This window comes from Lactuca serriola, chromosome 6 (genome assembly GCF_051521515.1).
Source record: "Lactuca serriola cultivar US96UC23 chromosome 6, Lser_US96UC23_V15, whole genome shotgun sequence".
Classification (NCBI taxonomy): domain Eukaryota; kingdom Viridiplantae; phylum Streptophyta; class Magnoliopsida; order Asterales; family Asteraceae; genus Lactuca; species Lactuca serriola.
In genome coordinates, this window is record NC_136413.1 from 199,977,718 (window position 1) to 200,049,806 (window position 72,089).

The 72,089-nt window shown below is 38.2% G+C and overlaps 1 protein-coding gene across 1 annotated transcript; it reads right to left on the reverse strand.

The window, feature by feature from the left end:
• Positions 1–26,324: 26,324 nt before the first annotated feature.
• Positions 26,325–30,562, reverse strand: LOC145057789 (uncharacterized). Its single transcript, XM_079005687.1, has 4 exons — positions 30,368–30,562; positions 29,272–29,665; positions 26,953–28,896; positions 26,325–26,585 (listed from the first exon to the last, which is right to left on the reverse strand). The coding sequence occupies exons 2-4, from the start codon at positions 29,628–29,630 to the stop codon at positions 26,525–26,527; spliced, it is 2,364 nt and encodes a 787-aa protein (XP_078861813.1). The 5' UTR covers positions 29,631–29,665; positions 30,368–30,562; the 3' UTR covers positions 26,325–26,524.
• Between the last annotated feature and the right edge of the window lie 41,527 nt (positions 30,563–72,089).

The window sequence follows — 72,089 nt, forward strand, 5'->3', positions numbered from 1 at the left end:
CTCTGGCGACGGTCATCACTCTGGTGAACTCTCAGTTCAGCCATTTGGCATTCCACATCAAGTAGGTGTCTTTCGTACACTCTCTGGCGTACCCGAAGTTCCATGACTTCGGCTCGTGATTCAGCTAGTGCTTGCAGCAGGGTTTCATGGACTCTCTCAGACCTCTCACGAGCATGTTCAAGGCGACTGGTGCGAAGCATATGCATTCCCCCATTTGTATCGACTTCTGCGATACGTTGTAGAGCTGTCCTGCCCTGAATTTCGTTTCGGGCAACTCTTCGGATCAAAATTGGCATGATTCTGTCTGCTGAGCCCCCCATTGCTCAGGTCATAGAAGCTTCGGTCACCATTAAATGGCATGGGCTGATCTTGTCCTTGGCTCCATGTTTCCAAACATTCAACCCACTCAGGCGTCGGGCCATGAAAAGCCGGACGAGGGTTAGGAATCGGAAAGGGAGCTGCCTATGGTAGGTTCGCAATCTCGGGCTCGGAGATGGCATCGTCTGAAGGTCTTCAACATGGTGATCATTCAGAGGGATTGGATGATCATTATCTGGTTCTTCTCCAAACCATCCAGCAATAACCGCGTTCGGAAGGAACAGGTTGTCGTGGGGATGGAATCCAGCCATGTTATCTATGCGAGAATTTGGGGTAAGAAAATAATTATTAGACGAACTATCTAGATAATTATTTAGGAAATATTCATTAGTTCCATCTCTATTTGTAAAGTGCATACCAGTTATATGTAATCAACACAGGATAGGCCTTCGAATAAGTGACCTCAACTCCAAATTCACAAGGAATAAGGGTAAAGCAAAAATTTCACCGATTCTAAGTCTATAACATCCTAGTTACATATAACTTTAGCGTATCCACTTAGCAATTATCAACTTAGGAATGAAGATTCCATTTTAGTTCTCAAGTATAAAGTACTTATAGTAACACAAAACACCCCTATGGTATTTTAGACTTAGGTTCTGTTATAATGTTCTCATTGTGGTAATGTTGGTAAGTTTTTAGACTTGTTGCCATATCAAAACCATTCTTGGGCATGTGCTAATCACTCCTTGGAACATCATAGTTGATCAGGCTATGCCACTCCCAAGACTAACCATACATCCCCGAGCTTACCTGTGATATTCAACAATCGTAATACTTTTGTTCTTGTCATTGTGACACTGATTTTAGTATGAATGCAGGCACGTATACTTTGTTAAATATTTTATTACTTAAAAGTATATTCTCTTAGACAGAGTGTTTTAATCCCATGTATTTATAGTTAGTATATCTTTTATGGGTTGATATACTTAATTCACTATAAACAATGCTCTGATACCAATCTGTCGCACCCCAAAACCACGAACGGCGGAAACATTCAGGGGTGGAGGACGTCATGTACAGTATCACAACAGTGTAATATAATAAACAAGCAACAACATCATCCATTGCATTATAAGTAAAGTTTTAATACATGTGTGTTCTTTCATAATGTACGACAATAAAATGAATAATCAAAATAAGGCGAGTCTTGTCTGTGCTCCATCTTCTCAAAAACATGGCCATCGCACCTGTCTAACTGATGATCTGAGAATACAAGTTATTTTGAAAGCGAGTATCAGCTTTAAAGCTGGTGAATTAATAAGTATTTATGTGTTATTGTCCTGTTTTGGAATGTTGTTAAGAATGTCGTATAAATCCTTAAATAGAACAGTTGATATAAGTATGAAATGTGGTCTTCTACCAAGACCCGAATGTTTTGTTATGACAAAGTAAAATGATAGGTTTTCCTTTCTATTGACTAGTACTATGAGTACTTAGTCTAACTCATCGTTTATATGAATATATCACAAAATAAAGAAAATAGGAAAATGATATGATATTCTTCTACCAAGACCTAAACGTTTTGTAAGTAAAATGATAGTTTTTCCTTTCTATTGACTAGTACTAAGAGTACTTAGTCTAACTCATCGTTTATGTGAATATATCACAAAATAAAGTAAAATAGGAAAATGATATGATAGTCTTCTACCAAGACCTAAACGTTTTGTAAGTAAAATGATAGTTTTTCCTTTCTATTGACTAGTACTAAGAGTACTTAGTCTAACTCATCGTTTATGTGATTATATCACAAAATAAAGTAAAATAGGAAAATGATATGATATTCTTCTACCAAGACCTAAACGTTTTGTAAGTAAAATGATAGTTTTTCCTTTCTATTGACTAGTACTAAGAGTACTTAGTCTAACTCATCGTTTATGTGAATATATCACAAAATAAAGTAAAATAGGAAAATGATATGATAGTCTTCTACCAAGACCTAAACGTTCTGTAAGTAAAATGATAGTTTTTTCTTTCTATTGACTAGTACTAAGAGTAATTAGTCTAACTCATCATTTATGTGATTATATCACAAAATAAAGTAAACAGGAAAAATATAATCATGTAAGTGTTATTATCTTGGGTTACCAGGACAAACACGACATCGCTGAAGCAAAAGATAGACCTTATGGACATCCGAAGAGTGTCCCCTCATCCTCTGTAGCGACAGCAGGGTGGAGGGAGGGTTAGTCCCGATTTCGATCTCTTAATACAGATCGTTAACCTAATGATCCATCGAAGATTCACATCTCATCCACTGTTGCAACAGTTGGACGGAGGAATGGTTAGTTCTGTTATCGATCTCTTAATAAAGATCGTTAACCTAATGATCCTCCGAAGATTCACATCTCATCCACTGTTGCAACAGTTGGACGGAGGAATGGTTAGTTCCGTTATCGATCTCTTAATACAGATCGTTAACCTAATGATCCTCCGAAGATTCACATCTCATCCACTGTTGCAACAGTTGGACGGAGGAATGGTTAGTTCCGTGGCCGACTCCTAATACAAGCGTTAACCTAATGATCATCCGAAGATTCACATCTCATCCACCGTTGCAACAGCAGGATGGAGGAATGGTTAGTTCCGTGGAGATATCCCATTGAACAGGGATAGGAAAGATAATTTACACAGTAAGTACTAATAAATCATCCTCGTATTTCTAAGTACAAGTATCCAGGTAAGTAAATACAGGATAATGTACCTATGTAGAAGTGTTCTTGTATGGTATTCATGTAAGTGTGTTCATGTAACAGGTAAGTATATGTAAACATATTCATGTATGATGTAATCCTAAGTAAGTGTACTCATGTATCATGTAAGGTATTGGTATAGACTCATGAATGAACTGACTCTTGTGTGATTCTTTGTAATAGGAATAAATGTTTGTTTCTTCTAACTATCCCTATGATAATTAACTGGAAAGTAATTGGTTGTTCAAGTAGATTTATGCACCCTTGCTACCCAAGAGTATTGGAAACTAAATGAAGGGTGAAAACTATAATCTCTAACATATAAATGAACATATGCGCATAAGTATAGTTTGATTCAAGAAGGTAAAATAATGGTTTTGCAAGATATCTAGGAGTTTTGAACAATAATTAAGAGTGACTTGATGTCATTTTAATAAACATTTCAAAACTAATACTTTTGTTATCAAGGTATTTTAAGATAGAAAACCATTTCATGTGACCCTTTTGAAATATGTGAAATCTACTGAGTGAAAACACAGTTATAAAATACATAAGATTGATTTAATAACATACTGTTTTCTACTTGTATTCCCCCCCCCCCCCCATTAAAGCATTTAAAATCATTTAAAACATTGATTAAGGGGTATGAACTCACTTGTGGTGAGTGGATTGGATTGAAGTGTCGGATATTGTGCTAGGAGGCAAATAGGGACTTGTTCACACGCACGAGCCTAGTTATCATATAATGAGCATATATATATAACTAATTAGCCAAATAATACCTAATAAAATTTGTTGGGACACTCAGGAACATGTAAACACTTTGTATAAGTGTTATAGGTCCTAATGGTTGCTTCTAGGTTGTTGTGGGACAAGGCTAAAGGGGTTTAATGCTTCCAAGGACCTTGTATAAGTGTTTACTCCTCATAAAACTCCACACAAGGAGTTTATGGTCGTAAACCCTTGAGTTTACGGCCATGAACTCTCAACTTGGTGGTACATGGTGTTTTGAAGTACTATTTGATTTCTAGAATAAGTTCTACTTGGTGGCTTAGTTCGTTGGGTAGTTTAGGGCATAGAAACACTCCCTTGAGGAGTTTACGGCCCCAAGGCCAATTCCCTTAGAGTTTACGGCCGTAAACTCTCATGGGATGGGTATTTTTATTCTTTCAAGTCCCAAGCACAAGTAGGATAGTTTCTAGGCATTTGTTTAAGGCTAATGAGGACCCTAGGCACACTTTGGTGCCCTTGCTTGGTGTTTACGGCCTATGAGTATTCCCTTGGCTGTAAACTCACTTTAAGGGGTGCTTTTTATGTCTTAAAGTCCACAATTTAGCTAGGAATAAATGGGGATTAATGTCTAAAGCTTTAGGAGTGGTTAGGGCACATTTTGGCCCTTGAATTTGGAGTTCACGGTCCAAGAAGTTCTTGGGCCATGAACACTTTAAACTTGGTGTTTTTGATTGTTTTCTAGCCTCAAATATTCATACATACAAGCCTAAGCTAGTTACTTATCAAGGAAATGGGACTAGATAGCATTTAAGACTCATTTTGGAGTTTACTCCTCAAGAACGTTCTTGGGCAGTAAACTCCCGAATCTCACATATTTGACATGTAATCTATGTTATTAAGCATATAATAAACATTATAAAACAACTAGAGAAGTGTACTCACGATTTGGGATGAAAACCCGAAGATCCGTGAGAGAGAAAATGGCTTTTCTCTAGTTGGAAATGTGAATAATGAATGAATTTGGTTCAGAATTCTATTTATAGTCCTGAGATATTTTTGGCAGAAAATATTTTTATTATCGAAATGATCTCTAATATAATAGAGTGTTGGAATAACATTGTTGCACAAAACCCTAGTGCAACCACTCTCTTGATATCTCCTTAAGTGTAAATCCTGAAAAACTTCCAAACTTATACCCGAAGTCTGGAATTTCACTGAAACTGTTCAAAGCTCTATTGTCTTGATATGGTTTGTTCAGAATGGAAATTTCGAGTTGTCACAATTTTTTTTGTGGTTTAGGAGACAAAAATGGAAGTTATGGATTTGTTTTCAGTTCGTTCGTTTTTAGGTAATATTTCTTTTTCGCATTCTTTTTGTCCTTCTCGTGGAGCTTCAGGTGGGACTTCAGCTATTTGGGATCTTGATCGTATCCACCACTCTCGTCTTGTAATTAATGATTGGTTTGTTGCGGTTGAGGCTGTTGATATCGCCATATTTAGTCATACATTTTAGGCGACGTCTTAGTGAGTTTAGATGCATTTTAGTTATTAATTGTGATAATTGATACTAACATCCCAAAAATACCAAAAAAAAAATCATATTTAAACCATCAAATCCATACAACCATTTGTTCAAAACCAATCAATGAAAAATGTAGTTGTCAAACATCAGAGTAATACTATAACAATCAATGCGGAAAAACCATCAGGGGATGATGTGCAATCTAGTCTGGCCCTTTCCTTTGGATTGGATGTACCTGAAATAGTTTAAACCACAAAACCGTAAGCACAAAGCATCGTGAGTTCCCCAAAATACCACATACCATACATATCAGTGGGCCCAGCCCTACGTGAATGCTATGATCCAACCATAGTCTTACAATCATTCCTAGATTGCAACCCAATCGTAACCTTTTTCCATGATCCAAAAATGGTCTTCCATGCAACTCACAAATACAAACAAGTGTTGTGATCCAACCATAGTCTTTCATACAAGTGTTGTTGTCACACCTTCCCCGACCAATGGCGGAAATGCCTAGTGGTGACGCTATTTAGATTAACCAAATAACAAAGCGCAAACCATAACTATCTATCTTCAAACTGATAATACTTCCTTTCCTTGTTCCTTATTCCATCCTAGGAACATATGCGATTTTTGGAAACTTCAACTTGATGTTGGTGAGTTCACAGGTTTTGAGATAAACATATAGTAAACTTGTAACATCCCAAAAACATAGTCTAAAAAATTCGTTTAATTTAATAATAAAAACCATGATTATGTTATATGTTGATGTTATTTTGATATTGACAGATCGGGAATCTGTCATTGAGCAGCTATGGTTCTGTAAGCGGGACTTCGGCAGTGTGAGGTGAGTTTCCTTCCAGTAGGAATGGGTCTAAGGCCACAATGTCAGTCCGTTTAGATGTTAGTATTACTGGACTTCGGTCCGATGTCGGGCGAGGCCCAATGCGGTGATTTAGCTTACATGTTAGATGTTAGTAGTACCAGATTTTGGTCTGATGTCGGGCGGGGCCCGATGCAGTGAATTAGCTTGCATTTTATATGTTATGTGTTCCGGACTTCGGTCCGATGCTGGGGAAATCCTGAGAAGTAGTTATGTATGTTTGATGTCTTTGTGATTCATGCATGTTTATGTTGTGTGTTATATGTTCCGGGCTTCGGCCCGATGTCGGGCAAGCCCGATGCAGTATACATGATTATGTTATATGTTTATGTTATGTGTTATATGTTCCGGATTTCGGTCCAATGCAGTGGGCGGGGCCCAAGTTATTCTGGACTTCGGTCCGATGTCGGACGGGGCCCGATGCAGTGGGTGGGGCCCAAGTTATTCCGGACTACGGTCCGATTTCGGGCAGGGCCCGATGTAGTGGGTGGGGCCCAAGTTATTCCGGACTGCGGTTCGATGCCGGGCGAGGCCCAAGTTAGTCCGGACTTCGGTCTGATGCCAGGCGGGGCCCGATACAATGGGCAAGGCCCAGTATGTGCTATATGTGTTATTGTATGGTATGTGGTAGTATGGGGAGACTCACTAAGTTTCATGCTTACAGTTTTTAGTTTTGGTTTCAGATACTCAGTTTTCAAAAGAAGAGCTCGGGAAGATTGCAGTACACACACCATTTGATCAGCCTGGGATGTTTATACTCAGATATTCATGATAGTTGTTATAGTATTCTGAGATACATTGTTTATGATTTTTCTATAGCGTATGATGGTTATGGTTTTATTACTGATTTAAAACGATATTTCCAGACTGTATTTTTGGGATGTTACAAAACTCTTTTTGAAAACCTTCTAGAAATTTTTACGATTCTTAAATTTCTAGTTTCCTATGCTTTATTATATACCTCTTGACTAATTATCTTTGTAGGGCATTCTGCTAATCTTATCTTATTATAGTTTTCTGCTATATTTGGTTGTATTAAATCAAAAATCCTTTTTTTTTTCTTTTAGAAAAACTTTTCTTAAGATATTTTATCAACCCTAGTTTACTATATTTTTAGGATACTTTACCAATCCTTATTTACTATCTTTGTAGGATACTTTATTAATCCTAATTTACTATCTTTGAAGGATATTTATCGATCCTATTTTTTAATCTTTGTAGGATACTTTACTAATCCTAATTTACTATCTTATTAGGATATTTAGCATTCCTATCTTATTATCTTTGTAGGATACTTTACAAATCCTAATTTACTATCTTTGTAGGATATTTACCGATAATATCTTATTATCTTTTAGGATATTTTATTAATCCTAATTTACTATCTTTATAGGATATTTACCAATCATATCTTATTATCTTTTAGGATGTTTTATATATCCTAACGTGTTTTATCTACCACTCTAAAGCGTCCCTCTTGGTAGTCAGATCTCTAAGGTGGTTGTAATGTATTACCATGAGCTCCTATAATCGACGTTGTATGACCAGTGATTTCCCCACACGACACTTCATCGGACGTCGAATAGTGAATAATAAGAAAGTTATCCTATAAGGATTGTAGCTAGAAATCGTAGTTGGGGGTGTCAAACCCCGTATAGATATGCACATATCTTTCTAGCTCTCATATGATTAAGAATTATAGGTTTGGGGTAGCCAAATTGAATCAGGCTAATGATGAATATTAACAACTTACTAACACATTAACCTTAGGTATTTTATCTTTTTTCTTTCTTACTTAGTGATTTCCTAAAACTGTCATAATATAAACCCTTTTAGTTTTATATTTGATAATTATATCTTTTAGATCTCATAATTATCTAGTGTGTGTGTGTATATATATATATATATATATATATATATATATATATATATATATATATATATATTATTCTTCATACATATATACCCTAATTATGGTTAATTTGAAATTTGGATATTCGGGCACAGTATCAATTGGGTGCAATGCATATCCCTTTATTTGACCGACATTACTTCTAGGTACTATGTTATCCTAAGAGTTTGGCCATTATAATATCTAGGTAATATCTCTTCCTAGACTATCGGACATCATATCTCTTAGGCATAATATCATAGCTTACACTAGGTATAGTATCCATAGCTACATTATCCTAAGGTTTCATGCTCTATATAATGGTTGATATTTATAGATATAAATATATTTTGATAAAGCAGTTTGATAAGCATGTACCCCCTCCCCCCCCCCCCCCCCGGGGTAAAACTTATAAAATAGTAAAATCGGGTTGTGAACTCTCTCTATTAGCGTAATTTGCAGCATCCATGCTAACGCATCCGAAGCTTCGTGACATTGAAAGAACTTCTGAAATTGCTTGATATATATATATATATATATATATATATATATATATATATATATATATATATATATATATATATATATATATATAGAGAGAGAGAGAGAGAGAGAAAATGAGAGAGATAGAGAGAGAGAGAGAGAGAGTTTTAGGTGTGAAGAAATAAGAAAGTAAGCACCTATATTTTTAGTGTTTGTGCGCGCGACACACTTCATGCGCGACGTGTACTCGACTCGTGGATCTATCTACATTTTGCTACGTGTCACACTCCTGATAGTCTACGTCTCTCTAATCTCAACGAATTTGGGTGTCAAACGTGCGCTTAGAGCATGGCACACTTGGCGTGCACCTCTAAATCTTTTATAAAAATTCATATCTTCCTTATATGAATCTTGTTTTTTACCCTCTTTATATATTTGTGTAGCTCTCTATTAGTACTACAACTTTTCTTAAGGTCGTGTTGCCAATTTGAACTTTTATTTTTAACCCGCATTTTATATTTTCCTAAAAATCGTATCTTCTTCATATGAACTCTGTTTTTTACCTTTTTCGTTTTAAAGTCCTTATATCTCGGAGTACTACGATTTTCCTTTTAGCAACGTTAGCCAAAACTCAACTTATTTCTTTATACCATTTTGACGTTAATAGCATTATTAACACGGTTGATTTTTACATTTTATAAAATCATAACTCCTCCAATCGAAGTCAAATTTTTACAAAGTTTATATCTTTGAGACTACTTTGTTGTGTACTTTCCAAATAAACTGACCATTATAAAAGTGGTGTAACTTTTTGTTCACTTGTTTTTGACCCTATCATTATTATTATTATTATCATATTTTTCCTAAAATATGAAAAGCTCTATTTTCATCACTTGTCAATGCCAATCTTTGGTGACATGAATTACCCAATTGTCATAGTTGTGATCCAACCACAGTCTCTCATACAAATGATGTGATCCAACCACAGTCTTTCTTACAAGTCTTGTGATCCAACCACAACCTTTCGTGCGAGAGTCACTGAGAAAATCTAGCAGTCTACATAGTATAGTGAAAAGACTCACATTGTCGACGCAGTTCACAACTAACAGCTCTCACAACCAATGAATGGGTGCTAAATACCTCCTAATAAACCACACAAGGTAAACCTAAGTCTACCTTCTAAAAATAGAAATTTTGACCAAAAGTCAACGATCGAAGTCAAAGCCAAGGTCAATAATTATCATCAGCAAGCCTCCATGTCGTGGCTTCCTTGTGGCCACGTCATGGTCACAAAATGCCAAAAAAGTTAGGTTGATCCCCAGTCAACACGTCTTGGCGACCAGAAGGCCACGTCGTGGGAACTGCGTCTAAACAGCTTAACGGATTAAGTTATTTTCCTTCCTCAAGAGATCCAAGGCTCAGATTTGATACGCTCCAAGGTCTTGATGGGTAAAGTTTCCAACTTTATCCATTAAGACATCTCAATAAGACAAAACCTCTAAACCTAAGTTCATGATGACCTCATGAAGCATAAACTTATTCATTAAGCTCTTAATCACCAAAGTCATTGATCGATATTTTCCAAAAGGCTTTCCTACACCTAATAGATCATAAAAATTGGTGCTTTATGGATATACATGTCCAATGTATGCCTCTTCCATTTCAGATCAAAACTGTGGGAGAAAGGAACTCAAACTTATTCATGGGACCGAAAACTCCAAGAAACTCTAGATCTACAAGATAGTACCTCAAATGGACATCAGGGATCCATAAAGTTGCCAACTTTATGGAATCCCATCCTTCAAACTTCTAAAATCATGAAGAAAAGGGACAGTAAACCTAGATCTTAATGCATGGGACTTAAAGATTGGATCTTGAACACTTACAAAGGTATACACAAGAGAATAATGATGAGGTTTCCTTTTTGGATCAACTCACTAGAACACCTTCTTCTTCTTCTTCAATCTACCAAAAGTACCCAAAGGAGCTAAGAATCCCCAAGAGGGATTAGGGTTAGGGTTTTTGAGGTTTGATAGTGATGGAGGCTAAGGAGGATGCTCTAATCCATATCGTGGTACTCATTAGATGGATGCATTCCATTTATGTCATCTAGGTTGTGGGCATCCTTGCACCACATCGTGGCATGGTGTTTTTCCCAAAAACTCCATCTTTGTTCCCATTAAGTCTTAAGCTAAACCTATATGGAAAATAGGTGTTACAACTCTCCCCCACTCAAACTAGGTTTCGTCCTCGAAATCATTTTCTTACAACTTACTCTACTACACCAACTAATCTCAATTGAACTTTCCTGAATCCAAAACATAACTGAGAAATCATCTGACACAGACAACCACCTTCCGATATTTCTACTGAACCAATCTTAGCAGAATTCAAATGACCTGACGAAGAAACAAACCTTAAAAACACGCAGCCCTTAACCAACAAAGAGAAAATCCAACTACTCTGCCTAAAATTTAAAAACCTTTTACTATGCCTGACTTCTAGGCAGACAAAACCATTCAAACCACATTCATAATGACTCTAATCCATGAGGAGTTGGGTATGAGATTGTACTTCAGTACTGATTACCACCCACAGACGGATGGATAGAGTGAGCGGACGATTCAAACGCTTGAGGACATGCTTCGAGCATGTGTCATGGACTTCGGTGGAAGTTGGGATACATACCTACCTTTGGCTGAGTTTTCTTATAACAACAACCACCATTCAAGTGTTGATATGCCTCCCTTTAAGCTTTTATATAGGAGGAGGTGTCGAACTCCCATCTGTTGGGGAGAGGTAGGGTAGCGAGTGATTGATAGCACTGAGACAGTGCTTAAGACGACTGAGCAGATTCAGCAGGTCAGACAGAGGTTACTGACAGCCCAGATCAACTAGAAGATTTATGCGGATAGGCGGCGATCCGAGCTTGAGTTCCAGGTTGGAGACTTTGTACTCCTGAAGGTATCTCCTTGGAAGGGGGTGCTCTGGTTCAGGAAGAGGGCAAACTGGGGCCCCAATACATTGGTCTTTTCAGGGTGATCGCCAGAGTGGGCAAGCTAGCATACCGTTTAGAGCTACCCGAGGAGTTGAGTCAGATCCATGATACCTTCCACGTATCCCAGTTGAGGAAGTGTATAGCCGATGAGACGGCGGTAGTGTCTCTAGAGGATATCCAGGTGGATGCAAGCCTGAATTACATTGAGAGGCCGATCGCAATCTTGGATCGGAAGATCAATGTCACACCCCCAAACCAGAACGGCGGAAACGTTCGGGGGCGGATGACGTCATGCTCAGTATCATAACCATAGTGAAGAAAGTAAAACACAACCATCATAGATATAATTTAAAAGATTACACTGTTTCCAAAATACATGTTCCAAAAGTACATGTTCCAAAAGTACATGTTTTCAATTAAATTACATATGATGATAAAATGTAGCAAAATAATCTACGCCTTAGCGTCTTGACTTCAGAAATCTTGCGGTTACATGTATTACTGATTACCTGAGAATACAAGTTGTTTGAAAAGAGAGTATCAGCATAAAGTTGTTGAGTTCACAAGTATTTTATAAAACTGAATGTTGTTTCCTTAGCGTTTGTTACAAGTTTGTTTCCAGAAAATCCAATATTTTCTAAAAGATTTGCTGTAAACTGAATTGAAACAAGGCCTAGTATGTGTAAGTAAATTGTCATACTTATGTGTGTGTTTTATATTTAAATAAAACTCCTTTGTATAAAGCCTTATAATTTCCGTGAATTTTATGTTGTGTAATTATTCCATGCGAGATGTTATAATCATACTAAAGACTAGATGGCCTTGAATGCGACGTTCTTCAGGCATCGGAAAGTTATGACACTTGTCACCACAAACCTGTCAGTCTAGCTGTTGCAAGCAGCTCAGGTGCGGGTTTGTCGGACCCATCATAGATCTATACACAACTATCACGTTCTCATTCCAGGAGATTCTGATTAACAAGTTCACGTAGTGTGTAGTGAAAGTTCGTTTTGTAAATCGATAATGTTATTGTTTTCCTTTGTTAAACGAAGTGTTCAAAACTATAGCTATTATAGATTATCAAAAGTGTAGTGTGATGGTATGAAACCTTGTTATGCATGTATATTTATTTCAAATAAAGGACATTGGAAATACTAAGTGTAAATCTTACACACCTTGCTCAACATGTTATAAGGTGTGAATAACTCATTAAATATGTATTTGACAGTTTTACCCATTACTATCACTGTTTCGAGTAATTATAGAAAAATCATCGTAAGTTGAAAACTGAATCCGCAAACTCGGAGTGTTTGGAAAAAGTATCTACTATGTTCATCAATTTTCCCATAATTTTTGGTGGTCTCAAACTAGTGTGAAAATGTTCATTTTCACAACCTGGTCTGATTTTGTTGCTGCAGTGATAGGCAGTTTTGTAAAAATCATCATAAATTGTAGGGAAATCGTATGGAGATGTGCAAGTAGTAATTTTAAAGGTATAAACCTGAACTACTTGCATATTATACAGTTTTGAAAAATATTAAGTTTAATTTGGGTAAAACAGTCCGTGAACAGGTCACAACTTTTCTGTTGTAAGTTGTCAAGTTAAGTTTTGAATATGTTTTGGTGTTTTAACTTGTATTCCCCCCCCCCCCTGAAAACTAAAGAAAACTAGACAATATAGGGGTATGAACTCACCTTGAGTTTTGACTTGAAGAGTGGAAGGTTGAAGTTAAGGAATATCAAGCTAAGAGTACTTGATGAACACGTGAGGACTTGGATGATCCTAAGAACGATTTTTGGCGTTAAGATATGGGTCGATGATCCAAGAGTGTTATGAAATTATGGAATAATACTGGATTTTAGATGGAATACTTACCAAAAAGTGCAGTAGCAACTCAAGAACACTTGCACAAGGTGGTGGAAAGTAGAGAGAAAGAAGCTTTCTTAAGGTGATATGAGAAGTGTGAAAGTTTTTGAAATGAGCAAGTAAATCAAGAAATCCTCCAGGGATTTCTTTATATAGAAGGTTGCTGGAGCAACTTGAGGGTTTGAAGTGATGTATGCCTTAGTTTGTGTGATGTGGATAAGGTTAGCTAATGAGAGGATGACACATGGAGGCAAGTGGGCACACTTGACCCACTTGTGGGGTAGAATACTCCTCTTATAATAAAATAATGATTTTTAATTAAAAATCCTTGAAAAATAAATAAAATATGAGTTTTGTGGGGGTAAAAAGGGTAAAAATATGAATTTGGTGAAAAAATCCCGTCAAAAACGGGTTTAAAAGGCGAAAGTAGTCAAAAACCAGCATTAGGGACCGAACCAGCTCTAAGGAGCTAAGAACCGAGAGTATGGAAAGGAAGAACCGATAGTAGGTCGAAGGTCTGAAGTGGGGCTGTGAGGGTCCGAGGTCTCGCATGGGGGCCGAACTTCGGTCCTCGCTGTTGGCTTCGGTCCGAGGAGCTTCTGACACTTTCGGTTCTAACACTTTTGGCTCCTAAGAAGAGTTTATGTTCCTAAGAGGAGTTTCGGCTTCTAAGAGGGGTTTCTGTTCAGAGGAGTTTCTGTTCCTAAGAGGAGTTTCGGTTCCTAAGAGGGGTTTCTGTTCCCCAAAAGGGTCCTTAGTCGTGTTTTGATGCGTTTAACTCTCTTTTTAGGGTTTTTACATTGTTAACACATAGATTTTTCGAGACACTTGAATTTTTGACATGCAAATGCACATTTTTATTCATAGAATAACTTCTAACATACAAGCATTAATTAAATTCGACCGGTTTGACTTGTTTGACTTTGACTAGAATTTTGATGGTTGTCACAATCAAGGTTCTGAGGAACAAAGAGGTGCCCTTGGTTCAGGTCCAGTGGCAACATCGGAGAGGGTCCGAGCTGACTTGGGAGCCGGAGCCGGAGATGAGGGAGTAGCATCCAGAACTGTTTGCAGAATGAGACTTCGAGGGCGAAGTCTGATTCTAGTGGGGGAGAATTGTAACATCCAGATTTCCAGGTATCATAATTTAAGTATCTATTTTTGATTTAAGAAGAGGGACTCAACGAGTTAACGCCTAAACTCGTCGAGTAGGATCGCGACTGATGACTCGGATTAATGAATGGACTTGACGAGTCGGCAAGTCGACTCGACGAGTCCGCGCAGTGGACAGAAACCCTAAATCTTTGGGCCTACGCCCTATTAAAGGGTCCTTATGGCCTTCATTTGCGGCCACCCACCCTTGAGAAACCCTAAACGAACCAGAGAGCATAGAGAATGAGGGAAGGAGCTAATTTCATCACCATTTGTGTATTCTTGCAAGAAGGAAGGAATGGATTCAAGCTAGGCTAATTGGGGAGCTCAGATCTACTATCACTTCATCAAAGGTTGTGGTTTGAGGTAAGAATCGATGCCTATTTTCATGTATGTAGTGGAACTCATGAATCTAGGGTTTCCTTGCCCCCTTTTTAGTTGAGTTATGGACTATGTGGAGTCCCTTTCTGGCATAGACATTAGATCTGGACCTTGAGAGGTCCAGAGAGTCCCAACAACCTAGCTTTATGCAGTCACATAAGAGTATTGAGCCTAAGACACCATTATAAGGGTTATTTTATCAAATAGAGCTAGATGTGTGGTGCATGGACATAAAGATTGAACCTTTACGTGACTTTTAGGTGCTAGAAGTCCATATCTATAAGTTAGAGAAACAGATCTGACCTCAGAAGGTCAATTGAGTATTGCCATGGAGGAAACTCGCTGAGTTCATGAGAGGACTCAACGAGTCGGATCAGAGGACATGAATGGACTCGTCGGGTCACCCAAGTACACGCGACGAGTGTAGTCAAAGTTGGACCGTTGACTGGAGTTGACTTCCGTTGACCTTAGGGTTTTGGTCAAACTGATTCAAGAGAGGTCATGGAAGGGTAGAATGGTCTTCTACCCATTCTTAAGAGATGAGAACATAAAGAGAGTATTGATTAGAGATATTATCATTTTGATAGGAGGAGGCTAGATCGGGGATATCAAGAACAAAAGTATACTAGACATCATACAAAGTGAGTTTTCTCACTATACCTTACCTTGAATGGTAATTATGTGTGACCGGAAGGTCTTATGTGCTATGACGAGTATGTGTTATATGTTTCCATGTGATATGTATATGTTATGTATGTTATGAGTAGTATGGTATGGACCGGAAGGTCAAAAAGGTATGGACCGGAAGGTCAATGTGGTATGGACCGGAAGGTCGACAGAGTAGGACCGGAAGGTCTACTCAGATTGTGGGGCTGGAAGGCCACTGAGACACATTGACCGGAAGGTCTCATAGAGTTGTAGCCTCGAGTGGCTTATGTGTTGTATGTAGTATTTTGGGGAACTCACTAAGCATTTATGCTTACTATGTTATGTGATATGTGTTTCAGGTACTAGCGAGGATCGCGGGATGGCGCTGGCATGATTAGTACACACTGACAGGGGATTTTTTGAATTTGAGATTCTAGGATATGTTTTACCGTGATAACATTTGATACACTTGTGTTTTGAAATGATTTATATGAGATATGTTATGGTTGAAAAATGAAAGAAAAATTGTTATAAATTTTCACTTCGTTACACCAGCATTTTTGTCTCACATTCAATTCTTTTTTTTTATCAAAGAGATACTAGAGACTTTTATGATAAGTGAAGAGTTTGCACTTCGTTCCATAAAGATAATGCCTCCATATCTTTAATGTGAATACTATTGCTGCCAACTCCAGATCATGAGTAGGGTAGTTCTTTTTGTGCTCTTTCAGTTGTCTCGATGCATGTGCTATCACCTTATCCCTTTGGGTTAGAACACAACCTAACCCAACTCCAGATGCATCGTTATAAACTGCAAAGTCTTCAACTCCGTTAGGTAAAAAAAAAAGAATTGGTGCTTCACACTTCATCTTTAGCTTCTCGAATGCTTCTTCATGTTTCTCACTCCAAGTATAAGTAGCTCCTTTATGGGTCAAAGTTGTTAACGAAGCAGCTATCAAAGAAAATCCTTGGATAAATTTTCGGTAATATCCAGCTAATCCCAGAAAGCTTCGAATCTTTGTGGGACTCTTTGGTCGTTCCCACTTCATCACAATTTCAATCTTTGTTGGGTTAACCATTATTCCTTCTTGGTTAACCACATGACCCAAGAATTGGACTTCTCGAATCTAGAAATTACATTTGGAGAACTTTGCATACAACTTCTCCTTCCTTAGAACTTCTATCACTTCTCGCAAGTTCTTGCCATGCTCCTGCTGGCTCTTTGAGTAAACCGAAATGTCATCTATGAACACTATCACAGATTTATCGAGGAATGGTTTACAAACCCTGTTCATCAAATCCATGAATGTTGTTGGAGCATTGGTTAGTCCAAATGACATAACCAAGAACTCATAGCGTCTGTATCTCGTTCTGAATGCATTTTTCTCAATATCTTGTTCTCTCACCTTCAGCTGATGATATCCTGACCTAAGATCGATCTTTGAGAAATAGCTGATTGAACAGGTCGTCAATCCTTGGCAATGAATACTTGTTCTTCACCTTTGCCTTGTTCAGCTCTCTATAATATATGCACATCCTTATGCTTCCATATTTTTTCTTTACGAGTAACACCGGAGCTCCCCAGGATGATAAACTAGGTCTAATGAAACTGTTCTCCAACAACTACTTAAGTTGCTTCATAAGCTCCTTCATCTCCGTTAATACTAACTGGTATGGTGCTTTCACTATTTTCGTTGATCCTGACAACAAGTCTATTTGAAACTCTACTTGTCTATCAGGGGCAATCCAGGAAGATCTTCGGGAAAGACTTCCGGATAATCATACACCACTGGTATTCTTTGCATCTCCTTCTTCTCTTTCTTAGCATCTATCACAAATTCCAAGATGATGTACATCCTTTAGACAAACATTTTATGGCTTTCATCAGGGAAATGATTCCAGAATTTACTGTGCGTTTGTCCCCGTGCACCATAAATGACTCTTTTCTAGGTGGGTTTACTCTCACGATCTTCTTCTTGCACAGTATATCGGCATCATTGGCCCTAAGCCAATCCATTCCTAGTACCATGTCAAAGACATTCAACTCAATGGGTAACAGCTCCTCGTGGAATTCATTTTCGTTCAAATCGATGACGATGTTTTTAATTCACTCACTAATAAGTATGAATTTGCCACTGGGAATTTCTACAACTAGATCATTATCAAGTTTATCTACAGGGAATGCTAGTCTTCCACCAAATTTGTGTGATATAAAGGAGTAATTTTCTCCGGAATTAAAGGATATATTGGCAGACAAGCCATTTACAAGAAAGGTACCTGAAGCGACATCCGCTACATCCTTTGCGGCTTCCAGGGTCATTTGGAAAGCTCTGGCTTTTGGCTTTGGTGGAACATTGGGCCTTGCTGCCTCCTTCTTCTTCGAGTTGTCCCTCAAAATGTGCCCTTCTTCGTGCACCCGTAACAGACTTTCTGGTTGAAGGTGCACTCATTGGCATAGTGCCCAGGCTTTCCACACTTAAAACAGGTGACCTCTCCGTCACATTTCCCAAAGTGCTTCTTATTGCACTTCTCGCACCACTTTGCTTCGCTTCCTCCTCCTCCAAATTTTCTTGAACCAGACTTGCTCTTTTTGTTGGATTTTTATGATCCATCGAACTTCCTTTTCTCACCAACCTTGGCTCTCTCTAGGCCCTTCTCCCTTATCTGGGTCTCAACATTCTTAGTAGCCCAAATGGCGACTTTCAAAGTGGTTGTTTGCATGACCATTGGACCAAAGTCCGCTGGTAATCCATGGGCAAACTTGTTGACCATGGAGAGTTTAGCTGGAACTAGGTAAGGAACAAACTTCATCTTCTCTGTAAAACTTCGGTGACACTCATTCTTCCCTTCTTCAGATTTTGAAACTCATTTTTGATTTCCATAAGATCTCGCTCGGAGCAGTATTGCGTTTCCGAGTCCACTTCAGGTTCTTGCCATTTCGATCTATACACCAAAGTATGTGAATTTAGATCATTATTTATGATAGGCGTTTAAATCTTTCACACCCCAGAACCGAGAACAGCGGAAACGTTCTGGGGTAGAGGACGTCATGTAATGTATCACAACAATGCAAAGTAGTAAGCAAGCAACAACATCATCCATTGCATTAATAGTATAATTTTAATTACATTTGAGTTCTTTCATAGTATAATTCTACAAAATGAATATTCAAAATAAAAGACGAGTCTCGACCGCTCCGTCTTCACGGAACCTGGTAGTCGTACCTGTCTATCTGTGTCCTGGGAATATAAGTTATTTTGAAAGAGAGTATCAGCAATAATGCTGGTGAATTCATAAGTATTTATGTGACTTTGATTTGTAAAACTGTAAAGAAAGACCTACAATGTTTGAAGGAAAGTTTGTACCAATGAACATGTTTGTAAGTAATTGTAAACGTTTGAAAACTCTAGAAAATCCCATATTTTCTACTAGTATAAAAAGTAGCCTTCTACCAAGACCCGACCGTTTTGAATGTTTTGCTTTTAGAAATCCAATATTTTCCCATAAGTGAGTGGTAGTTTAAAAGTCCCAAAAATGAACTACAATGGTGTTTTCATGCCTAAAATAGTAGGTTTGTGTACATATAAAATCGCTAAGGTATTTGATAAAACTGTAAATCAACGTGTTGTTAATACTCCATGTGAGTTTTATAACCATGCTAATGACCCAGACTGCCTGTAACAACGTTCTTCAGGCGTTGGAATGTTATGACGTTTGTCACCCCAGACCTGCCGGTCTAACTGTAGCTAACAGTTTAGGTGCGAGATTGTCAATCCCGTATAGATCTATACACAAATATCACGCTCCCCCTACAAGGGATTATGGTATATAATACAAGACTTAATAATGCATACTCGAAAGTACGTGAAATGTCTCACAAAACCTAGTATAAAACATATTTGCGTATGAAAATGTCAATTTGTTCTTGTATATGAAAATATCTCTTTGATATGGTACTTGTAGTATGTAAAATTTCATGAATATCTAGTACACTATCTTATGTAATCGTATCTCTTGTAATTGTATGTCTTGAAATTGTATGCCTTGTAATTGTATGTAACCGTATCTCTTCATATAGTATGTAATGTATTTGTATAGACTCATGAATAAACTGACTCTTGTGTGATCCCTTGTACTTGGAATGGTAAGTAGTATCTCCTAACTATACCTATTATAGTCTCTAGTATTGTATGTGTATAACCGAAATATGCCTTTGCTACGCAAAGGTACTAAACCAACTGACGGAAACTTTTATGTCTACATATGTACATATGATATATATATATATATATATATATATATATATATATATATATAACTAATATTTAGACGACATTCGGACGAATAACCGATGCCCTAGGGCCACATCCCAACGAGGAAAAGGAAATAAAGCGAGCTAGCCGTCTTGAGTCCTTCAAACATTACTTATATAACTATACATATATAGGCATGCATTTGCCAATATAAAAATATAAAAGAAGTTTTGTAAAACCTTTGAAAAGTTTAATAAATAAGAAATGATGACTTGATGTCAGTTTATAAAATGATTTGAAAGCAGCTTGTTTGATAAGAACAGTTTTAAATATAGGAAGACCTTTGTTAGAAACATGATTCTAACAGCGTTTGAAAGGAATCATAAAGTATGTAAGGCAGTTTGATAAAGAGTTTTTAACATGTAAAAATGTTTGTCGTAAACTATTATAGTTTTTCCAAAAGTTTGTTTCGTTTGTATAGTAAACCCTAGTAAAATGCTCACTCGTTATGTAAAGTGTAACTTTTGTAGTGACATAAATGAACATATATACTCAAAGTATAGATAAAGTGTTTGATTCGTATATGTATAACAACATATTTAGTTTAAAAAGACAAGATGTTATCGTGATATATTTTGTGTACGAAAGTTTCCATGTAGTAGTTATGAATCACATATGGTTTACTTGATAAAAAGAGTATATAATGAAACTTTAGGTTACACATGATAATAACCGTGTGTTTACTTGTATTCCCCCCCCCCCCCCCCCCCCTTAAAAGTGTATAAAAAGAATTGATAACACATTTGAAAAAGTAGTTTATAGGGGTATGAACTCACCGAAGAAAGTGCATGATTTGAAGAAAACGAGCTTTTTTTCTCGGGCGGCGCCTCGACCGGAAAGTGACGAGTTTTTTGAGAAACTCGGGGCTTCGGACCTTCGTCGGGGCTTAGATATGAAAACGGGAAGTCGGGATATTGTCGGCACAAAAAAACAAGGTGAAAATGTGAGAGAAGTGAAGAAAATGAGCAAGGATGGCCGGCACCCTCGCATTCTATTTATAGGGTGCTGAAAGAGGGATTACGTTGGGCGTACATTCGGAGTACGTTAGGCGTACTCGTTACGTTGGGCGTAATTTCGGAGTACGTTGGGCGTACACGACGTCAGCACTTACCGCATCCTCGGGCGGAGCATTGGATGGGACTCGGAGCGACGTGGACGAACCGAGGCCTAGCACCCGAGTACGATGGGCGTACGAGGGTACGCTGGGCGTAAATCGTCTTGGTGTGTGTGCCTTGAACTTGTAAAATCCATAACTTTCGCATACGGGCTCTGTTTTTGACGTTCTTTATATCCACGCGAAGGTGAGAAAATACTCTACAACTTTCATTTAGACTCCGTCGGCTAATTTTGAATTTTATTTTTAATTATATTTTAATTAATAGGCCGGGACACGATAACTTCGTTAAAAATCCATAACTTCTTTATCCGATGTCTGTTTTCGTTTGTCTTTTTACGATTGACCTACTATTGTCGAGACCTTCAACTCTCGTTTAAGTTGTGTCGGCTAAAAATCGCTCGATCTTTATTTCGAGTTTTTAGTTGTCTACCGTTGTTACAAAACTTAGAAAATTTGTAACTTCTTCATACGAAGTCCGTTTTGGGCGTTCTTTTTATGCATGGTCACGGTTTAACATAATCTACGACTTTCGTTTAGATACGTAAGGCTAAAAATTATTGTATCGAAACTTTGCGTTTTACGTCTATCAGCGTTGCCGGGTTTTTTTTGTCGCGAATCTTAGATTGGTCATAACTTCTTCGTTATAACTCGGATTTTAGTGTTCTTTATATGTACAAAAACCTTGATACGATTCCTACCACTTTATTTAACCCAAATAAGATTTTAGGAAAGTTATATTTTGGCCTAAATTTGACTGGTGTTACATTTTATTGTCTCAAAATATCGGGTTGTCACAAAATCCACCTTATCATTCTGAAACGTTACATGCTAGTTCTAATATCGTAGAATGCTTAGAATCCTAAACACGTAAGGTTTCCAGATCCGGTCGGCAATAGACCATAGATCTGAACAAATAATAGCATATAAGTCAAACATAAAGCATTTAGCACATAAAATCATTTTAGACATCTTTCCTAAAATAAACTAGTGTTCATGTCTAAAAAATAGAAGACACTCGCCTCACAATCATCGCTTAGAATTCTAAGTTTAAGTCTAGAAATCATACAAATTCCTAGTTCGCTTAAAACTAATGCTCTAATACCAAATGTGACATCCCCAATTTCACGTCTAGAAAAAACCGATTTGTTTATGCTTCATTTGAAAATCAGAGTATACTTTTAAGAAAAATGTTGCATAATTTGTTCCCAAATAAAATATAGATAAGAATTTATCAAATCATTTATGGATAAATGTATTTCATTATATTAAAAACCTCAGGATGTCATTATCAGTACAGATCAAAAGCATAAACAGAACAACATAGGCCACAAAACAACATAAGCCTCAAAAACAACATAGGCCTTACAACATTCTATTATTTCTACTGGCCTATAATCTACAATCTCTCATCAGATCATCACATCTATGCTCTTGTGTCACTACCTGTAATACAAAAACTGTGTAGGTCGGGCTTGGGAGCCTGGTGAGCACATAGGATTTTCAACCCACAATAGTTAAGTTTATTAACTTCATCAAATAAATCAACCTGATTACCCGTTCCCATTATCCTCACTTTATGTCCCTAAAACATCTATCATAAGGGATATATCCTAAGGATTTCATCGGGATGGACACTACTGCTAAAGGGGTTCCTCAGGAATAAATGTCTGTAAGGCAACCATGATGGGGATGGAATACACCGGTGAACACATCTTTCACAAACACTTACAGGTTACGAGCCTGCTAGCGTTCTACTGGACTGTCTAGAAAAGTCTGTGATCGTCATCCATACTCTGCTAGATGACTGGATCATCGTAAACACCGAGGCCTCTCATCATTTTATTTTATAACACATCAACTATTTCATCTACCCATATTTTATTCATCATATTCGTAAATATAAAAAACATATACAGTTTGGATCTGAAAAAATAAAAGAAGCTTAGATCTTTCATCTAGCATAGATCTAAATACTTATACAGTTTATATCTGAAAAAAAAAAGTTTAGATCTTTCATCCAGCATAGATCTCAGGTAAACAGATAATATGCATACATAACACGTAATTTATATAAAATACTTCATATCTATGTGTAAGATGAAAGTAACTATGGACTCACTTGATAAGGTAGTGATTCCAACTTGGACAACGTTTCGGTTCGACGAAACCGGAAGGTTTGCTTGAAAACCGGGCTCTACAGGGGCAGAGCTTCGAGCCGAAAAAATCTTTTTCTCGGAGCCTTCGGGCTCTCCAGGGCTTTCTTCTAGTGCTAGGAAGATTCTATGGGTTGGGGAGTGTTTAGAGAAAGAGTTGAGAGAAGAAGAATGGGTTTTGGTGTGAAAAATGAAGGAACTCTCGGGTGGTATTTATAGGCTGGAAAAGTGGTGAACTCGTCGAGTTTCTGACCCCCAACTCATCGAGTTTCTGGTCCAACTCGTCGAGTTGGTGCCACTTGTCGTCATCTGGTGGGGAGAAAGTAAGGGCTCAGATCGTGCCACGTCACCCACTTCGCAGCAACACCATTCCGACTTCTAAACCCTGTAACTTTCACATACGAACTCCGTTTTCGACGTTTTTTATATCCACGCGTAGGTGGGAACGTGGTCTACAACTTTCATTTATACTATGTTGGCTAATTTTGACTTTATTTTTAAAGTTATATTTTTAACAGGCCGGGACAGGATAAGTCCGTTAAAAAATCATAACTTTGTCATCCGACGTCCATTTCCGTCTGTCTTTTTATCGTTGAGCTCCCATTAACGAGATCTTCGATTCCCGTTTAGGTTGTGTCGGCTAAAAATCGCTCGATCTAAAATTTGAACTCCAGGCTGCACACTAATTTGTCAAATCTTAGAAAATTCATAACTTTCTCATACGGAGTCAGATTCGGACGTTCTTTTTATGTACGCTCTCGGTTTAATGTGTACTACGACTTTCGTTTAGATTGCTAAAGCTAAAAATCATTTTATCGTAAACTCACTTTTTACGTCACACAACGTCGTGTCGGTTTTGTCGCGAAACTTCGACTCGGATTTCGGCGTTCTTTATATCTCCAAAATCCTTGTGACGACCACTAGAACTTTCTTCATAGATATCGAGTTTATCTATATTTTTATTTTTTGCGCTTATTTTCATTCATAATTTGTTATATCTTATAAATAAGTTTAATGTACATAAATTCACATAATTCACATAACATTCAAATAATTCTTCTTTATTACTTCAAGATAAGTTACATTTGTTGACCCTAACTATTACATCACCGTATCAATGCTTAGCCTCAAAACACGGGTTTTATAGGGTCAAACATAAAGATCTAAAGTTTCATGGACTGATGATCGATCTCGTAGCTAATGTCAAACTGTCGATCGCAACCTTGCAGTGTTCTTCAAAGTTCTTATGATACTTGGAGCGGCGACCTAGCGGTGCTGGCCTAACTGTGGCTAGTGGTCATTTTCATCGTCATAGATTGCATGAGTGGTGAAATTGGGAACGGGAATGAGGAATCCACAATCGTAATGTCCGTGGAGTGTGTAGGTGGAGCGGTGAAATTGAAAAGTGAAAAGTGTGTGTGAGTCGTGACGGTCGATTGGTCAATGGAGTTATGACTATGAGCGGTGAAAAGGGAAAGCCTTAAAAAGGGCTAAAATTTCTTTTATTTTAAGGAAAATTACTTTAATAGATAACGAAGTTTCTAAAATGTTTAAAAAATATCATTGTTGTTTTTTTAGTACAAGAAATACCATTAAAGTATACTTTTTGTACATAACGAAGTACACATGTTCAAATAAAACCTTATGGTAACAGGTTACTTCAAATAAACGGAAAAATGACTTAAAAGTGTAATAAAGTTTTCAAAATGTTTAAAAAATACCATTGTTTTTTTAGTACAAAAAATATTAATGAAGTATACTATTTGTATACATAATACTAATGGAGTACACATTTTAATACAAAAAATATCATTGAAGTTTCCAAAATGTTCAAACAAGATCATTGTTATTTTTTTAGAACACTTTTTGTTAACCACATTGTTGTCGGATTATGTAAAACACAGTCATCGGGGATCATGCACCGTGATATCAGGTCACAACAGTTTGCACTCTTTTTTATTCTCTTGCTCGATCGTTCTTGCGGTAACATGAGAAGTAAATGGGTAAAAGAGAAACAAAATTTTTAAATGTGGATGTAGAGAGTATGAGTTGCTTTTAATTCTTTGGGACCGATGAGGGATGAATGGTCAGCAACACTCAGCATCATGTGGTTGAGTTGATGATGATTTGTAGTTAAAGTAAAGAGGAGAAGCATATGTGTTGGAGCACTTGAACGACTTGCATCCTAATCGATGAATTCTTAGTTGTGTTTTTCTATGATGGTATTTAGATACAAACCGATCGAGTGAGAGAATCAAAGAGAGTGCACAACCAGTGTGAAATGGTATGACGGTGAATGTTCTTCGGCGAATGTATTCTACATAATCCGGAAACAACGAAGTTAACAAAAGGTGCTCTGAAAAAACAACAATGATATTTTTTTTGAATATTTTGGAAACTTCGATGATATTTTTTTTGTACTAAAATGTGTACTTCGTTGACATTTTGTGTACAAATTGTATACTTCAATGATAGTTTTTGTACTTAAAAATCAATGGAATTTTTTAAACATTTTGGAAACTTCGTTACCCTTTTAAATCATTTTTCGTTTATCAAAGTTTTCTTTGAACACATATATACTTCGTTAGTATTTTTTGAACTTTTTGTAAACTTTGGTACCTTTTTAAGTCAGTTTCCTTTTATTTTATTTTGAATATTTAATATTTTTATTTAATAAATAAATTTTTTTTAACGACAAATATAACCTACTCTTATTATATTACTCATAAATTCACTTATGTCGCTAACGAAACTTGAACCCTCAACCTCAAGGAGGAAGGGCAACACCTCATACCACTTGGCTATAAATCCTTTGGTAAATAAAATATAAAATATATTTTTTTAGTTAAATAATTAATGTAATTTGGTTTGGTCTAAACTTCATGAGACCAAAAACCAAATTCAAAATTCGGTTCGGCCTCGAACCAAACCAAAAACCGAATTTGAATATGGTTTGGCCTAAAATCAATTTCGGTTCGAATTGGTTAACGGTGTTTTTCGGTTCCAAACCAAATAATTCCCACTCCGACGGCTACTATTGTGTGTCAAATTCTATGATATATTATGTTAGTCTGTTAGTTAAGTTTGCTGGGAAAAAAAAAAAAAAAAAAAAAAAAAAAAAAAAACTCATTCAATTGATCATACCTTTTTGCACTGTGCGTAAATGTGTAACGTGCAAATTTCCTCAAACAATGACTAGCCACCTATTATTTCATTGTATCCAAAAAAATAACCAAGAACCATACTTACTGCTTTCTATCAAAGTAAAAAACTTCACATGAATTCACCACTCGCTCACTCAAAATTGTATGTCTTCACCCCATCTGAATCGATACAGCTTCAAGACTTGATAATGCTTCATGACTCTCTACCTCTCTGTTCAACATTATATAAACCCAATTTAAACTCAACAAATAATATCCTAAAAAACCACATAATACCAATGTACTTCATTTTTCACCCATAATAGCAATGTACTTACATTTTATTTTACCAAAATTACATAACCCATAATAACAAATTACTTACAATTCTTTTTACATAATACCAACATACTTACAATTCCTTACCTATACTTTCATTTCTTTACCAATCAATTATTGCAATAACATATAAACTACATTGCCTTTATTGGTACCAAAAATGCAACAACATTGGTATTATGGGCAAAAAAAAAAAAAATTAAGTAGGTTGCGAATATTGGTAAAAAGTCCCTAATAAATTTGAAAGAGAGAACACATACTTGCATGTCTTTTTGTTGTGACCCAAACCCTTGCATTTACTACACTGCATCTGCCTTCTAATCAGCTCAAGGGACCCCGCCTGTTTGAGCTTTGCCCGCCTACCTGGCTTGCCAGGCGGACGTTTAGCAGGAGGAGGTGTGACAACAACAACCGCCACGTCATCACCATCTACCGGATGTTGACCTCCTTCCACATCAGGTATCGGATAAATGGACTCCGCATACGTTTTCCTATAACTCTCGGCCATAAAATACCTGGAACAATAATCATACACGCTTCTACCAATACACTCAAAAACCGCAATCGCATGACAGCATGGCAGTCCAGTCAGCTGCCAGCCTCTACAGCTACAATCCCATTGACTGATGTCAACTATCTCAACAACACCTTCACCATGCACCTCAAACACACTGCTCTCTGATGGCAACACCTGAAACATTCCCGCTTTTGAAGCTTCCGTTTTAAGCTTTTCCTCCATTGATGGAGTCAAAGTTGTAGTCCATCTGTTTGAGTCGACTCGTCTTTTATAAATCAACTCCATTAATTTCCCTCTTAATAAATCGATCATGTGGGTGATTGGTAACTCAACAGCTTCAGAGACCCAGCTATAAAACAGCTGTCCGAAATTAGATGTGATATGATTATATCGCGTTCCATCAAAGAACACATTCGCCCAATGTTGTGGCTCACTATTGAGCACCCAATCGTATGCTTCGGGTGATATTGCTTTTATATCTTGAACACATTGTTCAAAAGCTTCAATCTTTGGTGCGTAGGCTGCAGCGTATAGATCTTGAACCATCAAACGTCTCGCTTCATGTGAAAATCTTGTTTTTAAATCGTTGTTGAGTTTTTCAGAAACGTATCGAAGACAGTATCCGTGAAAGCACTCGTTCCCAAAGACCTTGACGATTGACTCTTTTACCCCCGGGTTGAAATTCGCAACGAATGTGATGGGTTGAGATATGGGAACGCAAGATTTCAATTGGGATAAAAACCAAAACCAATTATCATCATCGTTTTCATCATCAACAACAGCAAAAGCTAGAGGGAAAACACCATCATCGCCATCTGCTGAAGTAACAATTAATAAAGTCCCTTGATATTTCGCATCGAGCGGGATGTCATCTAGAAAAAGCAAAGGGCGACACCCTTGTTGAAACCCTAAAATAGACGCGTGAAACGAGACAAAAAAACGATGGAAACTTGAATCCGGTTTTGTGTCGAATGTAGCTAAGCTACCCGGATTTGTTTCCATTATTTTTTCACAGAAAAAGGGTAACTGGGAATACGATTGGGAATATGAGCCTTGAAGCTGTTCTTTTGCGATTCCTTTCGCACGCCATGCTTGCGAATAGTTTAACTTGACACCATATTCGCGTTCAATGTCAGTGACTATATCTTTGGGTCGATAATTCGGGGAATTTTTTAATTTTTCTTTTATAATATTTCCCACCCATCCTTTTGTTGCACGATACCCTGCTTTTGCAGTGACACCTGTACACGTATGCTCAGGGTTCATTTTCTTGATGCGAATCAAATGAGTTGTTTGTAGTCTTGAAACGTATATACGCCATGGACACCCTTCCGATTTACATTTGACACTCACGCGATGACTATCTGATTTTTTGTATTTGTAACGAAATCCATGGGCGATTGAGAATTTATGGAGGGCTTCACGAAACTCAGCAAAACTAGAGAATCTTTGTTCTACACCTGTTATTGTGTTTTCCCATTGTGTTGCGGCTTTATGTTGTTTTTCCCAATTTGAATTCAGAGGAAATGGAAATGGTGAGATTGCAGTTTCTATGATGGGTAGATTGAAGGAATCGGTTTCAGTTGTGTTTGTGTTTGTGTTTGGGTGGTTGTCTGTGTTGCTTGTTGTTGTGAGAATAGGGCTAGATGCAAGAACAACTGCTTCGGATGCTGTTGTCCTGCTTGATCTGTAATGTCAGTTTTGTAAGAGTATGTATAAGTGATCATCACTCGAGCAAATGCAAAAAAAACTAGTACGATTATTGTATGTTCCAAACAAGAACTATTATTAAGCATACGAAATGTGCAGAGCTCAAAACTAACATTAACAGCTTTAAGATTATGTTATTAAAGTATATGAAAAACTTAAGCTAACAAAATTCAATTAAGCATGCTAATTAGTCCCAGAAACAGTGGTCATCTGGTTAGTTGTTTAGTGTAGTAGTAGCATCAGAGTTGTTCATATGGTAAAAAGATTTGGAATTTAAGCTTCGAAAAGGAAACATCTGAGTATCTTGCAAGAAAAAAAAAACGAATGAAAGAAATAACAAGTGCTAAACTACCTACTAGCAGTAGCAGGCATGTTGGAGAGATTTGGGGCTACCCTGCCACTTTCATTTGGCATGACAAAGACGTCAACTTGATCAGTGTCAGCAAAGAAGTTAATCATGCGCTTAAGATCTTTGTCTTTAGATATCATGATAAGTGTCTTTTTGTTTCCAGGGAGAAAGTATTTGATCAACATGTTGTCAACACTGTATCCAAATGTTTCTGCTAAATCCTGTTTGAAATCAATTACTTGTGTATCTATATCAAGATCAACAGCATATGCCTCCCCACCACTGTACGACATGGAACCATCTTTTTCAGTCTGAAATTCACCTCCAGACTGGCATATAGCTATAATTTTCTTTGCTGACATTGAAATATGCAGAGGCTAATTCAACAAAAAGTTATCTGCCAAAGACAAGAAAGAAGCTTCAGCTCATACTGCAAGAAATCTATTCTATTTATCTTTGGGTGTAACAGTTTACATACGATATTAAACCTTAATATGTTAGAATGATAGTTGAAACTTTTGAGATTTGAGACTTGAGAGGCAAAAAGATTATCAATCCCAAAAGCAAAGGTGTTCAAGAACAAGTTTAATCTTATTTACAGCAAATCAATCTGCACAGTGAAGGCAACTGTGGTTTTTACAATCAACAAACTGTCAGATTAGCGATAGAATTGGACATAAAACTCAATTTCATTCTCAAAAGTCTCTATATAAGTTTAGTAAGCTTTCCTAAGCATCAAGGTTAGAAGCAACCACTAAGAATGTCAGAGAAGAGAAAATTTGAAAATTGTGAACTTTGAGAGGCGAAAACGAGAACTTGGATAAGAAAAGAGGGCACTTTAAAAATAAAAAATAAAAACAGACGATAAAAAGGGGGGAAACCGATAAAACCCATACCACAAGTTTTTGAAAAACATAGCAAAGGTATTCAATTAAACCCTACATACATACTACATATAGTGAATCGTTTATTAATCGAGATTAGAGAAAAACGTCCGGTATCCATATCAGAACACTTAATCAACAAGGAATCAAACTTGGTGCTGTTTTGGTAAATTGAAATAACCGAAGCAAAAAATTAGAACAGAGAGAGGAATCACCTTAGGGTTTTCGAACTAAAATCAATCAGTCTTCAAGCGAATTATATGATACTAGTAAGAGCAGGAAAGCAAAGAGGGATTAGATGAGGGCGATTCCGTTTCAGTCGCTCAACTGAGAATCATTCTTTTGATTTTCTCTCTGTTGCCCCAACCACCCTTCTCGTTTTGCACCTGACAACTACATTTTTCTCTTTTCTACAATTACCCACAAATCTTTTACTATTTTATAAAATAGACAAAACTGCAGAAAGGTAATATGGTTAATCAAAAATTATCATTTTGGTCCAAAATAGTTTGAAGTATTAGTACCAGAGGACCAAATTTTTTATTTTGTTGCGAGTCTGATCCAATTTGTTTTGAACTTCTTTATAATGACGATTTTTCCTTGATATTTTCTTTTTTTAGTTTTTTAATTAATTTAATATTTTTCTTAGACAAATTTGCAAAAAAATGTCCTTGTATGCCTTTTTTTGAGGTTTTAATCCAAACCATAATTTTTTTGGATTGGTGGTCATTTTGAAGTAGTTTTTTTTTGCGTTTTTGGTCCCTCGGTAAATTAAAATGACTTTAATGCCCTTGGGGTATCTATTTTTATTTCATTTTTCTAAAATCTTATATTCATTTATTTATTTAAAAAATTAAAAAATAAGTGGCCCCCCTCCCTCCCTCCCTCCCTCCTCTCTCTCTCTCTCTCTCTCTCTCTCTCTCTCTCTCTCTCTCTCTCTCTCCACACCATCAACCCAATATTTATGTGTTTTCAAGAACTCAAGAACAACCCACCACACTCCTTCTTAACACCTTTATTTCTCTCCTCTTTTTTAGATTTCAAAGAAAGATGTTTACACCTTATAGGAATCTTCAGAATCCACCAAGTCATTACCGAAAATTTGTATGATAATCTTCGGTTTGGGGACCTGAGAGGGATTCAATGACATATTGATTTAGGGGTATTTACACCTCCTACTTGTTTGTGCTTCTCACAGCACCTCAACACCTACTTTCCCCAAATCTTCGACTCCAGTGATGTTATCACTGATACCCAAATTAGCAAAAGCTTTAGCATCATCAGAATCGTTCCCATCAGCTAATTTGGACGTTTCTGAGGATAATGGGGTAACCTTATAACCATCATCGTCATCGTCGACCAATTTATCAAATAAATATTCGTCGGTATCCTCCACCTGGTCCTCAAATGCGTTATCCCTGTATGAATTGAACTCAATCTGGTCCTCAAACAGCCCCACTCCATCTTCTTCCCCGCCTAGTCTTCTTTACCAATTCTAGACTAGAAAACCTGCAACAAAGATACAAATCCACCACCTCCACCATAAGCATCCATCAAACCCATCAAATCAATGAATCAAGATGAAAAGAGATTAGATACAAAAAAATGAACAGAGAAAAGGGAAGCATTAAATCGAAAAGGGGTTTAACTAGAAGGGTTAGGGGGAGGGTTTTGATCGGACCCTGTGAGGGTTCGATTGCCTTCATGATCTCCGATCGCCTTCTGAAACTCACTGATTCGAAGCCCATGAAATCCTTCATGGGATGAGATACAAGGAGCAAGAAACAGAGAGGGAGAGAACTTCCAAGTCATAAATGAATTTGAATTCACTATCTTCTACCTGGGTTTTGTATGAAATTTTTTATTTGAAGTGAGTCCTGATGAAAAGCAAAGAATAGAGAGAAAGTAAAAGAGAGAGAGAGAGAGAGAGGGACCACTTATTTTTTAATTTTTTTAACAAAAAAAATGAGTATAAGATTTTACAAAAATGAAACAAAAATAGAAAATAAATACCCCAAGGGCATTACAGTCATTTCAACTTACCAAGGGACCAAAAACGCATCGAAACTATCTCAAAAGGACCACCAATCCAAAAAAATCATACTAACTTTTTGCAATTTTGTCTTTTTCTTATTATAAAAAAAATAACCCTCAACCCACCATCTCACTTTTAACATACTAACTCTCTATATATCCTCTCTTTTCATTAGACGTCGGAGCACCACCATTTTCTCCGAAGCACCGTCTTCCTACCACTAAAACCACCTCTGACGCTAGAGCACCATTGTTGGTGCCACCTATTTAGACGTCGCCCTTTGTCTTCTTCATTTTTCGCCATATGTGTTTATCCGAACAAGCTTCAATAACAACGAGGGGAGAGCGAGAAGGGAACAGGAGGGAGGAGTGATAAACCCTTATTGGACCACCACTATATGCAACTGACACCACCATCTCCTTGCTACCGCTCCTTCCCTAGCAACGATCGTGGTTGAACCCAAAGGTCTTCTCATTGATAATTGTCGGTCCTCCAGAATTAATGTTGACTTCGCTGATGAACTATTCCTGCTACTTGTCCATAGGTCTTCCAATCCATACACCTGAACTAAATCCACCAAAGGAGCCAAAACAAACCACTGAACCACGTCCAGCAAGATATGACCCACCGATAACTCTTGGCATGCAAAATGGCATATGAATATTCATAATACATAAATTAGAAAAAATAGAGAAATAAACAAAAGATACTACCTACCAATACCCAACAAGATTCCAAGGAAGATACAACACCGATCAAGAACAATTTCGCCACAACATCAATGCAGAATTGGGGTTCAAATTGCATACTAGAGATTTATTGTGGCTCAACCTTGACCTCCAGAGGAACGATGAACGTTGGTACCTGAACTCCCTCCACATCCAAAGCAGGACAACTGGACCTGAAATGACCTGGCTGGTGATAGTGAAAGCATGCCTGCTCCCTCTTATAATCCCGTTGCACCTGCCCTCTTTCCCCACACTTGAAACACCTGAACCTGTGATAAGCAAATATGTGAGTTCCCCCACACCTGGCACACACCTCATGATTATCCTGACTTCCAGTACACAGGTCAGCAACCTCAGTACCCTCGTCCTCTACTGAAAGAGCCCTCTTCCTCTTTCCTAGTTGTGTCCCCACAACCAAATCTCCCCTATTATCCATCTCATTAGCAGAACCTCTCACAAACTGCAAAGTTGCAATTTGCTCCTCGATCATGGTAATTACCCTACTAGCAACCCGATCTACGACACCGGACAATTCTTCTTGCAAAACCTGAAAAACCTCCACGGCAATCACCTCCCGCATCTGATCAATGAACAACACAGGCCTATCCTGGCCACTAGCTCCCGATCCTGACCTGGATCCCGCCTCTAATCATCTCATCATCACCATATTGAACATAGACCATGGATATATCAGATGAAATGCATATCATACCAGGGGATCCAACTCCCAACAGAGCCCTAAGGGTTGTGAGTTCCTTAATATGCATACGTATCCTGTGCTTTTAGTAGTACGGGCCCATACTACCCCCACACCTACCCCTATTTTTCTTTGGTTATCATCACAACAACCCTAACAATACGTTGAACATTACCATATACATGCACTCCATCCTCACTTCCTAAAACAACATTAAACATAACACAACTGGCCGTCTAACCCTACACAACTCAACCTACCGCTAACTGCCACACGACCCTTCATTGATGCCAGATAACTATCGCATGAATACAATCACATGTTGCACAGCTTAAACAATCTTATACTAAAAGATTCAATCGTACAATAGTTGGACTCAGACAAGAGTTGTGCAGCATAACCAAATCCCTTATCCTAAGATCATTTAAACCATGTAGCATTTGACTTAGCATATTCACTCAATAGTCAGTTCACACGCGAAAGAGTCATACAACAATCAATCAAGTATTCTATAAGAGACAATGCATCATATGTCAGGTAATTCTACCATACAGTTCCTGAAGAATCCTTACCTATTACTAGCATGTTCTTCTAACATATCATAACATAATCTTAATTAACTATGTGGAAATTTGGGGTCTACTTATTGGCTCCGGCTGATCATACACATCGCGTACTCCATGATTATTTTGAAAACCATTCGAAAAGTACCAACACACTAACGACTAACACATATACAAACAACATGCATACAGAGCCTTTAACATGACTAGACCGCCTTATAGGCCTTCAGCCTATCTGGACCGCTTACAGGACCTTTAGCATGACTGGACTACCGCACCAGGCCTTCAGCCTATATGGACCGTCCTCCGGGCCTTCGGCCTAGCTGGACTGCCTCGGAGGGCCTACAATTTATCCGATCCTCTTTGGGTGTCTTGGCCTTCAGCATAAAGCAGGATCGTATCAAGCCAACCAACCATCACATATCAACATATAACATAATCAACCACAACTAGTATATACCGGCAAACATACAGATCTAACAGATCACTACAGCATAGCAACATCCTATCTACCAAGATACAGATCTAACAGATCACTACAGCACACAATCATACGATAAACCAGGATAACAATCCAAAGGGTCGGCCTTCGTGCCTTCGACCCGTAAGTACAGTGTGGAAAACTCAGCATGATCCAAACCTAGGCCCAAACCAACAATCTAAAGTCCCAAAGTCTAATTAAACATCCTAGACCCATACATGGCCTAGTTTTCCAAATTGGGCCCAAACCCCTACATCGGTCTTACCCTAAGGCCCACTAATTTTCCGTACTCCAAAATCTTACATTCAGGTGGCCCAACAAGGCCCCAAGCCACTAAGACCAAAGAATAGCCCAAATACAAAGCCCAAACATGTGAAGTCCACTAGACTGAGTACACAAGGCGTACTTAGCACGTACGCGTAGCGTAGTCGCTTGAGGGCTTATGCGCTAAGCGTACCTACTTGTACACCCAACATACTCACCCATTCAGCCCAGAACTTGATTTCAACACTTAATCCCTTAAGACATAGCTCCAAAACATAGATCTGACTTCCTTGAGCTGGATTATCATGTAAAGTTGCTAACTTTACATTCGTGCATGGCTAAATGAAGCTCTTAAGCTTAAAGAGGAATTAACAAGTGACTTAATGCATGCATGTGACCAAAAATCCCATAAAGCTTGCACCTTTATGCTCAAGGAGTCCAGAACAAGCTCATATTTAAAGGAACAAGCCCTTCAAACGTCTTAACTCTTCAATCAGCCTAAAATGGGACTAAAAGCGTAACAAAGAAACTATGAGGAGATTTAAACATCTACAACCCAAGGTATGAACTTGATACCTCAAGGATATTGCAACAAGTGAGATGATTATGGGTCTATGACCTTCATTCCAAGCAAAGCACCTTAAATCGTCAAAGCTTCCTTCACAATGAATAAAATACCCACTAAGATCCTATCAAGGGCTCAAGAACACTGCCAAGAAAGCTTAAGGGGTGATTTAGGGTTTTAGGAGGTATGGGGGCTAGTAAAGAGGCCAACCCTAGGGTCTTAAGGTGTTTATATAGGGTACCACACACTTAAATTAGGGTTTCTTGAACTCCTCATACGCCCAACGTACGGGGTCAAATCTTCACGACCAAATTGCTGACTACGCTCAACGTACGCCAAGGTATGCCTCGCGTAAGGGTCCTCACACGAGTACACCCTGCTTACTCCCCATGTACACCCCACGTACTAGGGTTTTTCCCCAAAACCCTAAATTCTTCCGAAGGCAATAACTTCTTCATTATAAATCCGATTCTGGTGATTCTTATATCCATGAAAAGGTAACGAAAAGCTCTATGCTTTTATCATCTCATAATCGCCTTAAAATTTCCCGAACAAAAATCCAATTTCCATAAAGGCCTGAGCTGACATTTTACCAAAATACCCCTTGGATTCAAAATACAAACTAAGCCCATGGATCATCTAAATTTACATCACCCACATCCAAAAGGTCTGGATCTCATTTCCTTGAATATTGTAAGCCTGATAATACCCAATCTTTGGCCACCATCCTAGAATAGGAAACGATTCAAAACAGAGTGTTACAGTGGTAATCAGTCTTCAGCTTACTTTTTATATAGTTAAAAACAACTTTAATATTTTGGGCATGTAATACAATGTTTCACTTTTTATGAGGTTGGTAGATAACCCCTTTTTTCAATCCCTGGTTGTTTTATACTTTTCTGCTTGCATGGTTAAATTGTGTAGTTGTAGCAATAGGATTTCTGAGGATCTTTGCATGATCAAGATCCTATAAAGATTCTACCTTATAAGAACTCTTAATAACTTGTGTTAAGAATGATTTATACTTCAATCGATAGATTATTTAATAGATAATTGAAAACAAAGAAACAAATGAACACACAATGGAATCAAACAGTGTCGAATGATTAATATGCTCCACCTCATATGAGCTCGATAAAGAACTACAATTGTAGAGGCGTGCTAGGGTTTGAATATGATTAACCAAAAATGATTTCAAAAAAAACCTTAACAATAATAATGCATGCATGCATTATATATACTAAACCCTAATAACAAAACACGACTGGACAGGCCCAAACCGAGTAAACAAATGGACCTAAGAGCTAAGCCCAATGACGTAACCTATTAGTCTCAACAATCTCCCCCTTTGCGTCGATTGAGGCAAGAGATCATGTTGGTTAAGCGAGAGTGGATTTCTTCACAGTCTTGAATATCTTCGGTATGATGGCAAGAAGAGTTTGGCGAAAAGTAATGTACCACCGAAGCATATCCGTAAAGTTCTTCTTATCATTTTCACTGTTATGTTTGCACCTGTGTATAATATCAATAATATGCTCCAAACAAGAAGTGGAAAAAAGGTGCTTATCATCGAGAGCAAACACAAATTTTTGAGCTTCGCCTTGAGAGAACATGATGATGTGATACTTTGAATCAATTTTGCCTAACCGCATTCTGTTCACATTGCCCCTCTACCCAGTTGGTTTGATAGTGGGCTTCTTCCTGAAGACGCTTGCAATCTCTTGATCCATCTTTGCACCTCATGAATGTAATAGGCTAACATTCGCTTGATATGGTCAATAATGGGCTCATACTGTAGTTGATCAAATATCAGAATGTTGTTGAGAAGGATCCAATCATGTGGATTCAGATTCGGTAGATCGGCCAAAGAGATCATATGGACTGAATTGTCAGATCCTCGGGTCACCCTGAATTTGACATTTATAAATGATCCTCCATGAGTTGGTTTCAATACCTTGACTGACGTGATCTTCTGTGCGCTCCAAGTCAAGTATTGTGGTTGAGAGAATTCAAGATAGTAGTTAATCAAATCTCGATCAACCTTCGGGTCAGGAGAAGGAACATTGGCTATTGGATCGAAACAGTGAAACACAAATGCCTTACGCATGATAGGCATATCAAATTGAGAATATTTGGTATTCTCACAGTCAAAAGAAACGACTGGTTTAATCCAATGAGAGCTGGGAGAGTCAATTGCTTCTTTGATTAATTTCTCCAATGTCCACAGTGGAAAGAGAGCTTGTCTACAAACCAAAGTGTCATGAACTTCTTTCTCTCTTCTCTCCCTTTCTTCTTCTACTCTTGTAATTTTGAGATTTTCATCAATCTCTCTGTCTCGATTTTTCCTTCTCAGAGCATCCTCTTCAGTATCTTCTTCTTCATCACTTCGAACGATAATGCCCTTTCCTTTGTCCTTCACACTAGGACCCGAAGCTTCATTAACCTTCGGTCTAGTGGTAACTTTTAGATTTGTAGGAGGTTTTTTGGGAGGATTTTGATCAGATTCTCCCCCTTGTTGCGGAGTAACAATAGGCTCTGTAACACCCTCTATTCAGCTCAGAATTTCAAGAGCAGGAAGCAACTTCTCAGTCAGGTGGTTTCGAACCGACAGAGTAAGAACCAAATCGTGCACATTCACAAGAACCGACAGAATTGAGAAGACATCACTAACACAACTTTTGATTACATCTCGCTCTGTCTTGAGAGAATCAATTTCCTTGTGCGCCTGACTGAGCTGAACAGACTGGACTTCAAGCAAGGTAGTTCTGCAAGCAAGTTCATCCATAATCTTATTCTCCATTGCAAGGTCAGCTTGGAGTTTGTCAAGACTACTAGTGATCGAAAGAAAATTGGTTTGATCAGTTTGAAGAGTCTTGCATACCAAATAAAATGTTTCTTTCTCAGCCTGAAAAGACTTTGAAAGCAACTCAATAGCAGTGTTAACTTTGTTGTCATTGGTCTCTACGGCTCCTTGAAGAGATTCCAGAAAAATCTTTGAGTCATAAATAAGAGTGGCTACCTCCTCTGTTGCTTTCTTACATGACTGAGTAGAGGCATCCACTGCCTCGGTTGCCTTCTGGATCGATTCATCATGCTTTTTTAGTGAAGTTTCAATCAGGTCTTGGATAGCAACATCAGAATAAGTTGTGGTAGAGGAAGAGGAAGATGAAGCAAGCAACTTTTCAAGCTTTTCATTGAGATCTTTTAACTGTCACTTCGTAACAGGAGCATCATCATCATCATCACTCTGAACCTGATAGGGACTTTAGTAAAACGAATCGTATTCGACATCATCTCCACCAAGATCTAGAAAAGATTTTGTAGAAGGAGATGGGGAAAGAGGTTTGGATGTGACAGGGGTTTCGGTGCCTGAGGTAGGTGCCCCCATATCAATGTAATAGTCTAGGTTAACCTTTGTAACCCGTTTTGAAATAATAAAAGTGTATTATTTGAGTATTATGTGTTTTGTGCTTAATTGCTTAATTATGTGGTTTGATTAATTAAGAATAAAAATAAGCATCAAAATTAAAGTGTGAGATAAGCCCGATATCTTTTCATAAAGTTTTAGTGGTCGAAACAAGGATTCCGGAGATAAAAGGAATGCCGAAATCCGAGTTATAACGAAGAAGTTATGACCTGTCGAAGTTTCACGACAGAACCGGCACGACCCAGCGCGACCCAGCGCGACGTAAATAGTGAATTTAAGGTAGATAGATATCTATACTTAGTGATCTAAATGAGAATTGAAGATCTCATCGATAGTAGTGCAACGACGGAAAGACGGACGGAATCGGAGTTCAGATGAAGGAGTTATGAATTTCAAACGGAGTTTTCCTGTCCCGGCCTACTAAAGATAATATATAAGTAATATACTTATAATATATTAAAAATAAAGTCAAAATTAGCCAATGAAGTCTAAATGAGAGTTGTAGAGCATAATATCACCTTCGCGGCGATATAAAGAACGTCGAAAACGGAGTTTGTATGCGAAAGTTATGAGTTTCTGAAGTTCGGGGTGCGAAATCCCAAAACTGTCAGAGACCACGACGTGGCAAGTAGTGCCACGACGTGGCAAGTGTCCTGACACCTTCGGGAGGCCCCCAGATGCAACTTGGGATGACGCATGCAGTGACGACCAAGACCACGACGTGGAAAAAGGTTGCCACGACGTGGTAAGGGCCAAATTTGCCCTATAAATAGATTTAAATGGCCAGCCGTTTAGTGTTGCTATTTTCTCTCTTCTCTCTCCCGTTTTGCATCGATTTGCGTGCCAGAAGTACCCCGAAGCCTCGGTATTATTCTCGAGCCCCGAAGCAAGTCCCGAGATCCCGAAGATCCCGATAAGTGCGGTTCCCGAGCCGAAGCTCTGCCCGCGAGAAGTTTGATTTTTGTAAAGATCTTCCAGATCTGCTGAGAATTACTACTTCTACAAGTCGTAGTGCTGTCCGATCATCTTCTGATCAAGTGAGTGTATACTACCTTTCATAAACACGATAATAATACAAGTATGGTTTGAGTGTATTAAGTATATTGTTGTTTATATGTGTGAGTGTGTAGTTACTTTCTTCTATCTCATAGATATGATTTATTCTCTATGAAATACGTGTTATGTATGTGTGTGTGTGCCTCATTTGTTATGTGGAATATGTATTGATTAAAGCATGCTATATAGTTTTTTTTAAACTATGTATAAAATGTATATTTTTTATCTACTAATATGTTGGGTAGAACATGGGTAGATAGTTGGTGTGTAATAAACAGATGAGAGGCCTCGTTGTTGTTTGATTTAGTCATCTAGCGGAGTTTAGATGATGACCACGGACTTTTCTAGATAGTCTTGTGGAACATTAGCAGGTTCGCCACCTGTAGGTGTTAATGAACTTGGGTGTTCATTCGCTATACTCCATCCCCCTCATGGTTGCCTTATTTGACTTATATTGCTGAGGAACCCCGGAAGCATGTGTAGTCGCCCCGATGAAATATTCTTAGACTAGGTCCCTTATGTTAGTTGTCTTAGGGACATAAAGTGAGAATAACGGGAATGGGTAATTGGGTTATTGTTGGTTGGTGGAAATTAAATATAATTATTTATTGTGGGTTGAAAACCCTATATGCTCACCAGGCTCCCAAGCCTGACCCACTCAGTTTTATTTGTATTACAGGAAGTGGCGCGAGGGCATAAGATGGATGAACCATCAAGTTGTTTTGTTTACAAGTCTGTATATGTATATATTTGTTGAATGACTTGTAATGTTATCGTTTATGCTTATTGGTCTGTATCGGAACATGACACCCCTAGTTTTGATTATATAATGAAAATACATTTCTTTTATGAAATGCTTTGGTAAACATTGGTTTATCACGTTTTGTTTTTGGGAACAAATTCCGCAACCCTTTCAAATCAAAAGGATTTACTCTGAAATTATTTTAAAAGCATAAATGAAAATCGGTCTTTTCTGGCCGAGATTTTGGGGATGTCACAGTTGGTATCAGAGCATTAGTTTAAGCGAACTAGGAATTTATAGGATTTCTAGACTTAAACTTAGAATGCTAAGTGAAATTGTGAGATGTGTGTCTGTTATGTTTTAGACACGAGCACTAGTTTATTTTAGGAAAGTTGCCTAAAATGCTTTTATGTGCTAAATGTTATATGTTGCCATATATGATATTATTTGTTCGGATCTATGGTCTGTTGCCGACCGGATCTAGAAACCTTATGTGTGTAGGATTCTAAGCGTACGTCTACGATATTAGAACTAGCATGTAAACGTTTCGGAGTGATAAGGATGATTTGAATATCTATCGTGAATGAGGATCTAATTTCACCTTATTCGGTGTGTAGATCAAAAATGGTATGAACGAGAAGTGGAGTTGGAAATGCTGACGAAAACAGGAATCAACCACCAGTGATTGAGCGAATACCTGTCGTAGCAGCAGCACCTGAGCCAATAACCATGGCTGGTGTGCAATTGATGATTCAGACGATGTTGGATCGTCAGATGGATGAAACTAGGCGGTTGCTTCAACAGAATCGTGAAGAACTGTCAATTCATGTGGAAGAGCCTGAATTAAATGAAGGGCACTCGGAAGGTGGAAACTTCAGTGGGTCTGTTGGTCAAGCCAACCCACCGATAGTTAGGCAAGACAACCATGATGGAAGGAATGATGGAATGGGATGCAAGTACAAGGACTTTCTAGCTTCCAAACCATCGACCTTCAATGGAAAAGAGGATCCGATTGGAGTTATGGATTGGATCTCCAAAATGGAATTGGCCTTTATGACTTGTGGTTGCAGAGGCAAGTTGCAGACTATTTATGCAGTGCGTCAGTTCCGAGGTGGAGCCGTTCGTTGGTGGAACACTCTAGGGAAGACGTTAAGCCCTAATGAGCCACTACAATTGTCATGGACAGAGTTCTTGGCGCAGTTCAAGCGCAAGTTCTGCTCGGCTCAAAATCTGTTGGAGTTGGAGAATAAGTTTTTGGCATTAACAAAAGGCAGCATGTCAGTTGATGAATACACCAATAACTTCACCGATAAGATGGAGTTTGCCTTGCGTATCGTCCCAAATGAGCTGACAAAGGTGGACCGGTGTGGGAAGGGACTCCCATGGGAGTATGAGGTGCCAGTATGCCAGGCACATACTCTAGAGGCAGCTATCTGGGCTGCCAAGTCTGTTGAGAACATGATTAAGGGGAGAAACACCGACAAGGTTGAGGTTGGTGAGAAGAGAAAGTTTGATGGAACATCTGGTTCCGGTAAGAAAGGCAAATTTTCGAAATCTGATTCGAAAAAGTTTAGAGGGAAAGGAGGCGAAGCGAAGTGGATAATTGTAAGAAAAAGCACTTTGGGAAATGTAGCGAGGATGTAACCTGCTACAAGTGTGGAAAGGTTGGACATTTTGCCAATGAGTGTCCGAACAACAAAAGGATGTGTTTTGGTTGTAATGAAGAGGGGCATATTTTGAAAGATTGTCCGAAGAAGAAGGAGGCAGCTAGGCCCAACATTCCACCAAAGCCGAAGGCAAGAGCCTTCCAGATGACACTTGAGGCTACTAAAGATGAAGCTGATGTCGCTTCAGGTACCTTTCTCGTAAACGAATTACCTGCTCAAATTTTGTTTGATTCTGGAGCCAACTACTCCTTTATTTTGCATGAGTTTGGTAGAAATCTAGCTTTGCCTATTGATAGACTAGATAATGCTTTATTAGTCGAAGTAGCTAGTGGCAAGTTTGTACCTGTTAGCCATCGTATGAAAAACATCTTAATCGACCTTAATGGGAATAAGTTTCACGAGGAATTATTGCCTATCGAACTAAATGGTTTCGACATCGTGTTGAGAATGGATTGGCTTAGCGCCAATGATGCCGAAATTTTATGCAAGAAGAAGATAGTTAAAGTAAACCCTCTTGGGAAAGATTCGTTTATGGTGTATGGGGACAAACGCAGAGTGAATTCTGGAATCATTTCCCTAATGAAAGCCAGAAAGTGTTTGGCCAAGGGATGTACATCATATTTAGCATTCGTGATCGATGCTAAGAAGGAAAGGAAGGTGATGCAGAGTATTCCAGTGGTGTGTGATTATCCGGAAGTATTTCCCGAAGATCTTCCTGGATTACCACCTGATAGACAAGTGGAGGTCAGAATAGACTTGTTACCAGGAACCACGCCAATAGCAAAAGCACCTTATCGATTAGCACCGACGGAGATGAAGGAGCTGATGATGCAACTTCAGGAGTTATTGGACAAAGGTTTCATTAGACCTAGTTCATCGCCCTGGGGAGCTCCGGTGTTATTTGTGAAGAAGAAAGATGGAAGTATGAGAATGTGCGTCGATTACAGAGAGCTGAACAAGGCATCAATAAAGAATAGATATCCGTTGCCGAGGATTGATGACCTGTTTGATCAATTGCAAGGTTCGAGCTATTTCTCAAAGATCGATCTTAGGTCAGGATATCATCAGCTAAAAGTAAGAGAGCAAGATATCGAGAAGACTGCATTCAGAACTAGATATGGACACTACGAGTTCTTGGTTATGTCGTTTGGACTAACCAATGCTCCGGCAGCATTCATGGATTTAATGAATAGGGTTTGTAATCCTTTCCTTGATAAATCCGTGATAGTGTTCATAGACGACATTCTGATTTACTCGAAAAGCCAAGAGGAGCATGGCAGACACTTGCGAGAAGTGTTGGAAGTTTTGAAGCAGGAGAAGCTGTATGTGAAGTTCTCCAAATATGATTTTTGGATTCGTGAAGTCCAATTTTTGGGTCACGTGGTCAACCAAGAAGGGATAACGGTTGATCCAGCGAAGATCGAAGCTGTGATGAAGTGGGAACAACCGAAAAGTCCCACGGAGATTTGAAGCTTTTTAGGATTAGCCGGATATTACCGAAGGTTTATCCAAGGTTTTTCTTCGATCACTACTCCATTGACAGCTTTGACCCACAAAGGAGCTACTTATGCTTGGAGTGATAAGCATAAAGAAGCATTCGAGAAGTTAAAGAAGAAGCTATGCGAGGCACCGATACTTTCTCTACCCGATGGAGTTGAAGACTTCGTTGTTTATAGCGATGTGTCTGGGGTTGGATTGGGTTGTGTTTTGACCCAAAGAGAAAAGGTGATAGCATATGCGTCTCGACAGCTGAAAGAACATGAAAAGAAGTACCCGACTCATGATTTGGAGTTGGCAGCGGTAGTTTTCGCTCTAAAAATATGGAGGCATTACCTCTATGTCACGAAGTGCAAACTTTTCACTGATCATAAGAGTCTCCAATATCTCTTTAATCAGAAAGAATTGAATATGAGGCAACGACGCTGGCTGGAGTTACTTAAAGACTACGACTGCGAGATACTTTACCAACCCGGTAAAGCTAATGTTGGTGCTGATGCTCTCAGTCGGAAAGTCATTCTTGAAAGGAAAAGGCCAAGAGCGTTGAGAATTGAAGTTGTCTCGACCATTGAAAGTATAAAGAAAGCTCAAGAGGAAGCTTCTGAGAAAAATGACCGAAAGGAGGAACGTTTGGGTAAAACGTTGGTGTTTGGTACAAACGGTCATGGACTGAAGGTATTCCAAGATCATATTTGGGTACCTAAGTCAGGAGGAATTAGGGATCTTTTGATGGAAGAAGCTCACAAAACCATGTACTCGATTCATCCTGGTAGCACTAAAATGTATAGGGACCTGAAACCCTACTACTGGTGGCCGACGATGAAGCTTGATGTTGCAAAGTATGTGGCCGAGTGTGTGACTTGTGCGAGAGTCAAGACACAACATTAGAAACCGTATGAGAGTTTAGAACCATTGCCTGTGCCTATGGGTAAGTGGGAGACATTGCTATGGATTTTGTCACTAAACTGCCCAGAACAAAGAATGGTCACGACATGATTTGGGTGGTCGTTGATCGATTCACTAAGAGTGCGCATTTCATAGCAGCCAAGGAGAAATGGTCTATGGAAAAGCTTGCGAATTCTTACGTGAAGGAAATTGTGAGGCTTCACGGTGTTCCGTTAACGATTGTATCGGATCATGATAGCCGTTTCACCTTGAGGTTTTGGAAAAGTCTACAAGAGGAAATGGGTACCAAGTTATGTTTAAGTACAGCTTACCATCTGCAGACTGATGGTCAGAGTGAAAGAACGATACAAACACTTGAAGATATGCTGAGAGCATGTACCTTGGAATTCCTAGGTAATTGGGATGAACATTTACCATTAGTAGAATTTTCCTATAATAATAGTTTCCACTCGAGCATTAAGATGACACCTTATCAAGCCTTGTATGGACAGAAGTGTCGTACACCGTCTTGTTGGCTTGAGGCTGGGGAAAAGCAGTTTATGGGACCGGAGATGGTTCATCAAAATGCTGAAAAGTTGAAAATAATTAGGGAAAGAATGTTAGCAGCTCAGGATCGTCAAAAGAGCTATGCTGACAAAAAGCGAAGACCGATGACTTTTGAGGTTGGAGATTCGGTTTTGCTTAAAGTCTCGCCGTGGAAGGGACTTATAAGATTTGGTAAAAGGGGAAAGTTCAGTCCAAGGTTTATTGGACCATTTAAAGTTCTTCAGAGGATTGGGAACTAAGCTTACAAGCTCGAATTACCCGAAGAACTGAATGGAATTCACAACACTTTTCATGTGTGTTATTTGAGGAAGTTCACGGGAGAAGTTCCCGATATAATTCCAATTTCTGAATTGAGAATTGATGAAAACAAGAGGTTAATTGAAGAACCAGAGGCAATTGTTGACCGAAAGACTAAGAAGTTGCGACGCAAAATGGCAAAATGGTTGGGTTAGTGCTTGTCCGATGGAAACACACGAATGGGCCGAATCTCACCTGGGAGACGGAGAGTGACATGTTGAGTCGCTATCCACATTTGTTTGTTGATGTGTGATTCCGGGGACGGAATCATTCTAAGGTGGAGAGAATTGTAACACCTGTGTTTCTGGGCTTTCCATTTTTAGCAATGTAATAGTCTAGGTTAACCTTTGTAACCCGTTTTGAAATAATAAAAGTGTATTATTTGAGTATTATGTGTTTTGTGCTTAATTGCTTAATTATGTGGTTTGATTAATTAAGAATAAAAATAAGCGTCAAAATTAAAGTGTAAGATAAGACCGATATCTTTTCATAAAGTTGTAGTGGTCGAAACAAGGATTTCGGAGATATAAGGAATACCGAAATCCGAGTTATAACGAAGAAGTTATGACCTGTCGAACTTTCACGACAAAACCGACACGACCCAACGCGACGTAAATAGTGAATTTAAGGTAGATAGATATCTATACTTAGTGATCTAAATGAGAATTGAAGACCTCATCGATAGTAGTGCAACGACGGAAAGACGGACGGAATCGGAGTTCAGATGAAGGAGTTATGAATTTCGAACAGAGTTTTCCTGTCCCGGCCTACTAAAGATAATATATAAGTAATATACTTATAATATTTGAAAAATAAAGTCAAAATTAGCCAATGGAGTCTAAATGAGAGTTTTAGAGCATAATCTCACCTTCGCGGCGATATAAAGAACGTCGAAAACAGAGTTCGTATGCGAAAGTTATGAGTTTCTAAAGTTCGGGGCGCGAAACCCCAAGACTGTCAGAGACCACGACGTGGCAAGTGTCCTGACACCTCCGGGAGGCCCCCAGATGCAACTTGGGATGACGCATGCAGTGACGACCTAGCCCACGACGTGGAAAAAGGTTGCCACGATGTGGCAACGGCCAAATTTGCCCTCTTCTCTCTCCCGTTTTGGATCAATTTGCGTGCCAGAAGTACCCCGAAGCCCCGGTATTATTCTCGAGCCCCGAAGCAAGTCCCGAGATCCCGAAGATCCCGAGAAGTGCGGTTCCCGAGCCGAAGCTCTGCCCACGAGAAGTTCGATTTTTGTGAAGATCTTCCAGATCTGCTGAGAATTACTACTTCTACAAGCCGTAGTGCTGTCCGATCATCTTCTGATCAAGTGAGTGTATACTACCTTTCATAAACACGATAATAATACAAGTATGGTTTGAGTGTATTAAGTATATTGTTGTTTATATGTGTGAGTGTGTAGTTACTTTCTTCTATCTCATAGATATGATTTATTCTCTATTAAATACGTGTTATGTGTGTGTGTGTGTGTGCCTCATTTGTTATGTGGAATATGTATTGATTAAAGCATGCTATATAGTTTTTTTTAAACTATGTATAAAATGTATATTTTTTCTACTAATATGTTGGGTAGAACATGGGTAGATAGTTGGTGTGTAATAAACAGATGAGAGGCCTCGTTGTTGTTTGATTTAGTCATCTAGCGGAGTTTAGATGATGACCACAGACTTTTCTAGACAGTCTTTTGGAACATTAGTAGGTTCGCCACCTGTAGGTGTTAATGAACTTGGGTGTTCATTCGCTGTACTCCATCCCCCTCGTGGTTGCCTTATTTGACTTATATTGCTGAGGAACCCCCGAAGCATGTGTAGTCGCCCTGATGAAATATTCTTAGACTAGGTCCCTTATGTTAGTTGTCTTAGGGACATAAAGTGAGAATAACGGGAATGGGTAATTGGGTTATTGTTGGTTGGTGGAAATTAAATATAATTATTTATTGTGGGTTGAAAACCCTATATGCTCACCAGGCTCTCAAGCCTGACCCACACAGTTTTATTTGTATTACAGGAAGTGGCGCGAGGGCATAAGATGGATGAACCATCAAGTTGTTTTGTTTACAAGTCTGTATATGTATATATTTGTTGAATGACTTGTAATGTTATCGTTTATGCTTATTGGTCTATATCGGAACATGACACCCCGAGTTTTGATTATAAAATGAAAATACATTTCTTTTATGAAATGCTTTGGTAAACATTGTTTTATCACGTTTTGTTTTTAGGAACAAATTCCGCAACCCTTTCAAATCAAAAGGATTTACTCTGAAATTATTTTAAAAGCATAAATGAAAATCGGTCTTTTCTGGCCGAGATTTTGGGGATGTCACAACTGAGTAGAGGCATCCACTGCCTCGATTGCCTTCTGGATCGATTCATCATGCTTTTTTAGTGAAGTTTCAATCAGGTCTTGGATAGCAACATCAGAATAAGTTGTGGTAGAGGAAGAGGAAGATGAAGCAAGCAACTTTTCAAGCTTTTCATTGAGATCTTTTAACTGTCACTTCGTAACAGGAGCATCATCATCATCATCACTCTGAACCTGATAGGGACTTTAGTAAAATGAATCGTATTCGACATCATCTCCACTGAGATCTAGAAAAGATTTTGTAAAAGGAGATGGGGAAAGAGGTTTGGATATGACAGGGGTTTCGGTGCCTGAGGTAGGTGCCCCCGTATCAGATACATTGACACGAACTGCAGGGTCAGTTGTAGTGGTGGTAGCTTGAGTAAGAATTGGTGGTGAACAAGGAGCAGTGGAAATTGGTTGAGTAGAAACAAGTGGTGGAGATGGTGCAATAGAAATTGGCACAGTGGTATGAGTTGGAGAAGGAGGAGGAGTTGGAATGAAGTCATTGATTGGTAGCTCAGTAGATGTAGTACGTGGAGGTGAATCTCGTCTAGGTAAGTCTTCAGAATGATAACCATCACTATCACCAGAAAACCTCCTAAACATTATCGGAGGGAACATACTCAGAGTCATTAGGCGAATGTGCCTTCAATTGCTTAGCCATTTTCTTTACCTTTTGCTTCTTTTGCATAGAAGGGGCTGCTATTTCGGTCTTACGTTTTTTAGGTGTAGCAGCTTTGGAGGATTGTCCTTTTTTCTCTTGCTTCTTTTGTTCAGGCTTCTTCCCAAGTTTCGCTGGCCTGTCAGCTTCTTCAAGAGATTTCTGCATTTCGGGAGTGAGTTGTCTCGGTCCTGAAGGATAAAGCTTTTTGTATTCCCTGATTACCTTTCTTTCGACAGAGACATACCGATAAATTGATTCAGGACTTGAGCCAACAAACAAGAATTTGGTCGGATCAGAGACGATGATCTTGGTGGTGTGGAAGGTGCTAATCGACGATCGCAGTGCATCAGCCATGATAGGAACATTAAACTTCTCAATGGCCCATTGAGTAACGAGGGTCCAAAACCTGCCACGGGAAATTTCAGAGTGTTAAGAAGAGGAATTAAGGCATTGTACCAGTTGTGACCATAGAATGCACCCATAGTCCAAGTGGATGCCATGATAAAGACCATAGAGTAAGGTCATGAACGCTTTGCTAGCTCCGTCTAACCCAACCACCCTTTCAGCAAAGGCTTTGAAAAGAAGAGTAAATAATCCGTTCCATTGTGATAGAAGGCATGATTTCTTGAACTTGGTCACCGTCGTAAGAAGGTCAGTGTACCCCATATCATAGAACATAGTGAACAACTAAGTCGTAGATATGGAATCATGATTCACCAAGGTATCATCAGCGGCTAGCCCTAGCAGGGAGCAAAATTGCACTCTGGAAACTGAAGTTTTGTGATTGAAAATATCGAAGAAAATGCGTTCCTTGCTTTTGTCATACGATGCTGTTGTATATACTTGAGAAAGCAAAGACATCAGAACTGATTCCACCTGCGTCATAGCGATCACAAGTGGTGAATATTTGAGGCATTCAACCACTTGAATCGTGTAGGGATCATAAAGGAAAGGGTTCAGATTGATCATCAGGTTTTGGTTGGACTTTATGGACAATAGAGAAGATGAAGCAGTTTGTTCATGAACTGAGGAAGATTCAGCCATAGTTGCAAGTTTGGAGAAGAAGATGAACAGTAGAATGTGTCGGTGCTTTCTTTGAGAGAATTTGGAAGTGGTAAAGAGGTACAATGGGTGTGAGAAGAACTTATATACGATTACCAGAAGAGAGAAAGAATCCTTAGTAATGATTCCAAGATCTTCGAAATCGACGCCTGAAAAAGCATGATTTGACAACTGTGTTTCCCCAAAAAACATGGTGTCAGTCGGCGTGACATAAGGAAGCCGTTTCAAATTCACGCACCCGTTTAAATTCTTATCCAGTGACTCAGCTTTAAATTTTATCCATTAACCGCCTCTTTAATTTCAAAACGGTTCAAATTCCCTTGGAAATTGAGATTTATCCTTTAGCTTCATATAAATCAGACGTCCTTCGCTCCTTAACAAAGTGAACCATCAACACATTTGGAACCAAAACAATAGATCTGAAAAATTGCCATTAGTACCACGAACAAGACTTATGGAAAATCATAAAGATCTTCGTGCAAGAGGGTGCCAAAGAAAAGGAAATAAAGCAAATGATTTGTGGGATATATGTGATGTCAAATAAGACATGAATCTATGGATCCTGGGCACGATTCTCTTCCTTCAAAGTCAAGAGAAACTTAGAAGTGTCTGTGTGGTTTCCCATTGAAATACAATCAGATAATTTTTAAGAAGAATTGAAAGGAATCTTTTCTGAATAAGGCTATTAGGGTGGTTTTCGCTTCAATCGAACGACCGATCTTGATATTAGACCGAACATAGGACGAAGTACTTGTGAGACCGATGTGGCCTATAAAACAAGTAGGTTTGAATAATTTTCAATGACTTGGTGATAATTGTAGAAATCCCAAAAACAAAAGTAAACTGGATCTTTTGGGAGAAAAGTCTTGGTATTTAGATAATTTCATAAAGATCACTCAAAAATAAAAAGAGATTTCTTGGTACCTTCCACTAAAGTGGATTCGTTAATATGTGGGTTAATACTAGAACATGTTATTGTTCACCGTCAATTCATTGTAGGTGATGGATTTTGGGTTTCACTTAGCATGTGGTGAAACGAAACTAATATCATTAACACAGATGTTGTGTAACCATAAACCTCAGTGGTAAATTTTGAGAGTCTCAAGGGTTACATTCATGAAGTGAAGTAGTATGGAGAATAGTGATGAGATGGCTAAAGGACCGAAAGTACCTCTACTATGTGAAAGTGACTAAGCAGTTAACTCTTTACTCAATATGAGAAGAGTAAGGTAGCTCGTGACTTGAGTGAATTTATCAGCCTAATTGGGAATAATCGATTTGTGTATATCGAATCATTAAGGCTTTGGTCAACATGCATCAACGTGCTTCTAGGGACACTTAGCTAGTACAAAGATAAAGAGAAATATACCTGCCCCAACTACTGCATTGGAAGTTGTCCATGAGTCCATTCTGATAATATTTTTGGTATTTAGATTTTATATAAAACTAAACGAAGAAAAGAAAATATTTTTGGAATTTTAGGAATTTTCTAAAAAAAAAATTATAACACAAAGGAAAATATTTTTGGATTTTATGAAAAGAAAGAAAAACATAAAATTAATAAACAAGGACATACAAAATATACAACAGAAACTATACCTTAGAAATAATGAAGCTAAATTGTAACGCCTGCAGATCCGGGCCAATCAATTTACATACAATGAGCGTCAAAAATGAGTTTTTGATAAAAATTTAGAAGGATTAATCTTAACCAAGCTGTAGTATATCTTACAAGGGTTCCGTACATATAAAGAACGCCGGAATTCGAGTTATAATGACGAAGTTATGGCTCGTCGAAGTTTTATGGCAAAACCGGCACTGCATCGGGAGACGTGAATAGTGAATTTTTGATAAAGGACATTTTAGCCTTATTTATCTAAACAAAAGATTTAGTATACGTTAAACTGAGAACATATAAAAAAAGAACGCCCAAATCTGACTTCTTATGAAGAAGTTATGAATTTTCTAAGATTTGACATAGTAGTGCACGACCCGAAACTCGAATTTTTTGGTCGAGCGGTTTTTGACCAACGCGACCTAAATTAGAATTGAAGATCTCATTAATAGGAACTCAACGGTAAAAAGACAGATGAAAACGGAGTCTGTATGTAGAAGTTATGAATTTTACGCGGACATTAAATAGTATAATCTCCTCGTACTGTTAAATTTAAGATCGGTCGAGAATTAGCCGACGGAGTCAAAATGAAAGTTGTAGATCTTTTTTTACCTACGCATGGATATAAAGAACGTAAAAAACAGAGCTCGTATGTGAAAGTTACAGATGTTAGAAGTCGGAAGTGTGTTGTGCGAAAATTGGTGTAGTGGCATAATCTTGGTCATTGCTTTCTCCCCAAGTCTTGCCACCAGATGGTGACATGTGGCACCAAGTTCAGCTGAATTTCACCCTATAAATAGAACCTCTCCCACCCTCATTTTCTTCACACCTTTACCATTCTTTCTTCTCTTTACTCCCTTTGTAGAACCTCTCTTTAGCCCCGAAACCCCCGAAAAGCCTAGGGAACCTCCTTAGCACGAGGTGGAAGCCCCAGAGTGCTCGCCGGATCCTAGAAGAAGAGCTTTTTGGCTTGGGAATGCTGCTCCAAGCAAAGCCCGGTTTTCTATAAAGCCCGCTGTAAGTGAGCTATGTCTACGCTATTTTTAATATAGCTTTTATTTAATTATAGTAACGTTATTAAGAAGTTATAAGAAGTACTTGGGTTATTATTATGGGTTATATAAGTATTGTTTAACGCTTATATAATAGTAATAATAGCTAGACTATTAATTAGTCTCGGCGAATAATAGAGTAAACTCTAGTGGTAATAATACTAGGTTTCGTCGAATGAAATTATTTTTAAGAAACGAAGCGTTGTCGGAGTTCGGAATCACCATCTTTTCAGGTGAGTGCATAGTCACTTTCATCTTACACATATATATGAAGTATTTTATATAAATTACGTGTTATGTGTGCATATTATCTTTATACTTGCTATCTATGCTGGATGAACGTTTTTTATACATGTTTTAAATGATTTAAACTGTATATGTATTTTATATCTACAAAATGTGTTGGGTAAAATATGGGTAGATGTAATAGTTGTTGTGTGACCAAATAAAATAATGAGAGGCCTCGATATAGATGTTATTGATGATCCAGTCATCTAGCGGAGTATAGATGACGACCACAGACTATTCTAGACAGTCTAGTGGACGCTAGCAGGCTCGCAACCTGTAGGTGTTTATTTAAACTGTATGCTCTCCAGCAGCACTCCATCCCCCACATGGTTGCCTTATTTGACATGAATTACTGAGGAACCCCCGAAGCATGTGTTGTCATATCGATGAAAGTCCTTAGACTATGTCCATTGTGTTATATGTTTTAGGGACGTAAAGTGAGGATAACGGGAACGGGTAATCGGGTTTGTTTTGTTTGATAAAATTAATATCTTATTTATTGTGGGTTGAAAACCCTATGTACTCACCAGGTTTCCCAACCTAACCCACTCGGTTTATTTATATCACAGGTGTTGATATGAAGTCACATTACACTGAGAGATTAAGGAGATATAAATCACTAGTGATAATGAATGTAAGTTCTGTTTATGCTTATGTTTTTGTATTGACAATGACATCCCAAATGTTTTAAAATGAATAAAAATACTTTTCTTTGGAAATGCTTTGATAACGTATTTATCATGTTTTATTGGGAACAAATTCCACAACATTTTATTAAAAGAGGTACTCTGACTTTTATAAAGCATAAACAAAATCGGTCTTTTCTGGTCGTGAAAATGGGGATGTCACATAAATGAAAAGAGCGTTCGGTTCATTTCGGTCCTCGAAAATTTCAGAAACAAAATAGACCAAGCGTTCTCTCTATTTCGCTTGATCAATTTTAATGAGGTGAAAGAGGTTTCGGTACTGACTCAGCTTCCATCATTCCTAAGTCTTGGAGAATTTTATTAAAACTTGCTTCAGGTAAGGTTTTTTTTGAAAATATCAGCTAATTGATCAGTTGATCAAACAAAGTGAACCTCAACGTTACCATCTTCTACGTAATCTTTGATAAACTGGTATCTCAGAGCAATATGTTTAGTTTTAGAGTGTTGCACTGGCTTGTGACATATCCGAATAGCACTTTCTGAGTCACAATAGAGAGGAATCTTCTTCATTTTTAGACCATATTCTTTAAGCTGACTTTGTATCCATATGACCTGGGATGTGCAAGTCGTTGCAGCGATGTATTCAGTTTCGGCTGTAGAAAGCAAGACGCATTTTTGTTTCTTTGATTGCCAGCTTACTAGTTTTCCAACAAGGAATTGACATCCACCTGTGGTGCTCTTTCGGTCAAGACCACATCCTCCAAGATCAGCATCAGAGAATGCTTGAACGAAGAAGCATGATTTCGCTGGGTACCAAAGACCGAGATATGAGGTTCGCTTCAAATACCTAAAGATATTTTTCATAGCCACCATATGAGGTTCTCGTGGATTGGCTTGGAACCTGGCACAATAGCAAATAGAAAACATAATATATGGTCTACTAGCTGTTAGATACATTAATGACCCTATCATTTGACGATAGAGGGTCATATCTGCTACATGTTTCTCCAAAGACAGTGTCAGCTTTGTTCCGAAAGCCATTGGAACTTTTACTTTCGAGTCTCCCATCATGTTGAACTTTGCCAGTAAGGTCTTCATGTAAGCCTCCTGATTAATGAATATTCCTTCGGGTCCCTGTCTTATGTTTAGTCTAAGGAAAAAGTTAATCGGACCCATTGAACTCATCTCAAACTTAGTCTCCATCAACTTCCTGAATTAAGCCGTTTAGCTAGGATTCGTATAGCCGAAGATGATGTTATCGACGTAAATTTGGACAATCATTAGGTGTTCGCCTTCTTTCTTATGAAAGAAGGTTGGGTCAAACCATAGACCGCATTATCCAAAATATAGCAATGATCAGGACACTTCTCGTTCACAAATCCAGGAGGTTACTCAACATATACAGTTTCTTCTAGTTCTCCATTTAAGAAAGCACATTTTACTTCCATCTGAAAAACTTCAAAGTTTTTGTGTGCAACATATGCCAGAGAGATTCGCACCGATTCCAACCTAGCTACCGGAGAGAAAGTCTCTTCATAGTCTATCCCTTCTTCCTGATAGTATCCCTTCACCACCAACCTAGCTTTGCTGCAAATTACATTTCCCTCTTTGTCTATCTTGTTCCTGAAAACCCATTTTAACCCTACTACGGATGCATCCTTCGGTGTGGGAATCAGCCTCCAAAACCAGTTTCGCTCAAAATCATTGAGTTCGTCTTGCATAACTTGTACCCAATCAGAGTGATCAAGTGCAGTATTCATTGTTTCCGGCTCAATCTTGGAAAATAAGGAGTTAAACATACAAAATTCTACTTGAGAGAATAAAGCAGTTTGCTTCGCTTTCAGTTAAGAGCGTGTGAGAACTCTCTCAGATGATTCGCCAATTACTTGAGTTTTTGGATGATCGCGTGTCCATTTAATGAGTGGAGGATAATTTGGATCATAAGCAGGATCTAATTCAGCACATATTTATTCTTCAAATTCTGATTGAGAATCTTCGTCATTTGTTTTATTATTCTCCCCCTCGAATGACGAAACTATTTCAATATCCAGTTCACAATACTCCCCCTTGGTTGGACTTCCATGGTTTGAAGTTGATGATGGATTCTCCCCCATCGGTTGGACTTTGATGATTTAAAGTTGATGATGGATTCTCCCCCTAGAAAGTGGGGCTTTTTATTGGAGGCTTATAGGAAGCTGGACGATCGCTTGGATTTAGCTTCTCGGTTGGACCTTGAACTTCGCTTTCTATGCCTTTGGCAGTTTCATCGATGATCTTTTTCAAGTGGTCGATTTTATTGTCGGCTGCCTTTACTTCAGAGTGAATTGCTTTCTCTGGTTCATCAAAGAGCAGCATGTATTCTTCAAACAAATTAGATAAAGGAACCGAGACTTGACCTGATTTTGGAAAGATTTCCTTCATTGGTCATTCGCTTGTTCGAAGTTTCTTCATGTAGTTATCATCAAAAGTAACATAATAAGTTTCCTTAATTTTCTTTTAATGTTTATTCAGAACCCTATATGCCTTTGATGTGAGTGAGTAACCAAGAAAAATTCCTTCATCTGCCTTTACATCAAACTTGTTTCGGCTTTCTCTAAATTTGAAAATGAAGCACCTGGAACCGAATACATGTACAAGCTTGACATTTGGCTTCCGATTATTCAAGATTTCGTATGGAGTGATGTAAAATCTCTTGTTGAGGAAGGATCGATTCTGGGTATAGCAAGAAGTGGCTATCGCATCATCCTAGAAATACAAAGGTAGAGAAGCGAAGCTAAGCATGGTTCGAGCGACTTCACACAATGAACGGTTTCGCCTTTCAACTATACCATTCTGTTGTGGAGTGTAGGGAGCAGAGAAGTTGTGAGACACCCCCTTTTCAGCAAGAAATCCTTCAAACTCTTGGTTTTTGAATTCCAAACCATTTTCACTCCGGATATTTCGAACAACCTTTCGCAGCTGAAGCTCCACTTGCTTGATAAAGTTTTTGAGCTTTGGTGTTGCATCTGATTTCTGTTTAAGAAAGAAAACTCAGGTGAAACATGAAAATTCATCAACAATTACAAGTATGAACTTACTACCACCGACACTGTTCAATTGCAGAAGGGCCACATAGGTCGATGTACAGAAGTTCAAGGGGTTCGATGATCTTTGTATTAAAACGAGTGGGATGACTCTTTCGGCTTTGCTTTCCCATCTCGCATGCAACACATAGATGTTCCTTATCAAACTTGTGAAGAGGAAGTCCTCATACATGATCACCAAGAACTAGCTTGTTGATATCTTTTAAGTTCATGTGTGAGAGCCTTTGGTGCCATAACCAACTTTCATCTGAATTAGCTTTCGTTAGTAAGCATACGGTTGGCTTCCCTTGAATCGGATTTAGTTTAATAGGATACATTTCGCCTTTGCGCTTAGACTTCAGCAAACTGTTTTCGTCTTCTTTTCAACAATCTTAGAACCTTCATCATCAAACGAGACTTTCAACCCAGTTCCCACAACTAATTGTGAGACACTTATAAGATTATGCTGCAACCCTTCTACATAGGCAACTCTTCGGATTGAGAATTCTCCATTTGTGATCATGTCATAGACTTTTATCATGCCATTTGACCTGTTTCCATATTTGACACATCCACCATCTTTTAGAGCCCGAAACTCCCTCAGCTCTTCCCTTCTCCCTATCATGTGACGTGAGCAGCCACTATCAATGTATCATTCGTCATCAAACTGCTCGTCACGAATAATTTGCAAAAATCAAGCAGATTTAGGAACCCAAAGTTGCTTGGGTCCACGTGAGCCTTTTACAGAATAGGGAATATCAATTGAAAGATCAACCATATATGTTCTTTTTATTAGGGTGGTTTCGTCTTTCCTTTTGATGGTCAAAACCTTGATTTTATTATCTTTTGGTTTGTTTTAATCAGGTTGAGACTTTTTATTTTGATTGTTAACAAATTTGTTTTCGTGTTTCCTAGGGTTAGTTAACGTCTTCTTTGTTTGCGTTTTGTCTTCAGAGACGAGTTTCCCTTTTCCCTTGACATCCTTGACATCCTTGTTAGGGTTTTCCTTGATTGAGAATGAGAAGGATGAGATTTGGACCCATAGTTGGTTTTTGTGGTTCTTGTCATTACTTGATTTTGGAACGAAACTACTTTTTTCGGTTCGCCTGACTGCAAGATTGGCTATGAGTGCATGAACTAGAGTTATGCTTTGATCTTGCTTTCGCTTTGAGATTTGACGCCTTTTCTGTGCGAACATAATCGGAGTTTTGGGATTGCCAAAACTGCTTCCTTTCATTGAGATTCTTTTGATATCTCCTGTTTCGCTGGCGTTTTTGTTCAACAAGTTACTTTTGAGATTTGTGAATATTTCCTTTCGGCTTTGGTCTCTCAGCTTGAGTTTCACTCTTCATTGAAGGGGTTTCGCTTGCCACCTTTGCAAGCTTGCTTGGTATCTCTTTGGTACCACTTGTGCTTGGTACCTCAAAGCTTATAGGCTTGTTGAGTGGTTTTCCCACATATTTGCCTTTAACTCTCCAAGAGGTTCTCTTTGATAAACCAACAGTCTCATCTCATCTGCATTGTCAATGGGGGCTGACCAAAAATAATTTTTGCAACCATCAACATTGTCTTCATTAACCAAGGATGTCAACTCCACTATTTGGTTCTTGGTTATGCCTGTGACGGTATACACTTGATTTGGCACCGTTTTCACCTTTTGATAAACAATTGCCTTTGCATTAAGGACTTTAGACTTGTCCTTAGACATACGAGCGAACTCAACTGAGTTTTCAGATATGAGAGGTTTTGTTGGTTTGGGTTTGCTTTTAAGAAATTTTGAATAGTCAACCTCGTCCTTTACAGAGATTTCACTCATATCGCTGTCTTCATCAAATCCAGAAGTGTTTTCCACATTCACCTTATTTTTTGAACTTAATTTGGTACTCAATGAGTCAAACTTCTGCACGGTTTCGGTCTTAATTTTCAATTTGTCATTTTCTTCTAATAGTTTTCTAAGCATGTCTTTATGGTCCTTGGACTCAATAAAGGACTCGATTTTTTCCAATCCAACTCTGTAGGCATTTGAAATCTCATCTGAAGACACAATGGATTCACAATTATAACAATCAGCATCGACTTCGTCCTCCTTGAATTGAAGGTAGGGAAAAATCATTTTATGGATCTTTTTGCCTATCTCACAATCTAGATGCAACTGGGTGATATTAGAATATAAACGTTTAGCAATTAAACAAAAAATATTCCTGTGTTTTAGAAGCTTCAAATTATCACGCTGTAAATAAATGAGCTCATCTCTAGTCATAACTAACTCCAATTCCTTCTGGTCTATCCAAATCCTTCTTTCCTAACTCTAGAAAGACAACCTGCTGAGTTGATCAGTTAGGTTAGAATTTGATAGGCGTGTTTGCATTAGACTTCCACTTAAATTAGAAAATTAGAATTTTAATTCATTTAAGTCGTTTTCATAATCTGTTACATGTACTTTAAGGGAACCGAGGATAGAGTGTACCTTCTTGATCAACTGATCGTAGTCATTGATCTGTTCGCTCACTGGTTTGATAGCAAAACACTTATCTTCTTTCTGGTTCGCCTTATTATGCCTGCCATCCGATGCGTAGCCCCTCATCTGCGATGCTCCAGCAGTCACCATCAAACATCTATCGACAAACTCTTCACAATCTTCCTTTGCCATGAAAGCTCTGCCATGTGAAGGCTTGTGAACCTCTTCATCTTCTGAGTCGGTAGACCAGACCTCTATGCCTGCAAACTCATCGTTAACAATGTTCTCCTGCACAATCAGAGCATTCATGTTACTGTTAGATGCTTTCTTCTTCTTTAACTCCTCCGGCTTATGCGTATAGTAAGCTTCATCATCTTCACCATCCTTCTTCTCTAATAGCTTTCTCAACATGCAATATTTGGCAAAATGTTTTTTTCCCTGGAAAAAGTTGAAATCATATCCGGAGTCTCCTAACAGCTTTCTCTCCTTTTTCTCTTCTTCTTTCTGGGAGCGTTTTTGGTCTCTTCTTTCGCCTTCTCATAGTTATAGCTTCCCTGCAAATTTCGGTTCATTGTGACAAGGAACTTTTTACGAGCAAACCGCTTCGGGTTAGAAACCATCATAGCATATTCTTCATTTGTAAGATCACATTCTGACAGTTTAGACTCTTCTTCATCTTCCGCCACATTCTTGCTTTTAGAGAGAAGAGCCAATGATCCCATACTAGACACTACCTTCGCTTCCTTTGTCACAACACTTTCATGTGACTTGAGGATACTCACCAGCTTTGTGACATCCCCAATTTTACGGCCAGAAAAGACCGACTTGTTTATGCTTTGTTTTTAAAATCAGATTAATCTTTTAAAGAAAACAGTTGCGGAAATTGTTCCCAAAATATGATAAAGATTTATCAAAGCATTTCTTTAAAGAAATGTATTTTCATTATATAACAAAATCTCGGGATGTCATGTTCCGATACAGACACATAAGCATAAACAGAACTTACATTATTTACACTAAAGATTTTACATCTTCTTTAATCTCTCCATGAAATATATCTTCGTATCGATACCTGTGATACAAAGAAAACTGAGTGGGTCAGGCTTGGGAGCCTGGTGATCATATAGGGTTTTCAACCCACAATATTATAAATTATTATATTCAATTATCAAACAATCAATTCAAATACCCACCCTCATTATCTCCATTTATTTCTCAAAGATTTATCCTAAGAACCGATTACCCTTCTCTCATTCATTCCTAAGGATTGCCCTAAGGAATTGGCACAAAGTCTAGTGCTGCCAAGGTTCTTAGATTACCTCTGGTGAACACCCAATTCACAATAGTTAATGAACACCTAGTTCAAGAACACCTAATGAACACTTAGTTCCAATATTACCCAATGAACACCTAGTTCACAAACACTAAATGAACACTTAGTTCAAATATTACCCAATGAACACCTAGTTCACAAACACTTAATGAACAGTTAGTTCAAATATCCCTAATGAAGACTAAGTTCAAATATCTAATGAACACTTAGTTCGAATATCCCTGGTGAACCCAATCACCTAAGGAACATAGAGTATGAAAGCTCTTTGTTCAAACAACGTGATAATAAAGTATATCTTGATCCTGCAAAACCACTAATATTATAAACACATAAAAATTATATTTCTAAAACAATATATCCCATACCGTCAATCCCCACATATTGACCCTATACAATGATCTTACAAGATCTAGCCTAAGGAATCGATATGAACCACAAACTGACGAAACTGCTTCAGAAATTCCCTAGCAGTAAACAAAGATCGATAAAGATATCGAATGAATGGAATAAATTTAACCATGAACCTTTGTTCGTAAAAGAAAGAACCACAAGACAGTTAAGTCAGGGGTAGTTATCAATGCCTAGGCTGTGGTTTGAATAGCATGAGGTATGTAGCCCCCAGACGTACCCTATCCAGCATCGAACTTTACCTAGGCTGTGGTCTGAATATCGTGAGGTATATAACCCCAGACGCACCCTATCCGGCAATGGAAATGATAACTAATGCCTAGGCTGTGGTCTGAGCCCCTAGACTCACCCTATCTGGCATTGGAAATGGAAACACCGACTAATGCCTAGGCTGTGGTCTGAATACATGAGGTATTTCACCCCCATACGCACCCTATCCTGCAATATAACACCAAACATACCTAGCAGTGGTCTATTACCGACACACTTTATTAGGCAGTCTACGAAGTTCCCTTAATTACTTTGTGAAAGAAAACACTGACATATGAAGCTCGGTTGATCACTTCATAAAAGAACGCTGACTCCAAAGCTCTCTCAAAATAAAAGTATGGGGAAATACTAATAGAGTATTCCCGTACGCTCTCGTAACCGACACACAAAATTGTCAAAAGACTTTGTACATGATAGTACTTCTGGCACAAGCAGCACCCAATACCTAGAGCTTTGAAAAGGACTTCATACATAAAATGTACTTCTGTATGTAGGACGTACTCCACCGATCATCAATCTCACAACACACGTACTCTTAATAAGAGGCTACCCAATGTCCAAACTTAATGGAACTAAACATCCCTATTTAAGTCTTAACCCATCACTAGGCAAGCCTACAATCCCTATAATCAATTTTCGTTACCATCTCTGTTTGGAAACGCTAACTATGAGTATACTTAGCACAAAATTTTTTAAGTAATAATATCATATATACACATCTTAACACATATTGGAGCATAACGGGTTCGTACATTGTATATCATCAATTATATATATATATATATATAATATGTATTTCGGGCAATAAAAAATACTTCCCATACATATATAATTAATACTTTAATCAATACTTGTATTAAAGTTATGTCCATGAAAGGGAATATGCACATGATACCCTATCGGATGAACACTCAGTTCAAAAATACATAATCCGTACTCCCGGATCTGAAATTTACCTCATTACCTAATCTATATTCTCGGATCTAAAACTAACCTCTTGATCTAATCCATACTCCCGAATCTATAACAAGTTTATCTCTTTATCCTTTTATCTCATGATCCAAATCATCTTTTATCCCATACCAACAATCTCATCTACCCATGCTCCACCCAACATATTCGTAGATACAAAATACGCATACAGTTTAACTCATTAAAACCTATATTATTTATACATTCCACAATTATCTCAAATAAACAACAATATATACACACATAACATGTATTTCATAGCAAATACTTAATATTTATGTGTAAGAAGAAAGTGACCACACACTCACTTGATCAGAAGATGATTGGACAGCACTACGGTTTGTAGAAGTAGTATTCTTCGGTAGATCTGAAAGATCTTCACAAAATTTGGCTTCTCGCGGGCAGAGCTTCGGCTTGGAAATCTTTCTTCTCGGGATCTTCGGGGCTTTGGGACTCGCTTTGGGGCTCGGGAATGATACCGGGGCTTCGAGATATTTCTTGCACTCAAAACGATGCAAAAATGAGAGAGAAAGAAGAGTTTGAACAAAAGAAATCAGCAGCCCTCGACATCTATTTATAGGGTGTTGAAACATCGATTACACTAGGCGTAAATCCAGGTACGCTGGGCGTACTAAGCCTTACGCTGGGCATACGCTTCGGATAAACTTTGGTATGCGTGCCACGATCTTCAAAAATTCATAACTTTCGCATACGAGCTCCGTTTTGACGTTCTTTATATCCACGTGTAGGTGAGATTATGCTCTACAACTTTCATTTAGACTCCGTTGGCTAATTTTTACTTTATTTTTATTATATTATTTTTAGTAGGCCAGGACAGGAAAACTCCATTATAAAATCATAAATTCTTCATCCGATGTCCGTTTTCATTTGTCTTTTTACCGTTGGACTACTATCAACAAGATCTTCGATTCTCGTTTAGCGTGCTCGGGCAGGAGTAGTACCAGGATGGGTGACCCCCTGGGAAGTCCTCGTGCCGAGTGGCCCAAAGCGGACAATATTGTGATACATGCCAGAGGGGGATGTTACAAACGAACTATATGACTTTTGTTTAGATCACTAAGGCTAAACATCAATCTAACGTAAATTCACTTTTTACGTCATTTAGCGTCGTGTTGGTTCTGTCGCGAAACTTCGACAGGTCGTAACTTCTTCGTTATAACTCGGATTTCGGCGTTCTTTATATGTACGAAATCCTTGTAAAATATACTACAATTTAGTTAAGATTAATCCTACTAAATAATCTTCCATCAAAAAGTCATTTTTGATGCTTATTGTCTCTAAATTGACTAGCCCGGATCTATGGGCGTTACAAGCTTCTCCAATGAATAGGTTTTAAATTGCTCATATGCCTTCACAGTTGAAACCATAGCCATCCATTCGGATCTTAAACCATTCATAAATGTGACCTTCTGCTCGATCACTTCGCTGCCAATACCATGCTTTATCATATTGCTTAGAAGATGATTAAAGCGATCAAACATCTGAATAAGTTTTTCTTCTGGTTTTTGTTCGAAGGCACCAAACTCAGAAAACAGAAGAGTTTGGATCGAATGCTCTAGGTCTTCATGAGTGGTATACAACTCCTTAAGCATACCCCATATTTCTTTTGCAGTAGTGAATGGACTTACCAATCGAAAAGTATCATATTGTAAGGCGAATTTGATCATCGCATAGCTTTGACAATGCATAATAGCTTGTCCTTTTCGTCTTGAGGAATTTTATCCACATCGGTCAAGAGTTTGTTATACTCCATCTGAATTTTAATGGTTCTATTTATTCCAGAGTGAACAAAATGACCCAATGTTATTGCCTCGCAGATTAGATAACCATTGTCTTCAGATCCAACCACGTAGTCTTCAAAGTGATGCGTCCAAACTTCTTAATCTTGAGTGTATAGGATTGGAATCCTAGTTGTAGATCCAATGCTGTTGGAGATATTGATCGGATTGGTTTGAGAATCTTCTTGAGACATGATGACCTCTTTAAAGCATCTGCTCAGAATCATACTTGTAAAGATTGAATTAGGGTTTTATCAAACACAGGAAACACTATCAATAATGTAATGCCCGTAGATTCTGGCTAGTCAATTTAGAGATAATAGGGGTTGAAAACGAATTTTCGACAAAAGATTATTTAGAATAAATAATCTTAACCAAGTTGTAGAATACGTCTCAATGGTTCCGTACATATAAAGAACGCTGAAATCCGAGTTATAATGAAGAAGTTATGGTCCGTCAAAGTTTTACGGCAAAACAGGCACGACACCGGGAGACGTAAATAGTGAATGTACGATGGAGGAATTTTTAGCCTTAGAAATATAAACAAAAGTTGTAGTACACGTTAAATCGAGAACATAAAAAAACGTCCAAATCTGACTTCGCATGAGGAAGTTATTAATTTTATAAGATTTGGCTTTGTAGTGCACAGCCCGAAACTCGAATTTTAGATCGAACAGTTTTTGCCCAATGCGACCTAAATGAGAATTTAATATCTCATTAATAGGAAATCAACGGTAAAAAGATAGACGAAAACGGAGTCCGTATATAGAAGTTACGAATTTTATGCGGACATTAAACAATATAATCTCCTTGTATTGTAAAATTTAAGATCAGTCGAGAATTAGCCGACTGAGTCAAATAAAAGTTGTAGATCTTATTTTTACCTACGCATGAATATAAAGAACGTCAAAAACGGAGCTCGTATGTGAAAGTTACGGATTTTAGAAGTCAGAAGTGTGCTGTGCGAAAATGGGTGACGTGGCACAATCTTGGCCATTGCTTTCTCCCCAAGTCTTGCCACCAGATGGTGACATGTGGCACCAAGTTCATCCATATTTCACCCAATAAATAGAACCTCTCCCACCATCATTTTCTTCACACATTTTTCATTCTTTCTTCTCTTTACTTTCTCTCTATAACCTCTCTCTAGCCCCGAAACCCCTCGAAAAGCCTAGCGAACCTCCCTAGCACGAGGCGGAAGCCCCAGAGTGCTTGATGGCTCCAAGAAGAAGAGTTTTTCATCTCAGGAACGCTGCTCCAAGCAAAGCTCAGTTTTTTATAAAACCCGTTGTAAGTGAGCTACGCCTACGCTATTTTTAATGTAGCTTTTATTTAATTATCGTAACGTTATTAGGAACTTATAATAAGTACTTGGGCTATTATTATGGGTTATATAAGTTTTGTTTAACGCTTATAAAATACTAATAATAGCTAGACTATTAATTAGTCTCGGCGAATAATAGACTAAACTCTAGTGGTAATAATAGTAGGTTTCATCGAAAGAAATTATTTTTAAGAAACGAAGCGCTGTCGGAGTTCGGAATCACCAACTTTTCAAGTGAATGCATGGTCCCTTTCATATTACACATAAATATGAAGTATTTAATATAAATTGCGTGCTATGTGTGCATATTGTCTGAATACTTGGTGTCTATGTTGGGTGAAATATTTTTTACACGTTTTAAATGATTTAAACTATATATGTATTTTATATCTACAAAATGTGTTGGGTAAAACATGGGTAGATGTAACAGTTGTTGTGTGACCAAATAAAATAATGAGAGGCCTCGATATATATGTTATTGATGATCCAGTCATCTAGCGGAGTATAGATGGCGACCACAGACTATTGTAGACAGTCCAGTGGAACGCTAGTAGGCTCGCAACCTGTAGGTGTTTATTTGAACTGTGTGCTCACCAGCAGTACTCCATCTTGCACATGGTTGCTTTATTTGACATGAATTGCTGAGGAACCCCCGAAGCATGTGTTGTCACCCCGATGGAAGTCCTTAGACTAGGTCCCTTGTGTTAGATGTTTTAGGGACGTAAAGTAAGGATAATGGGAACGGGTAATTGGGTTTGTTTGGTTCGATAAAGTTAATAAACTTATTTATTGTGGGTTGAAAACCCTATGTACTCACCAGGTTTCCCAACCTGACCCACTCAGTTTATTTATATCACAGGTGTTGATATGAAGTCACATTACACTGAGAGATTAAGGAGATATAAATCACTAGTGATAATGAATGTAATTTCTATTTATGCTTATGTTTCTGTATTGATGATGACATCCCAAATTTTTTAAAATGAATAAAAATACTTTTCTTCGAAAATGCTTTGATAACGTATTTATCATGTTTTACTAGGAACAAATTCCGCAACATTTTTATTAAAAGAGGTGCTCTGATTTTTATAAAGCATAAACAAAATAGGTATTTTCTGGCCGTGAAAATGGGGATGTCACAGTTGATATCAGAGCATTAGTTTAAGCGAACTAGGAATATGGATTTATTTCTAGACTAAACTTAGAATGCTAAGCAAGGATTGTGAGGAGTGTGTCTAATAAAATTTAGGTAAAGCACCTGAATAGACACAAGCACTAGCTAATTTAGGGGAAATGCCTAACATGCTTTTATGTGCTAAATGATTTATGATATGCATTGTATGATTGGATCTATGGTCTGTTGCCGACCAGATCTGGAAACTTTATGTGTTCAGATTTCTAAACATTTAATTACGGTATTAGAACTGGCATATAACTTTTCGGAGAAATAGGGAGAATTACACGTCGATCGTAAATAAAATATTTCCTATCTTAATTCCCGTCATTGCACACCGAACGTCTGATTTGGTATATGGATCGAAATGACAAGAACCCGTAGTGGAGCCGGGAATGCAAATGGGAACAGGAATCAACCACCAGTGATTGAAAAAATACTTGTTGTAGCAGATGCTCCTGAGCCAATTACAATGGCCGGAGTACAAGCCATGATACGAGCTATGTTGGCTGAACAACGGGAAGAGATGAGGTAGATGTTGCATGAAAATAGGGACGAACCTACAATGCCAGTTGAACATCCCGAATTGAACGATAGGCAGTCAGCAGGAGGGAACTACAGAAGGAGGGAACTACAGTGGGACCGTTGGTCAAGCCAAACCACCAATAGTTCGACAAAACAACCAGTATGACGGAGTTGAGAGGAATGGATGCAAGTACAAGGATTTTTTGACTTGCAAGCCATCGACTTTCACTGGAAAGGAAGATCCGATCGGAGTCATGGATTGGATTTCGGAGATGGAGTTAGCTTTCATGACGTGTGGTTGCAGAGGCAAGTTACAGACCACCTTTTCAGTACGTCAATTCCAAGGAGGTGATGTGCGTTGGTGGAATACCCCGAGGAAGACTCTAAGCCCCAATGAGCCCCTGCGACTGACATGGGCAGAGGTTTTGGTGCAGTTCAAACGCAAGTACTGCTCAACCCAAAACCTGCTCGAGCTAGAGAATCAGTTCCTGACCTTGAAGAAAGGAAGCATGTCAATTGATGAATACACTAACAACTTCACAGAGAAGATGGAATTCACCTTGTGTCTTGTTCCGGATGAGCTGACGAAGATCAACAAGTACACAAAGGGACTTCCATGGGAGTACACGGTGCCAGTACGCCAGGAACCTACTCTGGAGCTAGCTATATGGGCTGCCAAGTCTGTGGATGATATGATTAAGGGAAGAGCTGCCAAGAAGATTGAGGTTGGCGAAAAGAGGAAGTTTGAGGGGTCTACGAGGCCCAATAAGAAGATCAAGTATGGTTCAAAGGAGTTTAGCGGAGGAGGAAGCAAAGTGAAATGGTGCGGGAAGTGCAAGAAGAAGCACTTCGGGAAATGTAGCGAGGAAGTGACTTGCTACAAGTGTGGGAAGACCAGACATTACGCCAACAAGTGCACTGCCAGAAAAGGGTGTGTTATGAATGTTGTGAAGAAGGGCACGTTGCTAAGGATTTCCCGAAGAAGAAAGAGGCGGCAAGACCAAACATTCCACCGAAACCGAAGGAAAGAGCGTTCCATATGATCCTTGACGAAGAATATGGAAATGAAAGGGATCATGAATGAGGATCTATGAAGTAGTCGTGTAAATAGTACCATGTGGTGTAGCCTATTAGAGGCATTGTATAGGTTGAACTTGGACACATATGTCATCATTTTAAGGAATAATATAAAACCTTCGTTTTGTTATCTAACATGTCAAGTTGTTATGTGATTTTCTTGTATGGTGACTTGGGTGAGCTGCGAGACAATACTTGGGACGAGTATGAGTAGGTGTGAAAGGTAGTAGAGGCCTATACTACTGGAAGCACAAGACTCACGCTTGGATCAGGGAAAGTCACAAGGTTACCAAGAAGCTAGTAATTGATACCGTTTTATTCAAATATGTCGTTACCATTGTTTTGGTAATGACTAAGAGAATAGTTGTTATGCCGACCCTAGTGGTCATATCGAATTGAGTCCGGCTTCGATAAGTATGTTACGTGGTTCAGAGAACCAAGTTTGATGTAGCATTTGACTTAAGTCGGAAGATTGAAATAAAAGATAATCAAAGTGATCAGTATAGGTATCGTGATAGTTGCTTGTAGCTAGAAATGCTACCTTTTAAGATGTGATTAGAACATGAAGAAATGTATAGTCTGTTCTGGAAGACTCTAAGAGACCTGAATCTAAGCGTGGGAACATACGATGATAAGTCATTAGAATATGACACATCGGTCCATTGTAGTAATAAAATAACTTATCTTAAGTTTGTTAAGAAGAAGAAGCAGTCTCCAGTAAGGATCGAGATTGTGACTTGAACATCATAATTTGGACTCTAACGTGAGATAGGGAGCAAGTGCAAGATCGAGCACTACCTGAAATCAGGAAGTCTTAGTGTTAGATACTCGTTCGAAGAAACACCAAAGTTACGATTATTACTTAGGATGAAGGGAAAACGTATGGAGTAATCATGTGAGCCCTGTTTCGTTGATGATTTTGGGACGTAATCATCCTAAGAGGGAGATAATTATAACGCCCGTGGATCCGGGCTAGTCAATTTAGAGATAATACGAGTTGAAAACGACTTTTCGAAAAAAGATTATTTAAAATAAATAATCTTAACCAAGTTGTAGAATACGTCTCAAGGGTTCCGTACATATAAAGAATGCAGCAATCCGAGTTATAACGAAGAAGTTGTGGTTCGTCGAAGTTTTACGGCAAAACCTGCACGACATCGGGAGACGTAAATAGTGAATTTACGATGGAGGAATTTTTAAACTTAGAAAGCTAAACAAAAGTTGTAGTATACGTAAAAACGAGAACATACAAAAAAAAGAACGCCCAAATCTGACTTCGTATGAAGAAGTTATTAATTTTCTAAGATTTGGCTTAGCAGTGCACCACCCGAAAGTCGAATTTTAGATCGAGCGGTTTTTGACCAATGCGACCTAAATGATAATTGAATATCTCATTAATAGGAAATCAATGGTAAAAAGACAGACGTAAATGGAGTCCGTATGTAGAAGTTTTGAATTTTACGCGGACATTTAACAATATAATCTCCTCGTACTGTTAAATTTAAGATCGGTCGAGAATCAGCTGACGGAGACAAAATGAAAGTTGTGTATCTTATTTTTACCTACGTATGGATATAAAGAACGTAAAAAACAAAGCTCGTATGTGAAAGTTACGGATTTTAGAAGTCAGAAGTGTGTTGTGCAAAAATGGGTGACGTGGCACAATCTTGGTCATTGCTTTCTCCCCAAGTCTTTCCACTAGATGGTGACATGTAGCACCAAGTTCATCCATATTTCACCCTATAAATAGAACCTCTACCACCCTCATTTTCTTCACACCTTTCCCATTCTTTCTTCTCTTTACTCTCTCTAGCCCCGAAACCCCCCGAAAAGCCCAGGGAACCTCCCTAGCACGAGGCGGAAGCCCCGGAGTGCTCGACGGCTCCGAGAAGAAAATATTTTCAGCTCGGGAACGCTGCTCCAAACAAAGCCTGGTTTTCTATAAAACCCGCTGTAAGTGAGTTACGCCTACGCTATTTTTAATATAGCTTTTATTTAATTATAGTAACGTTATTAAGAACTTAGAATGAGTACTTGGGCTATTATTATGGGTTATATAAGTATTGTTTAACGTTTATATAATATTAATAATAGCTAGACTATTAATTAGTCTCGACGAATAATAGACTAAACTCTAGTGGTAATAATACTAGGTTTCGTTGAAGGAAATTATTTTTAAGAAGCGAAGCGCTGTCTGAGTTTGGAATCACCACCTTTTCAAGTGAGTGTATGGTCCCTTTCATCTTACACATAGATATAAAGTATTTAATATAAATTACATGCTACGTGTGACATCCCCAAAATCACGGCCAGAAAAAACCGGTTTTGTTTATACTTTATTTCAATATCAGAGTAACCTTTTAATAAAAGAGTTGTAGAATTTGTCCCAAAACAATAATATGATAAAGATTTATCAAAAGCATTTCCTTAGAAATGTATTTCATTAAAGACTCGGGATGTCATGTTCGATACAGTACATAAGTATAAACAATACAATATAAACCTTACTACATTATTTCATATCTACAGGCCTATATCCGTAATCCTTCATCCCAACACATCACAACTATGCTCGAGCGCCACTACCTGTAATACATAAAACTAAGTGGGTCAGGCTTGGGAGCCTGGTGAGCACATAGGGTTTCAAACCCACAATAAATAAGTTTATTAATTTCATCAACCAACAATAACCCGATTACCTGTTCCCGTTATCCTCACATTACGTCCCTAAACACTTATCATAAGGGACCTATCCTAAGGATCATCATCGGGATGGACACTATTGCTAAGGGGGTTCCTTAGAAATAAATGTCCTAAAGGCAACCATGTGGGGGATGGAGTACACCGGTGAACACATCGTACACAACACCTACAGGTTGCGAGCCTGCTAGCGTTCCATTGGACTGTCTAGAAGAGTCCGTGGTCGTCATCCATACTCCGCTAGATGACAGAATCAACAACATCAACATCGAGGCCTCTCATCATTTTATCACACATCACCTATTACATCTACCCATGTTTTTGTTGGATAAGGTGTCTAAGTCCATAACTTATTTGGTACATACTTGACCCGACCCGACATGGTCCATTTGGGTTGCACTTCACCCAAACGATTTATGGATAATTTTATGAGAATTGTATACTTACGATTTATTAATATATTATAAGTTATAATATATTAATATGAAGTTATGTTATTTAATTAGTCTTAGTCTTAAATTAATTATGAATTAATTTAGAGATTAAAAGGAAGACTAATTAGATTGTGGGCTATTGGTTTTATATGGTGTGGGCTAACACTCATTTGTTAATGGGATAGGCTTGTATAGAATTCCATGGATGGTCCATGGAGCTTTTAACCCATGGATCCTTGGAAAGGAAAAGACATGGGTTATTAGGGTTTCACCCTAACCATGCACACTATATATAGAAGCATATAATGCAAGAAATGTGACTCTAGTTGTGTGAGACTTAGTGGTGGCCGATTTCATAAGAAAGTATACCACTCTCTCAAAGTTTTCCAAGTGTTTGTGGTGATTTGTGATTCCATTTGAGGCATTCACACTATTGGTGCTTGGCTCTCAAACTCCAAACAATCAACCATCATCAAAAGGTATGTATTTCTACTAGTACTTTTATGATTCATAATCCTTATGCTATGCTAGTTAGGAAGAAACCTTGGAAATTATTATTTGCATGTATTTTAGAAGAAAACATAGATCCAAGGTTTATTAGGGTTGCATGCACACTTAGGAAGTGTTAGATTGCTCAAAACCCAACAGTGGTATCAGAGCCTAGGCTTGTTTTCTTGAATACTTGATGAAAATAGTGAAAAAAGTTGAAATTATTGCTATCTGGCTGATGGACTCGCCGAGTCCATGGGGGGACTCGCCGAGTACAAGGCAAAATTCATCATACTCGCCGAGTAGGTTCGTGCACTCGGCGAGTAGAATGATCAAAATGCAGAATTTTGACTTTTGCTGCTAGAAATGGACTAGAAACATTACCCTAAACTATTTTGGTGTTTTAAAACTTGTTTTAGTTGGTGTAATGGTTGTTCTAATCCATGTACAATAGCATATATCAAAATTTCATGCTTTGTATGTGTTGATATAATTATTGAAACTTTGATAACCATGTTCATGTTCTTATGAATTTAGAAGATGATATGAATTATTTGCTGAATTGTTTAGAATTAATTCTTGATCATTTATGTGTTTTAATGGAGTCCATAATTTGTCCTCAAGTTATGGATATCCAAAGGTCACTTTTCTATAACACACACATTTAAACACATAAGTTATATGAAAATGAAGAGTCTTCATTTTTATGAACCTTTAATTCATAAGTTATGAAATGAAAAGTTTTTGGATAGTTA

Excerpts from the sequence above, each read along its gene's own strand:
- LOC145057789 (XM_079005687.1), bottom strand. The coding sequence starts at position 29,630 with ATGTCAGCAAAGAAAATTATAGCTATATGCCAGTCTGGAGGTGAATTT. Across the intron at positions 28,897-29,271 it reads ATGCCTGCTACTGCTAGTAG|ATCAAGCAGGACAACAGCAT; the intron begins GTAGTTTAGCAC and ends CTGACATTACAG. Across the intron at positions 26,586-26,952 it reads CACAACAAAAAGACATGCAA|AGAGGTAGAGAGTCATGAAG; the intron begins GTATGTGTTCTC and ends AATGTTGAACAG.